Below are 72,089 nucleotides of genomic sequence, written 5' to 3'. Positions count from 1 at the left end.
TGGAGCCCTTCATAGAGTAGCCTATACATCATGTTGATGAAACTGTCATACATATTTGAGTCTTCAGTGGATTTATGTGGTGTATCATGTCCCCCCAATTTTACATATTCTGATATTGTAGGGTATTATCTCTGGAATGTTTCATGAGATACATTCACAGCTGCACCATCGAGAGCATCCTGACTGGTTGCATCACCGCCTGGTATGGCAACTGCTTGGCCTCCGACCGCAAGGCACTACAGAGGGTAGTGCGTACGGCCCAGTACATCACTGGGGCCAAGCTTCCTGCCATCCAGGACCTCTATACCAGGCGGTGTCAGAGGAAGGCCCTCAAAATTGTCAAAGACTCCAGCCACCCTAGTCATAGACTGTTCTCTCTGCTACCGCACGGCAAGCGGTACCGGAGTGCCAAGTCTAGGTCCAAAAGACTTCTCAACAGCTTCTACCCCCAAGCCATAAGACTCCTGAACAGCTAATCATGGCTACCCGGACTATTTGCACTGCCCCCCCACCCCATCCTTTTTACGCTGCTGCTACTCTGTTAATTATTTATGCATAGTCACTTTAACTCTACCCACATGTACATATTACCTCAACTAGCCGGTGCCCCCGCACATTGACTCTGCAACGGTACCCCCCTGTATATATAGCCTCCCTACTGTTATTTTATTTTACTTCTGCTCTTTTTTTTCTCAACACTTTTTTTGTTGTTGTTTTATTTTAAAAAATAAATGCACTGTTGGTTAAGGGCTGTAAGTAAGCATTTCACTGTAATGTCTGCACCTGTTGTATTCGGCGCATGTGACCAATACAATTTGATTCGATTTGATTTGATTTGATCTAAACCCTTTACTGTATGTTTACACATTTTGCTGACCACAAATATCTATTTGTCTAGTACATGTAGTACAAACTAATTTTTTTTCTATAGTATACAGTGGTAAATTCTTTGCTTATTTATTTGCTGAAAAGAGAAGCAGGCCAGTCAACACTAAATAGGACAAAGGGATATGATGTTGTCAAAAGATGAATGAACCAAAACCTAGTTGGCTATCTCCAATGCACCATGACAATGAGAGTAACTACAGCTATCAAATAAACAGGGTATCTACATTACAGTCATCATTGTAGTGCATCCTCCACACTTATCATACACATGAATCATAGAAGGATTAATTTTTGGCAGGTTTGCAATGGTTAAATTGACATATGGACTCCATTTGGTTGTCTTGAAAAGAATGCACAAAGTACACAGCTTGAGGTCAAATGAACTTGGAAATATTTCCCAAATTGGGTTGTGTGTACATTCTGTACTTTTCCATTCTTTAACGTTTCCTGCAAGCTGGGACTCTCATTTGGAAGAGCTGTGAGAACTAACTGAACTCAAGAGGCAGCATCTGTGTAAGTTGAGATATCTATTGGTCTTCTCTGTAACCTTGCATGACAGAGGTTCGAACCCTAAGGTATAGCACTTCTCAACTGGCAAACAACTGATCCACTTTAGAAAAAGCAAGAGCATACTCGTGTCTATGTATGTATGCTCGCACATGCATGATAGCATGAACAGTAAGTACAGTGGGGATAAAAATTATTTAGTCAGCCACCAATTGTGCAAGTTCTCCCACTTAAAAAGATGAGAGGCCTGTAATTTTCATCATACGTACACGTCAACTATGACAGACAAATTGAGATTGTTCTTCTCCAGAAAATCACATTGTAGGATTTTTAATGAATTTATTTGCAAATTATGGTGGAAAATAAGTATTTGGTCACCTACAAACAAGCAAGATTTCTGGCTCTCACAGACCTGTAACTTCTTCTTTAAGAGGCTCCTCTGTCCTCCACTCGTTACCTGCATTAATGGCACCTGTTTGAACTTGTTATCAGTATAAAAGACACCTGTCCACAACCTCAAACAGTCACACTCCAAACTCCACTATGTCAAAGGACACCAGAAACAAAATTGTAGACCTGCACCAGGCTGGGAAGACTGAATCTGCAATAGGTAAGCAGCTTGGTTTGAAGAAATCAACTGTGGGAGCAATTATTAGGAAATGGAAGACATACAAGACCACTGATAATCTCCCTCGATCTGGGGCTCCACGCAAGATCTCACCCCGTGGGGTCAAAATGATCACAAGAACGGTGAGCAAAAATCCCAGAACCACACGGGGGGACCTAGTGAATGACCTGCAGAGAGCTGGGACCAAAGTAACAAAGCCTACCATCAGTAACACACTACGCCGCCAGGGACTCAAATCCTGCAGTGCCAGACGTGTCCCCCTGCTTAAGCCAGTACATGTCCAGGCCCGTCTGAAGTTTGCTAGAGTGCATTTGGATGATCCAGAAGAGGATTGGGAGAATGTCATATGGTCAGATGAAACCAAAATAGAACTTTTTGGTAAAAACTCAACTCGTCGTGTTTGGAGGACAAAGAATGCTGAGTTTCATCCAAAGAACACCATACCTACTGTGAAGCATGGGGGTGGAAACATCATGCTTTGGGGCTGTTTTTCTGCAAAGGGACCAGGACGACTAATCCGTGTAAAGGAAAGAATGAATGGGGCCATGTATCGTGAGATTTTGAGTGAAAACCTCCTTCCATCAGCAAGGGCATTGAAGATGAAACGTGGCTGGGTCTTTCAGCATGACAATGATCCCAAACACACCGCCCGGGCAACGAAGGAGTGGCTTCGTAAGAAGCATTTCAAGGTCCTGGAGTGGCCTAGCCAGTCTCCAGATCTCAACCCCATAGAAAATCTTTGGAGGGAGTTGAAAGTCCGTGTTGCCCAGCGACAGCCCCAAAACATCACTGCTCTAGAGGAGATCTGCATGGAGGAATGGGCCAAAATACCAGCAACAGTGTGTGAAAACCTTGTGAAGACTTACAGAAAACGTTTGACCTGTGTCATTGCCAACAAAGGGTATATAACAAAGTATTGAGAAACTTTCGTTATTGACCAAATACTTATTTTCCACCATAATTTGCAAATAAATTCATTAAAAATCCTACAATGTGATTTTCTGGAATTTTTTTTCTAATTTTGTCTGTCATAGTTGACGTGTACCTATGATGAAAATTACAGGCCTCTCTCATCTTTTTAAGTGGGAGAACATGCACAATTGGTGGCTGACTAAATACTTTTTTCCCCCACTGTATGTCTGTAAGTTGTACCGTATGTGTACATCTGAGAGAGAGAGAGAGATCAGATATATAGAGAGAAACAGATACAAACACTAGTAGCAGAATATTTTGAATATCCTAATGGCAGGCCTGGCAGCCAGCAGTAGCCTGGCTGACTTGACTCACGTGACTCACAGCGCAGGGAGAGCTGTGACCACACTGGTCTGGAAAGGAGGCTGTTTGTTAATGCAATATTCGCTTAGAAATAGTGTGATGGGTTTGATTGGTTCTATCAAATGTTTAATTTTTTTCCATCGAGGGTTGCGACCTCTCCTTGTTTAGATTTGAAAATCCAACCGTTGTAGTGGAAGGGGGCGGCGCTCGTGGGCTGTGTGGCTGTACGTGTGGGTGTTTGAATGAGAAAGACAGAGGAGAGCATACCAGTAAAAGCACAGCACCCTTCATTATCGACGCATTGTGCCGACAACATCAAAAGAGCCATTCCAGGCTGATGTCAGGAGGACTACAAGAGTTAGGTGTTAGCCAGACTACAGTATCAGGCCCTTTCCTCCTCTCCTCTTTCCAAGAAGCTGACAAACATGAAAAGATGACTACTGTGTGATACAGTACTTCTGTTGAAACCCCCACACACTGTCCACCCTCACTTTATCCAGTGGGCATGTTTTCCAGTAAGCATGCCAGTAAGCGGCCATCCTGACACTTGACACAACCGAGCTGAAGAACAGCTGTCACCCATGCTTACTGGGGGTATCTCGGAGCATGCAGAGTACATGATGCGTTGGCCCCTGTGCCAAGTTCAGGCGTGCCCAGTCTGTCCTCCCTTCATGAATCAGCAAGTGACATTAGAGGTGACCCTGGGACAGTGTGTCGCTGCTGTGCATACAGCAATGCCAACCATTTGGCAGCCAAACATGACCTGAGAGGGTCACAGGGTGGACATCCATCCACGTGGGCACATTTGAGGTGAGGTGAGGTGACTTGAGGTCGAAAAGGGGCGCCAGCTTATTTTCAGAAATGCTTTATTTTATAGTCCGCTATTTAGCTGGTATATACACTTTGAAATTACGTGGTTAAATGCTTTTTACATAATAATTACTTTGAGGTATCATTAAATTATTCACTTCAACGAAACAGGCTCCACTATCAGAAAGTTAATTCATTGAAGTACAGTACCAGAAAATGCATTCTGTAAATTCTTTGACCTTTGAGAATCAAAAGCTAAAGTTGGGGTTAGCTGTCTTTGGTGCTACTACTGTTGATAGTTTGTGAGTCAACATTCACAAGTCAGAGGTGATTCATGCACGTTTTGGAATGATTCCAACTTTTATATAATTTTTATACAAAGAGTTGTAATCATTGTTATGAATAATCATTATTCTTAGCTAAGGTGTGTGAACGGAAGGGATGTGGACAGAGGAGGGCAGGCTGACAGGAACCTTTTCTGATGAGGCACAAAACGTTGCACCGTTTTGGTATTTGCAATGTTATAAGAATCGTTGTGTTTCTTTCTACATACAGTGCCTTCAGAAAGTATTCACACCCCTTGACTTTTTCCAAATGTTGTTGTGTTACAGCCTGAATTTAAAATGGATTAAATTTAGATTTTTTTTAATCACTAGCCTACACAATACCCCATAATGTCAAAGTGGAATTATGTTTTTAGAAATTTTTTTATTTTTTTATTAAACGAATGCTGAAATGTCGAGTCAATGTATTCAATCCCTTTGATATGGCAAGCCTAAATAAGTTCAGGAGTAAAAATGTGCTTAAGTCACATAAGTTGCATTGACTCACTGGGTGTAATAATAGTTTTTAACATGATTTTTGAATGACTACCTCATCTCTGTACCTCACACATACAATTATCTGTGAGGTCCCTCAGTCAAGCAGTGAATTTCATACACAGATTCAACCACAAAGACCAGGGAGGTTTTCCAATGCCTCGCAAAGAAGGGCACCTATTGGTAGATGAGTTTTTTTTTAATGCAGACACTGAATATCCCTTTGAGCATGGTGAAGTTATTAATTACACTTTGGATGGTGTATCAATACACCCAGTCACGACAAAGAAACAGGCATCCTTCCTAACTCAGTTGCCGGAAAGGAAGGAAACCGCTCAGGGATTTCACCATGAGGCCAATGGTGACTTTAAAACAGTTACAGAGTTGAATGGCTGTGATAGGAGAAAACTGAGGATGGATCAACAACATTGTAGTTACTCCATAATACTAACCTAATTGACAGAGTGAAAAGAAAGAAGCCTGTAAAAAATAAAAATATTCCAAAACATGCATCCTGTTTGCAACAAGACACTAAAGTAATACTGCAAAACATTTCCTGAATACAAAGTGTTATGTTTGGGACAAATCCAATATAAAACATTACTGAGTACCACTCATGCACAGTGTGTGGCAGCATCATGTTATGGTTATGCTTGTAATCGTTAAGGACTTGGGAGTTTTTCAGGATAAAAATTAAACGGAATGGAGCTAAGCACAGGCAAAATCCTAGAAGAAAACCTGGATCAGTCTGCTTTCTACCAGATACTGGGAGATGAATTCACCTTTCAGCAGGAAAATAACCTGAAAACACAAGGCCAACTCTACACTGGAGTTGCTTACCAAGAAGACAGTGAATGTTCCTGAGTGGCGTAATTACAGTTTTGACTTAAATCTGCTTGTAAATATATGGCAATACCTGAAAATGGTTGTCTAGCAATGATCAACAACCAATTTGACAGAGCTTGAAGAATTTTGAAAAGTATATTGGTCAAATGTTGCACAATCCAGGTGTGGAAAGCTCTTAGAGACTTACCCAGAATGACTCACAGCTGTAATTGCTCACAAAGGTGATTCTAACATGTATTGACTCAGGGGGTTGAGTACTTATCTAATCAAGATATATTATTGTTTTATTCTTCTTCAAATGTTAGAGTATTTAGTGTAGATCGTTGACAAAAAAATGACAATTAAATCCATTTAAATCCCACTTTGTAAGGGGTATCAATACTTTCTGAAGGCACTGTAATTCAATCATCCATAGAGTTTTGTGAAGTATTGCAACCATAAATTCACTATACTCCTCAAATTTCCAATGCTAAAAACCGAATATCCTATACGGTCTGGATCGTCTGTCCTATTCTATATTCTTATGTTGTAATTATTCTGTTACATCGCCCACTCCTAAGCTTTATCTTTAAAGAATGTTACATGCCTCACATATGGATTTTAAGAGTAGGAAGTGCACAAGTGGATACAAAAGCAAATGTGAGAGGAAGTTTGGCACAATGGACTCAAAGAAGCAGCGGTCAAACGTTGAAGAGCGTGCCTCTGAGGTGGGTTCCTATACACTGGGGACCGTTCCCGTTCAAGATAGACAGCATCTGCTATGCCCTCACAGGAAAGCCCTCACAGGAATCCTCTCTCTCACCACTTCTGCTTGGGAGGTGCTGAGAATGCAGCAGTGAAATTAAATAGTCTCGTCTCTTGGGAAGAGAGGGAAAAAAGTCCTGGCTTCGATGTGGTGTGGTATTTAGACAGAGGACAGAAAAGTAGGGCAATCATGGATGGGGCCCCTCTGCCTTTTCCGAATTTGAGCATACGTTGTCATGCATTTTCACCACAAGAGGGCAGGAGTGTGTTTTTCCATGTATGACTCTCCAACTTGGCTTACACTAAGCATAACACAAATCATCAATTTACCGGTAGTCACATATCCACGTGAATCTCTGCACGTTTTCATACACTTTCACATCTGCACGTTTGAGAGAGTGTGTGGGAGATAAAAAAAAAATTCAGTGATGACTAAGTAATGTTTTTTGTATTCCCAACATCACAAAGAGAGGCAAGGTCATCATGAAATCACATTTTTATTTGTCACGTGTTTCGTTAACAACAAGGCTTACTTACAGGCCCTTATCCAACAATGCAGAGTTAGAGATAATAAAAATGAAAAAAAAAATTGAAATAGTGACTCTATTTTTTTTGCCTTCACCTGACACCGCCTGGTATAGAGGTCCTGTATGGCAAGAAGCTCGACCCCAGTGATGTACTGGGCCGTACTCACCACCCTCTGTAGCATCTGTAGAGTCATAATGGTTTGAGCTACAAACTATTAAGCTATCTATGAAAAGATGAGATTCTCACAAACACTACACAATAGTCGGTAGAAGGTAAGGGATTCTTCTACATAGAAAATCAAAGGGAAATCCCAGGACATAGTGTCTATAATTCTATAATAATATCATATAGTTGCTGTCACAAACTCCAAACAGTTGTCACTGACTAGTTGGATATTCATTTCCCACTGAGCAAACCATTTCTGTACTTACAACGTTCATATGACATTTGTCAATAAAACTCATGAATGCAACTGTTTATGTCAAATTGTTTTGTATTAGGGCCTCCCGAGTGGCGCAGCGGTCCAAGGCACTGCATCGCTGTGCTTGAGGCGTCACTACAGACGTGGGTTCAATCCCGGGCTGTGTCGCAGCCGGCCGCGACCGGGAGACCCATGAGGCGGTGCACAATTGGCCCAGCGTTGTTCGGGTTAGGGGAGGGTTTGGCCGGCCGGGATGTCATTGTCCCATCACGCTCTAGCAACTCCTGTGGCGGCCGGGCTCAAGAAGCAGTGCGGCTTAGCAGGGTCGTGTTTCGGAGGACGCATGGCTCTCGACCTTCGCCTCTCCCGAGTCCGTATGGGAGTTGCAGCGATGGGACAATTGGATATCATGTAAAAGGGTGGCTACTTTGAAGAATCTCAAATATAAAATATATTTTTATTTGTTTAACACTTTTTTGGTTACTACATTCCATATGTGCTATTTCATAGTTTTGATGTGTTTTGACGACCTACCAAAAGGCAAAAGGCCTCCTGCGGTGACGGGGGCTGGAATTAAAAATAACTAAATAGAATATAGGACAAAACACACATCATGACAAGAGAGACAACACAACACTACATAAAGAGAGAAATAAGACAACAACATAGCATGGCGGCAACACATGACAACACAGCATGGTAGCAACACAACATGACAACAACATGGTTGCAACACAACATGGTAGCAGCACAAAACATGGTTCAAACATTATTGGGCTCAGACAACAGCACAAAGGGCAAGAAGGAAGAGACAACAATACATCACGTAAAGCAGCCACAACTGTCAGTAAGAGTGTCCATGATTGAGTCTTTGAATGAAGAGATGTGGAGGATGTATGTGGAGGATGAGGGCTGCAGTAGGTATCTCAGATAGAGGGGAGTGAGGCCTAAGAGGGTTTTATAAATAAGCTTCAACCAGTGGGTCTTGCGAAGGGTATACAGAGATGACCAGTTTACAGAGGAGTATAGAGTGCAGTGATGTGCCCTATAAGGAGCATTGGTGACAAATCTGATGGCCGAATGGTAAAGAACATCTAGCCGCTCGAGAGCACCCTTACCTGCCGATCTATAAATTACGTCTCCGTAATCTAGCATGGGTAGGATGGTCATCTGAATAAGGGTTAGTTTGGCAGCTGGGTTGAAAGAGGAGCGATTACTATAGAGGAAACCAGGTCTAGATTTAACCTTAGCCTGCAGCTTTGATATGTGCTGAGAGAAGGACAGTGTACCGTCTAGCCATACTCCCAAGTACTTGTATGAGGTGACTACCTCAAGCTCTAAACCCTCAGAGGTAGTAATCACACCGGTGGGGATGGCATTCTTCTTGCCAAACCACATGACCTTTGTTTTGGGGATGTTGAGAACAAGGTTAAGGGCAGAGAAAGCTTGTTGGACGCTAAGAAAGCTTTGTTGTATAGCGTTTAACACAACATCCGGGGAGGGGCCAGCTGAGTATAAGACTGTGTCATCTGCATATAAATGGATGAGAGAGCTTCCTACTGCCTGAGCTATGTTATTGATGTAAATTGAGAAGAGTGTGGGGCCTAGGATCGAGCCCTGGGGTACTCCCTTGGGGACAGATAGTGGCTGAGACAGCAGATGTTTTGACTTTATACACTGCACTCTTTGAGAGAAGTAGTTAGCAAACCAGGCCAAAGACCCCTCAGAGACATCACTGTAACATACTCTGTTTCCCAGAATCATGTCTCTCTCGCGATATACTGTCCCCCGTCCATACAGCCAGCTGGGTTCTCAGTTCATCACGCAGACAGGAATAAGAACTCTCCGGGAAGAAGAAAGGAGGGGGTGTATGTTTCATGATTAACTACTCATGGTGTGATTGTGATAACATACAGAAACTCAAGTCCTTTTGTTCACCCGACCTAGAATACCTCACAATCAAATGCTATGGTTATAGTCACAGCCGTGTATATTCCCCCTCAAGCCGATACCACGACGGCCCTCAAGGAACTACACTGGACTTTATGCAAACTGGAAACCACATATCCTGAGGCTGCATTTATTGTAGCTGGGGATTTTAACAAAGCACATTTGAGGAAAACGCTACCGCTTCAAGATTGTTTTGATCACGCGGACTGGGATATGTTCCGCGTAGCCTCTGCGAATAACATTGACGTTTACACGGACACGGTGACTGAGTTCATCAGGAAGTGTATGGGGGATGTTGTTCCCACGGTGACTATTAAAACCTACCCAAACCTGAAACCGTGGATAGATGGCAGCATTCGCACAAAACTGAAAGCGCGAACCATCGCATTTAATCATGGCAAGGTGACTGGGAATATGGTTGAATACAAGCAGTGTAGTTATTCCCTCCGTAAGGCAATCAAACAGGCAAAACGTCAGTACAGAGACAAAGTGGAGTCGCAATTCAACGGCTCAGACACGAGACGTATGTGGCAGGGTCTACAGACAATCACGGATTATAAAGGGAAAACCAGCCACGTCACAGACACCGACATCTTGCTGCCAGACAAGCTAAACACCTTCTTCGCCCGCTTTGAGGATAACACAGTGCCACCGACACGGCCCGCTCCCAAGGACTGTGGGCTCGCGTTTTCTGTGGCCGACGTGAGTAAGACATTTAAGCATGTTAACCCTCGCAAGGCTGCCGGCCCAGACGGCATCCCTAGCCGCGTCCTCAGAGCATGCGCAGACCAGTTGGCTGGAGTGTTTACGGACATATTCAATCTCTCCCTATCCCAGTCTGCTGTCCCCACTTGCTTCAAGATGTCCACCATGGTTCCTGTACCCAAGAAAGCAAAGGTAACTGATCATCCTCCTATGTGGCTGGCCATCCTTCCCCCATTGGTACATATGATTGCCTAACAAGTTGGAAGAGAAGAAATACTCAAGTCTAAGTACATTTGCACTTCTGTCTTTCTCTCTTTGTTTCTCTCTCTCCCTCTCTCACTTTCATATTTTCTTTCTCACTTTCTTCCTCTCTCCCCCCCTCTCTCTGTGTCTGTCTAGCGAAGACACCTTGTTAAGGGCATTTGGATTTACCATAATTGCTTACACCTATCCATTTGATTGATCAGGTTTAACTTATAGGTAGATACCTCAATATGACAGACATATAACTATATCAGTGGAGGCTGCTGAGGGGAGGGCGGCTCATAATAATGTCTGGAATGGAGTCAATTGAATAGTATCAACCACATGGAAACCACGTGTTTGATACCATTCCATTTACTCCATTCCAAACATTATTATGAGCCATCCTCCCCTCAGCAGTCTACACTGAACTATATGTATAGCTAGCAACATGTACATGACCAACTAGCCAGATGGAAAAGGGTTGTTGAAAAATGGTTGTACATAGCTAAATCCGTCCAGTTATCTAATAGAAGTTAACTGCTTAACGTTACCCTAAATTGAGAAATTCTCTGAACGTTGCGCCTCTTGTTGAGATCAGTGGTGCCTTCATAGTACTTCGCCTGGTTGGAAAGATAAAATAAAATCTCCTCGGGGGATGCCATTGAAGTGCAAGCTACATAGAAACAGAAAGCTACAATAACAGTTACAGTAGCTGGCTAGCTAACGTTAGCTAAATAAAACTGAGGTATATAAGTAACGTTACAGTAGCTAGCAACGTCAGTCTAAAAACAGCTTAAATTATTTATTCCTATTTAACAACATTTTCTTATATAAAGACACATATGGTAAAGAAAGAGTGTTCTCTTTCCAGTCTTTTTGGTCCTCTGAAGCAGCAGGTTGTCACTGTCAACAACACGGTCCTTGGAGAGCAATTCTGAAGTACCGTATTGGTCCGAATATAAGACGGCCTTTTTTCCCCTCGAAATAGGTCCAAAAAAGTCGGGTCGTCTTATATTCGGGGTCTAGTATTCAGAGCGCAGTTTCTCTTCTTCGGCGCTCCCTTTAAATGTCAATACACATTCGCGGGCACAGATGGCGCCAAAAATTCGTTCCGGACGGAGGGAAGAGGCGTCCTTAACAACCAGCCCGTTACCGGTGTTTAAAGATGGAAAGACAGGCTGACCATTTAGAGACAAGTGGCTCAAAAGTGGGCCAGGTCAATAAACAACAGCGGAGGAGCTATGATGCCAATTTCAAAATAATGGTTGTCAATAAGGCAGAGTCATCTAACAACTGCCAAGCTGCCAAGACATTCGGGGTCACTGAGTGTAATGTAAGAAGATGGCGAGCAGAAAAACAACGTCTAAAAGATGCTAACAGTCAGCGAAAATCCTTCCGTGGTCCTCAAAGTGGTCGTTTCATTGAGGTTGACCGGAGGGTTTTTGAATATGTCAGGGAAAAAAGAAGTGAGGGAATGCCCATTACCAGAGCTGTCATCCAGGTTAAGGCCCTGGAAATCGCCAGAGAGCTCAACATCACTGGATTTAAAGCCAGCCTCGGCTGGTGTCGTAGGATGATGCGGCGTAATGGACTGTCACTTAGACGGAGAACGAGTTTGGCCCAACGCCTGCCGTCAGACTTCGGAGAGAAGCTGCTTTCGTTTCAGCGCTTTGTTATCAACCTGAGGAAGAAGCACTCCTACCCGCTGGATCAGATCGGCAATGCTGATCAGACACCCGTTTATTTCGACATGCCAACATCGGTGACTGTCAATAGAAAGGGAGATGTTGCTTTATTATTGCTTGATATTAATTTTGAATCATACTGTACATAGTTTGCCTTTGTGTTTAATTCACTGTGTTTTTAATATTGTTATTTTAAAATAAAATGAAGTTCTTTGTTCGGCAAATCTAGTCTGCAAATCTGTTTTTCTAAATGTTTGTGTTGAAAAACGGGGGGTCGTCTTATAATCAGGGTCGTCTTATATTCGGACCAATACGGTAATCATTTTGCACAGACTGAGCGAGCACTTACGAGGTGAAATAGAACTAGAACTGCCCGCGTCCTCCTTCCTTCGCTACAAGGTAAAATAGAGCCAAGCAACCAGCATAGCAACGGACGCTTTGGTTCATTACGTAATCCGGTCAGAATGTTGCAAGTTCTAGTACAGCCCTAGCAACAGAAGCTAGAACTCATCGAATCCCATTGTGACGCGGGGGGGGGGGGGGGGGGGACACTATTTGGCCGGGGGACACTATTTGGCATGACAGGCCCTGGGTCTGAACCCCGCCCTGTGCAACTGGGTCCTGGACTTCCTGACGTGCCACCCCCAGGTGGTGAAGGTAGGAAACAACACCTCCACTTCGCTGCTCTTCAACACAGGGGCCCCACAAGGGTGCGTGCTCAGCCCCTTCCTGTACTCCCTGTTCACCCATGGCTGCGTGGCCAAACACGCCTCCAACTCAATCATCAAGTTTGCAGAAGACACAACAGTAATAGGCCTGATTACCAACAATGAAGAGGAGGTGAGGGGAGGAGGTGAGGGCGGAGGAGGTGAGTGCCTCTCCTTCAACGTCAACAAAACAAAGGAGCTGATCGTGGACTTCAGGAAACAGCAGAGGGAGCACGCCCCTATCCACATCGACGGGACCGCAGTTGAGAAGGTGGAAAGCTTCAAGTTCCTCGGCGTACACATCACTGATAATCTGAAATGGTCCACCCACACAGACAGTGTGGTGAAGAAGGCTCTTCAACCTCAGGAAGCTGAAGAAATTTGTCTTGGCCCCTAAGACCCTCAGAAACTTTTACAGATGCACAATTGAGAGCATCCTGTCGGGCTGTATCACCGCCTGGTACGGCAACTGCACCGTCCGCAATTACAGGGCTCTCCAGAGGGTGGTACGGTCTGCCCAACGCATCACCGGGAGCACATTGCCTGCCCTCCAGGACACCTACAGCACCCGATGTCACAGTCAGTCCAAAAAGATAATCAAGGACATCAATCACCCGAGCCACGGCCTGTTCACCCTGCTATTATCCAGAAGGCGAGGTCAGTTCAGGTGCATCAAAGCTGGGACCGAGAGACTGAAAAACAGCTTCTATCTCAAGGCCATCAGACTGTTAAATAGCCATCACTAGCCGGCTACCATCCACCTACTCAACCAAGCACCTTAGAGGCTGCTGCCCTATATACATAGACATGGAATCACTGGCCACTTTAATAATGGAACACTAGTCACTTTAATAATGTTTACATACTGCTTTACTCATCTCATCTGTATATACTGTATTCTATTCTACTGTATTTTAGTCAATGCCACTCCGACATTCCTCGTCCTAATATTTATATATTTCTTAATTCCATTCTTTTACTTTTAGATTTGTGTATTGTTGTGAATTGTTAGATACTACTGCACTGTTGGAGCTAGGAACACAAGCATTTCACTATACCCGCAATAACATCTGCTAAATATGTGGATGTGACCAATAAAATTTGATTTGAATTATTTTTGATGAACATGAGAAGATAACCTACTTTTTGAAGTGATTTGTTTGACAATCAGATGAAAATATCATGACTGGTTGTGTTCATGGCACATTAAAAGGTAATACATTTTTACAGTTAAATTGCATGGCTTTACTATAAAACCCATTAAACAACTGGCCTCTGCCTGGGGCCGCCAAACCACTAAGTCAGCCCCTGCATGAGGGTGAAGCAAGCATGGCTATCTGAATTTACACTTTAAAAGGATCTCTGCTGTGAGATGCAAAAATACCATCGGAGAAGCACGCGCATGCGTTTTCCGATTAGCAGACAAGGCAGCATCAGCACGCATTAAGGGATGTAGCTCAGTTGGGGATGTAGCTCAGTTGGTAGAGCATGGCGTTTGCAACACCAGGGTTGTGGGTTCGATTCCCACGGGGGGCCAGTATGAAATAAAAAATATATATACAAAAAATAATGTATGCACTCACTAACTGTAAGGCTCTCTGGATAAGAGCGTCTACTAAATGACTAAAATGTAAATGTAATAATCTGCAGCTGGATGCTTCTCCTTCAGTTGGCCATACAAATGTTCTGCATTTGGAATCTAGGGAAAAGGTTGTCAAGCTGGGGGAATGGCCATTTTGGAATTGAATAAGCAGCTGTAGGTGTGGTTCTGGTGATGATCAGTCACAGACGGCTGGAAGGCGTCAAATTCCCGTAGCCTCCAGCATCCTTGACTTTGCTTAGTTAAAACCCCTGTTTAGTCTGTCCTAGGAATGTCCTCTTATAACTATTGATGGAGACCATTGATTCCTTCCTTCACTGGGTTGTATTTTGTATGCTGGTTCTCTTCCATAACATAATTAAGACTCAAATCAAGAGAATCTTGTTTTGTTATGGAGGACAATGTTAAAGAGTATGGTGATTCTTCCTGGAAACAATTTTAAACAAGGCATTCTGACAGTCACTTGCGATAAAGATAGGGCTTGAGGTATGAATCTACTGTACATTTTATTTGTGGAATGGTAATTTCACTGTAGTAACAAACTGCAGTTTCCAATACAGGAAAGGTTTACATATTCCAGCTTCGTCTACATCCCCCGAGGTATCATTCCTCTCTCAATCACTGCCAAAAATATATTGGACCCATGGGTGATAAACATCCCCAAATAAGAAACAAACTAAATATAGACAATCACCAGCAACAGGGGAAAACATCTATAAAACATATTTAAAGCCAACATCTAACACTGACTGAATGACGCTTCTGTGGTTAGAACATTCTGTGGTTCGTGACACAGTCCATCAGTCACATTACCGGTGAAACAACTACTTAATTTTGAAATAACCTTTTGAATTGCAGAACCACATGTTCGTACAGTAAGTAGTGGGCCACTTCCTCTCCCCTCTGGCTTCCAAAATGTCTGTCTCAGATGTCAGCAGGCCCAGGCACGGCGTGGGGTCCGTGCTCCAGCAAGAAGGGAGTAGAAGGCTAGGGAAACCTTCCAGTCCCCAAATGCAGAACTCTGTCCTAGCCCTTACACCCTTCAATTCCCTTCCCTCCATCTGTAAGGTCCAAGAAGCACATGCACATTGTTTACATATAAGATCAGTAACCAGTGAGTATTTTAGTTCAATTTGTGTTAACATTATTCGGTACTACTAGTCTTGAGAAACGACCACACGTTTGTGGTTAGGCACCAATGTTCTTGCATGTTCCTGCCAGCTTTTCAGTTTTTTTTTAGCTTTTCGAAAGCCTTCAGCAACACAACATCTGTTTCCATTCAAATAGTCTCTGTCAGTTACTCTGACCTTATAAATCATATTAGATAACTCTTTTAGCGCATGGGCGTAGGCACGGTTGGGCCTGGCCCACCCACTGGGGAGCCAGGCCCACCCAATAAAATGTACAATTTTTTATGTTCCAAACAGGACATTTGTGTTCTTACCTAATCATGCAAACACCATCAGACAGAATTCATAGCAAGCAGTGCACAGAGTTAGTCAGATTTGATTAAATATAACATGAGAGATTAACTGGAATGGAATTCACTCTCACGGGATAGGTTGCTAAGAAAAACGAACTGAAAGCCACACCCCCAATAAACCACGAATATGACTGCATTTAGGCATATGTCACTGTGCTTCTATAGCTATATGCACCAAAACGAGAGCTTGGGACTATAAGGTTCTATCAGCATTCTTTTAAACTTAACATGAATAGGGATATTTAGAGTACTATATATATATATATATATATATATATATATATATATATATATATATATATATATATATATATATATATATATATATATATATATATATATATATATATATATATATATATATATATATATATTAGAGAACATTGAACAGAACAAGGCTATGTCAATAACTCAATTTTGACTAAAATGCAGATAGAACCTTATAGTCCCAAACTCTCGGCATGTCACTGCCTACTTCATTTGTTCATTTAGCAAACAAGACAGCTCATAAACCAGTGCCTTTATCACAGTAAACACACCTATAATTGAGCTTTAATTAGCTATAAAACATAATCCACATTTCTGCAGGCCCACCCACCAACACATTTCTAGCTACGCCAATGATTTTGCGTAAGCAAATGATACCAAAGCAAACTGTTTTACATTTTACCTAAATGTTCTTATTTAGAGTAAATCTATATCCTTCCTAAAATTGGGCAACAAAAGCCTATTTTTTACTGAAACAGAAAGTTATTTGACCGTCTTCATAAAGTCCCTGAGCCTTTATCAAACTAAGGGATGTTTGTTCCAGGATTTATGGTTCACTGCCAAGCACTGTAAGAAGTCTCCCAGTTACCTTTCACCTACTTAGCCTCCACCACGGACATGAGAGGGTTAACTCATTTTCTTTGTGGTCTGGCCACAGCTCATGAATTGCCTACTTGCTCCCCAGCAGTGGGTGTTAAATCTGGACCTTGGGAATTACCATATAATGTAGGCATTCTCTGTGGTGAACTTTCCCCTAATTCTCACACTGCTCCTGCCTCACAGCAGGCCTAACAGAGGAGCACTCCAGGCCCCAGTCCAAATTATACAGCACGTTCCCCCTGACGTCCAACACAGTGCCAATGACTTCACACAACTGCAATCGGCTTCATTTTATAATAATCCCAGCCATATGATTAAGCTGCCTCAGATTACACTATCGGAGAAAAAGCTTTCTCTGTACTTTGATGGATGTGTTTTCTAATAAGCACTAATATCTACAATCTACATGGCGTTTGTTAAGAAGTGCTTCATTAAATGAAGTACAATCAGTTATTTTTCTTTATGGAGGAAGCAAGACCATGTTTATTCACAAACTGTACATATTCTGTCAAATTCTTAACTATGCAAATGAATATGCAATGTAACATTGAGTTGTTTAAACCTTGTGTAAAATGAATGCAGTTCACTGATTTATCTAAATCCCTTATTTATGGGAAGTGATGGTAACTTGTGTCATTATATTACGGTCAAGTCACACCATAACACATTATCAAAAACAAAGAAATCGATGTCAGTATCAATCACAAGTGACAGGTTTAATCCTCATCACTGCATAGAAGGTCAGCTGGACCTCTCTTAGTTCCTTCCCATAGATCCCGTAACTTCTCCCTTTTTGTTTACAAAGCTCTTCTACACAAGCTTCAAACAGATCTCACTTCTCTGTTAAAGTATAAGAGTACGCGGCACCAAACCCGCTCACAGGGTTGGTTAACTCGAGGTCCCTCGTGTCTCTATCAACCTAGGTAAATCAGTCTTTAGTTTTAAGGCAACCATGTTTGGAATAATTTACAAACATCATTAAATCTTGAATCCTTGGTGCCAATAGGGCTGTTTAGAACACTGATGAGGGATGAATTCACTGAGGTTTGCAAGTGTTTTGGTTGATTGTGGGGTTTTATTTGTGTTGTTGAGATGTGGTGTGTCTGTATCTGCTGTATCCTGTAGTTTATTTGTTGTTATTTTATTGATTTATTGAATTATCATGTTGTAAGTTGTCTCAATTGGTTCCCCTGAATATATACTGAACAAAAATATAAAACGCAACATGTAAAGTGTTGGTCCCATGTTCCATGAGCTGAAATAAAAAAAATCCCAGAAATGCCCTTTTGTGGGGAAAAACTCATTCTGAATGGCTGGACCTGGTTCCCCAGTGGGTGGGTCTATGTCCTCCCCGGCACACCCATGGCTGCACCCCTGCCCAGTCATGTGAAATCCATAGATTAGGGCCTAATGAAGTTATTTCAATTGACTGATTTCCTTATATGAACTGTAACTCAGTAAAATCTTAGAAATTGTTGCATGTTGCATTTATATTTTTGTTTAGTAAACATATATATATTTTAATCAGCCTATATGGCTTTCCTATCTTGATGTGATAGCAACCACTTTCTTTGTTACATCATATGTTCATCATGATGTGTTCACACAAAGTGAGTCAACCTATCCTTTATCATACAGCTGTGTGGTTGTCAATGTAAGTGCACTGACATGTCTGAACCCTTTTTCTGGGTACTGAATGATAGAAACGTTATAGTGACAGCAGCTTGCTGTTTAACATCCTTATGATCATGAATACATCCTAATGTGTTTGCACAAAAAGCTGTCTTTATCATACAGCTGTGCATGTCAATGTGCAATGGTTTGCCTGACATTTATTTATTTACTGTATTCTAAGGGTACTGATGGAAACCAGCTTCATTGTTACATCATGTGCTCCCCTCCCAGTCCTCCTGTAGACATAAAGAGTGGGGGAGAAACCAGAGAGCAGCTCTCCCCCCTCTGCTCGGCCAGCCAATCAGATCAGCCAGCTGGCTGGAGTTGAAGGGCTCTGAAAGTATAAAACCGAAGTGCTCTGCACAGAGAGGTAGGAGCTTGAGATCTAGTAACCAACTGGAAAGAGAAGGGTGCACACTTTGCATGCCTCTGCAACCCACCTGACAATAAAACCAACCAAAGAAACCGAGTCAACAAACAAAGGAAAGCAATCGACAATGAAGACAACACTAGTAAGTGTGACTCTGTGCCTGGTCATTTTGATGGCCACCGGCAACCCCTTCGAGAGACGAGGAGGCTCGGCCGCTGGTGGGAAGGAGAAGAGGGTGCAGTATGCGGCGTGGGATGATGTGAATGTGATCGCCCACGGCCTGCTCCAGCTGGGTCAGGGGCTCAAGGAGCATGTGGACAAGACCAAGGGCCAGATGAGGGACATCACTGCCAAGCTGAAGGTCTTCAATGGCACCGTGGCCGACCTGGGCAAGGAGAGCCAGAGGCTGCAGGCGGAGGGCGATGCACTGAAGGCCCGGGCCCGGGGGCTGGAGAACAGGGAAGTCAAGGTGCTCAACGTGACGGCCGAGCTGAGGGAGAGGACAGAGGAGATGCAGCAGGAGAGGAAGAGGGTGGATGAGAGGATGAACAAGCTGGAGGAGAAGGTGGACGGCATGCTGCAGGGAGAGGGGCTGCCCGACATGAATGCTGGCAACTACAGCGATGCACGCATCATTCAGGTAAGGAGAGAATCCATGACTCTATTTGGTATGATACTTTGTTGTCTTTCTGTTTGAAAAAGCTATAGTACAACTGTGCATTTGACGTGAAAGAAGGAGAGCAAATGACTTGAGAGAAAGTTACTGACAAGACAAACTGTAAGCTGATTGCTGCATGTCTCCCCCTTTATAAGCTTACTTCTCTGCAGTTGCCATTCTATCCAATCATTTCTGATCTTCAATTGTATGAAGGCATTACCATGTTTTTTACAGTAAGCAGCCTGGCCTATTCATTCACTGTGCTACCATGACAAAACACCACAGCAAATAGATGAATTGATTAACATTAAAGTCTTGCTTAATACAGTAGGCTACTAGTATTATACTTTCTTCTACATCAGTCATGCATAATAGTTTGACAAATTGACTATTTGCTACCACTACCAATCTTCAGAAAAACAACTGGAGGGGGCCATGAGATGCACTTTGATGGACAAGAACAGTTGGTCTGGGGTTATTGCCATTGACCCAAAGGGACAGAAAGATATTCAGACTGAATCACTTGGACTGTACAGAAGGCACGCCAGTGGGCATGTTACTATTGTGCTGAAGAGCTTGGCCTACGTGCAGAGAAAACGCTAAATCTTGCCAGACAAAGGAACTGCACGCCTTATTTTCAGAATGTGTGAATAATTTTTAAACCTTGATATTTGGAACATGGTCCAGTTGAGGAAAATGTCACGCTTGATTTATAGACGGTTTACAGCTGCTATAGCACCTGAAAACTCGAAAGAGAATTTCTTGTTCTGACATTACCTTTTTTGTGGGATGGAAAACCCTGCGTTATTATGTAACCAAAGATGTTGGAGAAAACAAATACCAGGGTTGAATTTGGACATGTGCTCGGGTGGGATATGAGTTCTGTATTGCAGTTTATTTGATATAGTCTAGTTCACAATGTCGGCTTTGTGGTGGGCTATTCATGTTATAAGTAACCTAGGCTACTTAAAATTAAGTCACAGGAGAAAGACTAACAGGTTACCTTTCTGTTTTCTTTCAGTGGATGTTGGAAGCTCAGAATAAACGTATTGATGACCTGGTCAACAGAATCCGAATCCAGCAAGATAAACTTGACAAGCAGAACATGCACATCAGAACCCTGCAAAACCAGGTATGGAACACTCTGTGAATAATAATTGTAACATTATCATGACTTATGCTATTGTTTTATATTACTTATTTAAAGTTTCGTTTTCTTGCTCACTCAGATTCAGCTGACAAAAGAGAGACCAGCATTCAGTCGTAAACCAGTGGAGGCCGTTCAAAATGGTAGCATTGAACAGCGCGACTCACCCATCGGTAAGTAAAGCCAAGCTTCGTGTCAAATCCGTTGATTCAATTAACTTTTAAGACACCCAGACAAAGACTGGCCTCGCGTCCCATGCCATCTGCTTAGGGACAGTAAGAGGCTTAAAACATCAACTTTAACTGGAGTTGTCCCTACATGACGTGAAGTATACGCCTATTAACTTTAATTATCCGATAATTTTATGCGCTCATCTATCTGCCCAAAGCGCACGAGAAATTACGCACAGGTGATTGGCCATTACTTGTCTGATGGAATCCCAGTTGGAGCTTGTTTTGTCACAAGTTCCCAGTCGTCTTGAACACGTTCCCAGTTGTCTTGAACGCACTCAAGTCGGAGTCTGAGATTTCTGATTCCCCAGTTGTTTTGAATACGACATTTCCACCCAAAAAGTATATGTGATGACGTTTAATCAATGTGGGAATCTGATTGGATTTGCAAAAAGACATCAACATAAGGACATTTTGTATTTTTTCACGCAACTTTTAACCTAAATCCAATGACATGGTGAAATGTTTTGGTTGATTTCACGTTGAATTCATGTTAGTTGACAACTCAACCAAATGTAAATCAGAACTAGACGTTGAACTGACATCTGTGCCCATTGGGTGTTTTCATTGGGTTCACAGAAAATAGCATATATTCACAGTATAAAGAAAAAGATCACATCAGGAAGTGTACATTAAGTAATGTTACACCCTGTCTTACTCAATACTGCAGTACAGTAATTGTAAATGTGATCACGATGTCCTCAACCTACACCCACGTCAGGCAGCTGTTCCCATCTGAAATGTACTACAGTGACCTACTCATAATATGGGCTTTCATCAGAGCAGAATAGAGTTGGATCATGGCCAAGTAGGGAAAAGTTCTGACACTAGTTCCATGGTTTCTGGCAATGGAACAATGATTAGGCCTAACTCACGGCAAGTTCCTGTTTAGTCCTCAGTGGGGGGGATATGAATGAAACAAAATGACTATACAGGAAATTCAATTAATCATATATCCCTCTGAATGTGACCTATGCAAACCACGTCACTTTATGTATGTTGGTCAGATATGTGGTTGACCTACTAGAGTTGATTGAAAAAGAAAGTAACATGGTTATACCATTTCAGTATATTGCCTGTTAAAACAAGTAAAGTATTGCTCTCTCAATCACAAGCAACATCACTCGTGGTTATATAAAAATATTTCACACTGTCTGATAGCCACTGAGGGAGGTAGTTGAAAGATGAACCCAGAGCTGTGAGATGCAGTCACCCAGCAGAACACAGAGTCCTCTCACGACAAGTTCTGACAGCAGGATTTCAGGAATGTTATAAAAGAAACAAGTCCTCTGGCTGGACTTCATTTGGGGGAGAGTTCAGCAGTCTTGGACAGTGTTATCTCAGGGTCACAATAGACCCCCAGTACAGAGGGATTACAAATCTGACAGAGCTAGGGGAGGGGGAGTGGGGAATTTCCAAAACTAGTATGCTATGTTCTTCAGATTAGGTCCTCTGGGCCAGAGCCAGAAAAAGTCATAAAAGAAAGCAAGAAAATGGAGGTGGTCTAATTTTGTCTGGTGAATTTTGCACACACATCCTTTGTTGTTTTGAAGACACTGACGGCCTCCCTTGTTCCTCCATCCTTCCAGCTCTCCACTTTCTACTAAATCCCTCAAGAATGTCCAACTCTTCCCCCAGATCTGTCAGAGAAGTCAGATGTCCACCTTCTCCCCTCCTCCATCCCTCCTCCAGCTCTCTATCCCCGTAGACTCCCGCCTCTTCGGGCATAGATGAATGTGCCAAAGTTGAGGAGAACCCCTGACCGCAAGGCAAATCGCGACTACAACTACCCATCGCTAATCAATAGAGCTCATGCATCGCCTAGAAGGGTTATTCCAGAAAAGTGATGTGTTGCGGTCCTGTGGTCTGCACTCATGTTCGTACTTGAAAACTAAAAATAGCAACCAAGTCAAACCAAAACCAATATTGATTGATTGGCCCCAATTCAATTAATCTTTAATCATAGTTTAGGCGATTGGTGCAGACAAAGAGCATCATAGCTGATGAACATATGCAATATCTCTCAAGTCAGCATCATATAAACGTGAACTATTTTCTGGAAAACATTAAGGTTGTGCTGTGCACCAACTCATGCCTTATCAGGCACATTACAGCCAATGGGCCCCCCAGGCCTTTTGTTGATGCTGCCTGGCTGTCTCTATCCCATATAGTGACAGCACTCTCTGAGCATTCCCTGTGCATGCAGTGGCCATGCATTCCTATGTCACTGACTGGCTGCTGTGCATGTGAGGGAGGTGAGACAAACAGGAGGGGAAGGGGAGGTGGAGGGAGAGGGAGGACAGAAGGGGGGTAGTGGAATGCGAGTTGAGTTGTTTGCAATCAATAAGCCAGGCAGCTGAGGTGGGAGTCTGCTTGGGAACTGGGAGAAAGGTCATGTTTACTACTAAGCAATGAGCTCTCTTTTTTTCCAGGCAGTTCGGACTAGGGCACAACACATTAACACTTTATCTGTGTTAGGGTTCCAACTACTGATAAACCCACTTCACGATAAGGCCGCTTTATTTGCAAACATTCAGCATTCACAGACCTGGAGAGCTACAATGGAGAAGTCAATGATAGGGATCCCAGCAGTGGAGGCTGGTGGGAGGACCTATAGGAGAACGGGCTCATTGTAATGGTTGGAATGGAATAAATGGAACAGTATAAAAAATATGGAAACCACGTTTGACTCCGTTCCTTCAATTACATTCCAGCCATTAAAATGAGGCCGTCCTCTCCACCAGCCTCTACTGGATCCCAGATAGGGATACCAGATGTATCCTGATTCCTGAACATATGACCTAGTTATTAAGTGAAAGGTAGACATGTTCTCCAACAATGTCCCTAGAAGTGTGAAATCCCTCAGGAGAAAACAGTGGAGTTGGCAGAGTGGACTTTTGCCCATTTGCTCACAAACAAGCTCCATGATGGCTGCTGGCCGGCATTACAGTTTGAAGTTTAAGGAGCTCGAGATGAGAAACCAGAGTTTTGTTTTGTAGTTGAAGGAGTCATTTCTCATTTATTTTATTTATTTATATTTGTGCCAGTGTAGGGGAAAGGCCAAAGCACTGTTAGGACACAGACCTTGACGACGTGCACTGATACTGACTATTTGAGATATGAAGTGTGGACGAACTGTTTGTGAACCATGTTGTATTTTTGTGTTTGTTCTTTCAGAGATGGCCTCAGATTGCCATGAACTGTTCCTGAAAGGTGAGACGGCCAGCGGCGTGTACACCATTCAGCCATTAAACTACCAATCCTTTGAAGTCTTCTGCGAAATGACAGCCGGTAAGTGGAATTAGCCAGCGTTATACCCTTGTGTTCTATTTACAGGGCTTAACTAACAATTGTTAACTAGTCCAACAACCAATCATTATCTTCAGGCAAAAGGATAGCTCAAAAGCCCCTATAGGGGCAGGTCACCGTATAAGGTTTCCCTATAGCTTAGTATCTAAACACATTGTATCAATACATTTATGACAGTTGGCTGTAGTAAATTGCTCATGGTCTAGACTAATCCAACTGCTCTTCCTCTTTCCTCTCTACAGAAGGTGGCTGGACTGTGATCCAGAGGCGCCAGAATGGCTCAGTTGACTTTGACCAGCTATGGCAGGCGTACCAGAGCGGCTTTGGCAGTCTGAGTGGTAAATAAATCCTCTGTTATCTTTTCTCATCTCCCTCACTAAATTCCACTAGCGCTAGCTAGCGAGGTCATACCGAGATTCGGACAGTACCACCCATAGCCACAGCATAGAACAGTACAGCGCAGAGCGCTTGACCCGAAGCCTCCCAGTTCAGTTTGATTAACAAGCAGTGATACTAACACTAATACAGGATTGTAGATGTCAAGATCGAGGGATCAGGTGGATCTTGATATGGCAGGTTTGGCATAAACAACCATCTAATCTGCAGCTTTAATGACACTGGTGGCTTTAGGTGCCCGAAGTGACCAAATCACATGTTCTATTCCTTTTAAATTCCATTAAGTGATTACTGGCCCTGTTACGATCAGATCTTTTAAATTAACGAAGACACTGAGATAGCTGGACACATGTATGCAGACTTTGCACATGCTACCACAGCCACCGATTAGGTTTTAACCCTTGTTTGATCTCTCTCACTAGGTGAGTTCTGGCTTGGTCTTGAGAAGATGCATGCTGTGGCCAAAGACACTGACTACACCCTCAAGGTCAAGTTTTCCGACTGGAGGGACGATTCTGAGACCATCCAGTACCCCATCCGCCTGGGCGGGGAGGAGAGTCACTACGCCCTCCACATCCAGGAGACCTCCATCGGCAACCTGGAGAGCTCCCTGGCCACCGACGCCTCCGGCCTGCCCTTCTCCACCCGCGACCAAGACAATGACCAGAAGAGTGACACCAACTGCGCCAAACACCTCTCTGGTACGCTCATCTTTTTCAAAGTGACTTTTTGTCCTAATTTTATCTTGAGGTCTAAGATTTCTCTCTCAATAACTCAAATTCGGAATGGAGCACCAATGTCAATGTTGTTTGCTCTCTTTCTCCAGGTGGCTGGTGGTTCAGCAACTGCGGACGCTCCAACCTGAACGGGCGCTACTTCATGAGCCCTCCTCCCAAGCAGAGGCATCAGAGGAAGCAGGGGGTCTTCTGGAAGACCTGGCGTGGACGTTACTATCCCCTGAAGACCAGCGTCATGATGATCGCCCCCGCCGCCATCGAGGACAAGTCATAGAGGAGAGACATGGCAGTCTTCAGACTTTTCTCTTCTTAAATTGAAACACAGTTAGAGGTGGTTGACCGATGAGTTGGGTTAGCTACCCGCTCAGCCCAGGCCTCAGCCACTGAGACTTCCAACAGAGCCAAGGCCATCATAAAAGCCAAATGAACTCATAGTTGAATGAGCTCCATGTTTCCTAAGCTCTGTTTTTCGAAAGTCTTCAAGTCTCTCAGCTACAGACAACCGAACAATGCAGAAATGTCTGTTTAAGAAGTGAAGAAGTACATGTGCATCAGCCTTAGTAGAAATTAATGGAACAGAATGAGGCGAGTTCCATCATGTGAGAAACCAAGCATTTTACACATGTTGAGACCCATCAGATGTTTTTAAATGCGAGCTCTCCCAGATGTTGAACTGTGATTTCTAGCTAGAATCCAGTACTATCAGCACGAACACTGCCCTCCACTGTAGTTGTACAAGTGGGGCAACTCTAGAGTTTCTTAATCCGATTGTATGGACCAAATGGTGACTGAAACAATTAGTTGTTTTCCACATGAAAGTAATGGCATTAGCTATTCAAAGGCATATATAAAGAAATAATCAATGTAAACTAGAATTACAGAATTACAGAATTACAGTACGTAATGAGACAGCAATTGTGGTTTCATTGTCTACATTTCACGTTTCTCTATAGAGCAAACACCATTCCAGCCTTTGTAAAAGTAACTTTTCCTGCTGTTTTATTTTGAATCAAAGTAAGCTCCCGCTCCACTGTTGCGTTCTTGTGGAGATGTTTTATTCCTCAGTCATATTGACTGCCTTTAAAATGACCAGAGTCATTTCTTTCTGTATAGTGTATGATGAATGAATATCGACTGTCTCTTCAGAACCTTTACTGTAACCTGTTGTAACATTCTCTAGTGTTCTTGTCGATGACTTGAGTTTTTCCCTTCTTTATTTAAAAGTTGTAAAGAATCTTTATATATTTCTGGTATTGCCTGTTTGTAATTTATATAGTCTATTTTATGTTTTCCAGTTGTAAAATTGCTGTTGTTTTTTAAAGAGATCTTTGGCATGAACCAGCCAATAAAAATGATTTAAAGAAAAATACTTTCTGATCTCTGATCAAACACACTGATGCAGCTGTAAATACAAACCAGAAGTGAGCCAATGGCCAGAATGGAGTAACATGTCAGACAACTCAAAAACATTCAAATGAATATGGTAGCCAACCTGAAAACTAGTCAAATGAACATCATAGCCAACCTGAAAACAGTCAAATGAACATGGTAGCCCAGGGATTTTCAAACTTTTCTTGCCCAGGGACCCCCGCCCAGGCAAACCAGGGACCCCATCATATGTTAGCAACAACAACAAAAAAGTAATGTCTTATCAGGTGAATGATAATGGCATATAGAAGTAATATATATTTTAAAATGAATAGATTTGGTAGACATTTTCATTAATTTTTTTAACTACATTTACATTTTAGTCATTTAGCAGACGCTCTTATCCAGAGCGACTTACAGTTAGTGAATACATATTTTTTTTAAATACTGGCCCCCCGTGGGAATCGAACCCACAACCCTGGCATTGCAAACGCCATGCTCTATCAACTGAGCTACATCCCTGCCGGCCATTCCCTCCCCTACCCTGGACGACGCTGGGCCAATTGTGCGCCGCCCATGAGTCTCCCGGTCGCGGCCGGCTGCGACAGAGCCTGGATTCGAACCAGGATCTCTAGTGACACAGTTAGCACTGCGATGCAGTGCCTTAGACCACTAGAAAGGTATCTTGGCAGGGGAGAGATGTTGCTGTTGTAAAGCACATTTTCTGCAATTCTACAAATTTTTCCATTGAGTTGAGAGAAAATGTTGCCGTTTTAAAGCTAATTTCCTGCAATTTATGTTGTGCTCCTCTGCTCAAACATATCAAAATCAATGGGCATGTGCCCTGAATGCCCGGTTTTGGAATTTTCAATTCTCCCTGACTGTCTTTTAATTGATTGTTAGTTCTCAAAGATGGTATTATTAAAAAATATGTATAGATCAATATCTTTTCTGCATGCTTTCTATCTGGTTTTGATCGTTTAAGTTGACACTGAAATTGCTTTTCCATCCTGAAAATTGCCACTTAGACTGCCTGCCTAAGAATTTTCTATAAAGAAAAACCCCAGTAATTAGCTCCAATGACTGCAATTTCCTCCATATTAAGGGATTTCGAGATTTTGGCAATGACGCTATTTAAATCTACTTCACCAGAGTCGGATGAACAGGAACAGCTAGCATGCTAAACTGTTCTTTTAGACTTCCAATTGTGCCAATGCTAGTTAAACGACCTCTAACTTCCTTCATAAATGGTATCCACAATGGTATTCTGTTGTAGCTAGCGATATTCATAAAAATTAGGGTAGCCAACTCAAAAACATTCAAATGAACATTGTAGCCGACTCAAAAACAGTCAAATTAACATAGTCTTAAACTTCCATCCAACACAGATGGTAGGTCAGCGTGAGATACTTGATTGGAAGATGGATAAGCAGACTAGCTAACTAATTCATCCCGTTCGCACACAGAGGGTTAATCAGATCTTGGCATACTGCCTGGCTGCCACGTGATAGAGGAATGTCCTGGCTGTACTTAAGCTTGCCTTGCACTGCACCCCACAGCCAAGAGACAGGCCCCAACTCTACTAGCTGCGTCCCCCATCTCTTCTAGCAAATGGTTCCCAATGTGAAGATTCCCCACAAACAAACTACAGAGATAAACATGTCACAGTGCTGAACAGGAACAGGCTGCTGTGCCAAGGTATGTTTGCTGTTACAAAGTAAGTAAGGGTTCTTCCAATTAGTGGTATTGATTGAAAATGAGCTGACACAGTTGAGTTCAAACATGCTTATCAAATCAATATGGTATTTTTTGCATTGATTTCAATGATTTATTAGCATATTACCAAGCTTGATAATATTGCATTTTATGAAGACTGCAGTACTGAAGCCATTCCATCATCGTAAAAGTAGTGAGAGCACACGCCTGGCTCTTGGCTTGCCATAGTGAGGAAACATAATATTTCACCAATTCGCCTTACATTCCAGCCACTGGATGGAATACCTGAGGGAAGCAAACAACTTACCCTAGGCAGGCTAGGGTTGAGACAGAGACAAGTTTTAACAGTATCAGTACATAGTGTCTTGGAAGCACCGTGCACGTGGACCTCTCGTATTCCCCCAGAATTAACAGCTAAGTCATCTCACAACAAGCTAAGTCATCTCACAACAAGCTAGGTCCAGTGGCTTCCTTCTGTCAACTTCAATGTCTCACACCTCTGATAAATCTGGTCAGGTGTCAGGCTTACTGCTAATGTGCTTTCTAACACCTTCAGAGAGAGTGAGTGACAGGAAGGGACATGCAATGCCCAATGTCTCGCTGTTCGCGATTGACCTCTTATCAAATGCTAGCTCAGTGGAGTTTTCCTTACTCAATCTTGTTCTGAGGGCAGCTCTGCCTTAAGGGCAGAACAAATGGCATTCTGCCTGGGTGCCTGCGGGATTCTAGCCAATTGGTAATGTTCTTGCTGTGACACTCAGGCTATTATTCTGACTTTCAAGGGTCATAATTCACACATGGAAAAGATACTCTGAGATGCATTTTTCGTAGAGGATGTCAAATCAAATATGTTGTCGTTTTTATCAATTAAAAGGTAGCCAAAGGGTAAACAGTTACTTTGATTATCCATTTGCAATAAAAAAAAATACAATTGCACTTCACTCATAAAGGGTGAGGTCCCATTTGTACCTGCAGTTGAATGTCTCACCATCTGAAACAGGTGCTCAAAATGGCTACTAAAGCTTAATGCAGTGGTGTACATGGACAGCAGAGTCTACTCAGTAACATCAAGGCATCTGTAGCATCAATCACTTCCAAGCACTCTTGCTCCCAGCAAGCTCATCTATAAAACACAAGCATCAATCACTGGTAGCCATGGCAACTGTTCCCCCCCAAAGGGAAGGTGGATACCCTGCATAAGGACTCAATGATTAAAGGCGCTTACTGTTCCAAAGGGACATGAGATGTCTTTCCCGCTCTGCACCGAACTAGGAGGGTCAAAGAGGAATATCAATTCACATGGAAAGATGTATAGCCCTGAGATTGAGCATAGTTTCACTGTGTTAAAGATATCTATCACATTGTAGTTGACCATGACACTCAGCTTGTTATCATGTACAATATGAGATATTGAAGCAGTCTCTCAACATCTTGGTTTGTCATTCATGTCTATGTATCTATCCTTCCATCTATCTATCTTTTATTTATGTTATTCTGTGATAAATTAAATAACATCAAAGAGCGGAGATTTCATCATACATTTATTCATCATCATGTATAAATTTTATTCAGGTGGTAAAAAGCTGTTTAAGACACGGCTGCTCACACTTGCATCGTTATTGCAGTAAAAAAGAAAACACCAGCATGATCAAGTCAGAAGTACTTTGGCAAATATTGTATCTTCAGAAGGCAAGCCGACACCTTCAGCAATGTAATGTGAGGAGAGATTAGAGAAACGGGGCGCAAAAATTACTTTATTATATCAATGAGTGACTTCATTTGACACTCATTATAAAACAATAAGAATCCATACAAATATTTTATTTTAACAATACACAATTAAAATAGTTAATGAATGCAAGTAGAGGCAGGGTTTCTTCCTCTAGCCATTACACACCACCTCCAAGGTTTAAACTCACAGTAAGTATTATAGCTATTCTGTCTGTGTCTGTCTGTGTGTTATTCGGTCTGTCTGTATAGATTCCATTTCATGTTTGAGGAACCCCACTCCTACTACTGACTTGAGTGAATAAAATGGAGGAAAAATAAAAACATTTGGCAAAACAATCATGGTTCCAGAGAAGAGGAAAAACAGGAGAGTAATTGTGGCCCAGCCTCCAGATAATGTTGTCCTCCTTTCATTCCACAGTGAAACTTGATAACATTGCCTTGGATCACCTTAGGTAACCTAAACATACCCCCACCCTAACGTAGGGGCGAGAGAAAGGAAGAATGGAAGAGAGAGAGAGCAAGCAACAGAGAAAGAGAGAGGTGGAGGTATAATTGAGTGAGATCTCCAGTTCAGGTAAATGTGGGGTGGGTGGGTGTGGCTGCAGAGTGGGAGGTCTCTATGCCAAGGTTGAGGGGTTATTGGGGGTGGAGAGTTGGTTTCAGTATGGGGGTGGAGGTGGGGATTGAGGGGGGACGATTACCCCGGTTTCAGAGGTATTGTTGTAGAAAGTGCAGCAGCATGATCTCGTAGTGTTCTCCTGACTCTGGGCAGCGAATACTGTGTCGCTCGTTGGGGTAGACCTGCAAAACAACAGAGGAAAATCAACCACTAATTCCTGCTTCAGTACATACAAATAAAATAAAATCCAATTGTATTTGTCACATGCGCCAAATACAACAGGTGTAGACCTTACAGTGAAATGCTTACTTACAAGCCCTTAACCAACAATGCAGTTTTAAGAAAAATAAGTGTTAAGTTAACAATAGATAAGTAAAAAATAAATGCAGTAAAATTACAGTAAAAATAACAGTACATGTGACTCCAGCTAGATACAATCTGCAATGTTCTGAAAACGCAAAATTCCCTGAAACCCATTCATACCAAGGAGCTGTAGAGTTATAAGGAGGCCCAACTTTCTGGTCTGCTGGCTTTCATTTTTAATTGACAGTTTAGTCGTTAATTAAAGTCATTGGCTTCATGCTATATACAGTGGGCTCCAAAATTACTGGCACCCCTGACTGGCAATGCACAAACAATACTTAAAAAAATATAAACAATATAATTATACATTTTAGATTTTAGTCATTTAGCAGACGCTCTTATCCAGTGCCACTTACAGGAGCAATTAGGGTTAAGTGCCTTGCTCAAGGGCACGTCAACAGATTTTTCACCTAGTCGGCTCGGGGATTAGAACCAGCGACCTTTCGGTTACTGGCACAACGCTCTTAACCACTAAACTACCTGCCGCCCCAGGTAAACTCAAAATACCAACATGTGAGAAATACTGTACTTTATTAATGTTTCAATGGAACCAACCAAAATCATACAATTATTTAATACAAAATAAATGTAACCAAAATCAAGGTTTCATAATTATTGGCACTCCTCATTTAGTACTTAGTGCAACCACCTCTGGCAAGGATAACCGCATGGAGTCTTTTCCTGTAATGTTTGACAAGGTTAAGGAACACATTTGGAAGGATTTTGGACCATTCCTCTATGCAGATCCTTTCAAGATCCTTCACATTTTTGGGTTTGCGCTTATCAACTGCCCTTTTCAACTCAGCCCATAGATTTTCGATTGGATTGAGGTCCGGCGACTGAGATGGCCATGGCAGAACATTGATTTTGTTGTCACAGAACCATTTCTGTGTGGATCTTGAGGTATGTTTTGGGTCATTGTCTTGTTGGAAAGTCCACCTACGGCCAAGTCCCAGCCTTCTGGCAGAGGCAACCAGATTGTCAGCCAAAAATGCCTGATACTTGGTGGAATTCATTATGCCATCAATCTTAACCAGTGCCCCTGGACCTTTAGAATTAAAACAGCTCCAAAACATCACTGACCCACCACCATATTTCACCGTGGATATGAGGTGCCTCTCCTTGTATGCATCTCTGTTGACGCCAAACATGCCGATGCTGAATCTGACCAAAACGTTCAATTTTGGTCTCATCTGACAAGAGCACTTTCTTCCAGTCATAATTTTAATTACGTTTGGCAAACTCCAAGAGCTTGCGTCTGTGTCTTGTGGTCAGAAAGGGCTTTCTTCTGGCAACCCTTCCAAAGCGCCTGTGGCCTGCAATTCTTTCACAGTGATTCTTGGGGATTTTGTTGCTTCTCTCACCATCCTCCTCCCTATCCTGGTGGGCAAAATGCATTTGCGTCCTCTACCCGTGAGGTTTTCAACTGTTCCATATCTTTTTAATTTGTTAATAATTGCCCTGACAGTGCTCAGTGGTATATTCAATCGTTTGTGGATTTTCTTGTAGCCATTACCAGATTTATGAAGGTCTACAACCATCTGTCTCTTTTGAACTGCCAGTTCTTTTGTTTTCTTCATGGTGTTGGATGACAAAGGGATATTGCATGCGTTACCTCATTTTTATACCCTAGTGAAACAGGAAGTGATGTAATGGCTCTATATAGTTCCTTAAGACTTAGATAAACTTAAATAAGTGGAATTTAATTCCTGGTTTAATTTTGGTAGATGTTTTTTTACAATAATCTTTAAGGGTGCCATTAATTGTGAAACTTTGATTTGGAGGAGATTGATTTTTAATTAAATCAATAAATGATTTTGGTGGGTTCCATTGGAACATTAATATAGTACAGTATTTCTCACATGTTGGTATTTTAAGTTTCTCTATAATTATATTGTTTATATTTTTTAAAGTATTGTTTGTGCATTGCCAGTCAGGGGTGCCAGTAATTTTGGAGCCCACTGTAAGTGCATACCAATGTATTCTTATTGGCCACACTTTCACAGCACATGGAAGAGACTGTAGCAGTATTTTCTCTAATTGTGCAACAATAATAATAATAATAATATGCCATTTAGCAGACGCTTTTATCCAAAGCGACTTATAGTCATGCGTGCATACATTTTTTTTGTGTATGGGTGGTCCCGGGGATCGAACCCACTACCTTGGCGTTACAAGCGCCGTGCTCTACCAGCTGAGCTACAGAGGACCACACACAATGTTAGGGAGAAAATATATCAGTACCGTAGAGATAGTTGATGCACAGTGTACAGTAGTTGCCCAACTGTTGCATTCCAACAGTGTTTAAGCAAAGCTGTCTAATTTGACAGCTGCACTGTGTTATTGCACTGTCAAAACGTCAACCAAAGTGATTAAGATGATAATCAGCAGAAGCTGCTATGCCTATGGCCCACAGCGACTATAAGTTATCCATAACCTGCCTTTAAGACTGATTTAGAAATGTGAAAAGCACATCAATAATTTTAGAAAAAGTAAAATACTCGCCTGTAGCTGATATGGCTTCCCAGCGCGGATTATTTGTGACACCAGGAAGTTGGTGTGGAAAAAGTGTACATTCTCGTCGAGGAATCCATGTAAAATCAGCAAGCGGTTTGGCCTGGGAGGACAAGGAGAGGGTTTCAAAGGATGGAAATGGACATAAAAACCACATGAAAACTAAAACAGGTTATATTATCATGTTGCCCCCTTTTTTTGAATTTATACTATACAATATGAAGTATATCCTGGGTTTTTGAAATGTATACAGATAGAAATAAAGGGGCGCAACTTTCACTGGGGACGGGGGGGGACATGTCCCCCCCACATTCTGAAATTGCATTTTTGTCCCCCCCAGTTTTGTCATTGGAATGTGATCAAAAACGAGGCAACGGCGTGCTTTAGGACCATGCGGACACCTCAGAGTGGTCGGGGAGGCTGTTTGGAGTGTTTATCCCACCGGATAAAAAAAAAGAAAAAAGGTTATGTCCCTCCCACTTCTAAAACCAAAGTTGCGCCCCTGTAGAAATGTCTATGGAGAAACTCAATAACATCCCATCTGTCCTTGAAATTTGAGCTGGGACATTCTTTGCTCAAATCCCATGCCTGTTATAAACCAACAATGATTAACAAAATGGAAAGTAAAATAGAATTGTGCGGTCACATTACAATACCTACATCTGACCTCTTGAGGGCCTACCATCATACCCAGAATACAAAAGTGTTATCTACAGTATATATAGTTAGATAAGTAGGCTGTTCTTATTTCTTTGATTCGTTCAATTGTATAGAGTGCAGTAAACAGGGACTGACTCGCTGGGCAGCTTGTCCACATGCAGAGCCACGGAGCCCTCCTCGTAGCCCTGCTGGTTGTTCTCAGGCGTATCCATGTAGCGCTCCGTGTAGCCCGTGTCGTACGCCATCCACACGGTCACTGGGGCGCCCGCTATGGCCACCTGAAAGGAACAACAACATTGCCATTTTTTTCTCCATTGATTTTACTTGTTTATTTCAGTAGGGACAGCACTTAAATTAGCATGTCCTGCTATTTCTCCCTCCACAACCTCTATTGGGACAGACACGATTAAGACATGACCACATTGAAACAACAAAATGTCAGATGCATTGTACCGTCACACTTCAGTTTGCGCAAATTTCCATCATTAGCGGTTAGCACAACATGACAGGTCGAACAGCGTTTGAGAAGATGGATGCCTGTGGGATTTGGTTCAGGATAACGGGGTTGTGGCATGCAGTGAGTTGTGGCATGTCTAAACTTCAGTTCATTGCTGTTTCAGTTTCATGGTTCAATGAAGCGCGGTTTCTGTCAAGCAGTAATGTACATATTGACAAGAGCCTGAATAGGCCTCCTGTTACCTCTGGAGTGCTGGTGAGAGATATACTCTTGTTGGTCTTTGCCAGTGTGCTGTGTAGAGCAGTACCACCATGGACAGGCACTGTGAGCTAAGACTACTGTAGGAACTGCAGTATGGAATGACGTGTAATCCACAGTGACACCATGAGGACAAATGGGAAAACTACATCTACAGAATACCATACTTAATCAAACCTATCCCATCTATGGTCCAGTACATAATCAATACAGTCCACTCTGATTTTAAGGAGAAGGAAATAGTAGAAGGAAGGGAATGAAACTTTGTGGAATTAACCTCAGCCCAGTCCAATCGAGATCTAGAGATTCTATTGTCTCAGAATGGTGCCTTTTACTGTGGTGCATCTCACCTTGAAGACGTTGGGTCTCTGAATGAGGCCCATGAGGGAGAGGAAGCCGCCGTAGGACCAGCCGTGGATGGCCACGCGACTCAGGTCCACAAAGTTGAACCTCTCCGACACATACTGCAGCCCTTCCACCTGGTCCTCGATCTCCACCTGGCCCTGGTAACACACACACACACACACACAGACACAGAGAGAAAGAGAGAGGAGGGCATTAGTCACACTGATACATCCACATGTCCAGATGACTTGGGCAGAATTAACATGGTTCTAAAATTCACAAAATGTTTCATAGTCTGGATGAAAGATCAAAGATGTGAGAGATATTAAGTGAACATCCCAAAGTCACACCGGTGCTGTCCAATTAATAAATAGTATGAAGTATTATTAATAAATAAAAGGGAAGCCAGCACATGGTATATGCTGCTCACATGTGCTTTAATTAACCTGGACAACTGGAACAGCCTTCGTTGGCAAGGTACAGTGCTATGAAAAAGTATTTGCCCCCTTTCTAATTTTCTCTACTTTTGCATATTTGTGATACTGAATGTTATCAGATCTTCAACCAAAACCTAATATTAGATAAAGGGAACATAAGTGAACAAATAACATAACAATTACATATTTATTTCATAAACAAAGTTATGCAACACCCAATTCCCCTGTGTGAAAAAGTAATTGCCCCCTTACACTCAATAACTGGTTGTGCCACCTTTAGCTGCAATGACTCCAACCAAATGCTTCCTGTAGTGGTTGATCAGTCTCTCACGTCGCTGTGGAGGAATTTTGGCCCACTCTTCCAAGCAGAACTGCTTTAACTCAGTGACGTGTGGGTTTTCAAGCATGAACTGCTCATTTCAAGTCCTGCCACAACATCTCAATTGGGATTAGGTCTGGACTTTGACTAGGCCATTCCAAAACTTCGAATTTGTTGCTTTTTAGCAATTTTCATGTAGACTTCATTGTGTGTTTTGGATCATTGTCTTGCTGCATGACCCAGCTGCGCTTCAGCTTCAGCTCACAGACGGATGGTCTGACATTCTCCTGTAGAATTCTCTGATACAGAGAAGAATTCATGGTTCCTTCTATTAAGGCAAGTCGTCCAGGTCCTGAGGCAGCAAAGCATCCCCAAACCATCACACCACCACCACCATGCTTGACCTTTGGTATGATGTTCTTACTGTGGAATGCAGAGTTTGGTTTTCGCCAGGCATAATGGGACCCATCTCGTCCAAAAAGTTGACTCAAGTTTGCCAAAAAGCACCTGGATGGTCATCAAGACTCTTGGAAGAACCTTCTATGGACAGATGATTCAAAAGTATAACTTTTTGGACTACATGGTTCCAGTAATGCCTGGCGAAAACCAAACTCTGCATTCCACAGTAAGAACATCATACCAAAGGTCAAGCATGGTGGTGTGATGGTTTGGGGATGCTTTGCTGCCTCAGGACCTGGACGACTTGCCTTAATAGAAGGAACCATGAATTCTGCTCTGTATCGGAGAATTCTACAGGAGAATGTCAGACCATCCGTCTGTGAGCTGAAGCTGAAGCGCAGCTGGGTCATGCAGCAAGACAATGATCCAAAACACACAATCAAGTCTAAATGAAAATTGCTAAAAAGCAACAAATTCGAAGTTTTGGAATGGCCTAGTCAAAGTCCAGACCTAATCCCAATTGAGATGTTGTGGCAGGACTTGAAACGAGCAGTTCATGCTTGAAAACCCACACGTCACTGAGTTAAAGCAGTTCTGCATGGAAGAGTGGGCCAAAATTCCTCCACAGCGACGTGAGAGACTGATCAACCACTACAGGAAGCATTTGGTTGGAGTCATTGCAGCTAAAAGGTGGCACAACCAGTTATTGAGTGTAAGGGGGCAATTACTTTTTCACACAGGGGAATTGGGTGTTGCATAACTTTGTTTATGAAATAAATATGTAATTGTTGTGTTATTTGTTTACTTATGTTCCCTTTATCTAATATTAGGTTTTGGTTGAAGATCTGATAACATTCAGTATCACAAATATGCAAAAGTAGAGAAAATTAGAAAGGTGGCAAATACTTTTTCATAGCACTGTACAATTTGCCATTGCTTTGTCTAAAGTAGAACATGGGTACCTTAATGCTTATACACAAAAATACTTGTATTGAAAGCACTTATAAACAAAAAGCAAAGATATGGGTTGGAAGTTGCTTTCGACCAATCCTACCATTTTGTTTTTCAGAGCCCCTTCGAACTCCAGGCCCCTCTGACAGGAGCCCCTCCCATCGATGACCACCACAGCGTATCCCAGAGAGGCCAGGGTGTTGAGACGCAGGTACTTCATCCCCTTAAAGGAGTTATTCACCAACTGGACCTGTGGACACACACACATACCCTTTTCACATCACTGAGACAAACCTAGCAGAGCCGAGCTGCCCTGGGCTGGCCTGATTACGCATACACCATAGATGCTGGAACCATGCTGGAAAGGATCACGTGAAAATAAAATATTTTAGCAAGCACAGTGAGGTTTGGGTCAGCCCTATAGAGGACTTCAGCCTTGTACACGTACTGTTACTGTATGTGAAAAACAAGGTGACAGAGCTTGGTATGGCTATTTCCTGGGTTAAATAGGAAAGCATTCACTATTATTGCTAGTTACAAATAGGTCATAAAGGACCAGTTCCATTTCAGCCCCTGGCTCCTTCCCTAGTTCCTACCCCTTTGGTGCTCACAGATCTGACTGGATTTCTATAAGGAATTTCTCATGAAAGAAGAAAATGTTTATGTTTGAGAGAAGCCACAAACCTGCGGGCCGCCGTAGACAAAGAGGACTGTGGGATGCTTCTTGCCAGGCTGGAGGTTGTGAGGCTTGTACACCATTCCATAGAGCTGGAAGCCCGACTTTCCTGGGAAGTCAAAGATCTCCGGAGATCTGTAGTCTCCTGGGCAACCTGAAATACACACAGCAAAGTACTGATGACATCAATAATTGACTGACATAAAATTGCCCACCCAGTTTAAAACTACAATCTGGGATACGTTTTTCAGCAAAACGGCAGCCCTGCTACTTGTTCTAGTATATAGTTGAGGGATGGGGCTGGGGAAATGTCTCCACTCTCAAATTCATAAATATATATAAATAATTGAATTGAACATTGAACAGATCCCAGATTGTAGCTTTAATAAATCTATGGCCTTATGGTCTTGCCACTCCCCCCACACAACGACCAACCTACTACCCCTTAGCTACCCTAGTGAAAGATTCCTGGTGACGCCACTGCCTTGAAATAAATCAACACTCAGCTTCAACTCTACTCTAAATATTTATATATTGATTGTTTTGTTCCTAAAATACAAAGATAGCTGACCTTCACTTACAAATCTCCTCTTAATTATGCAACATGTACTATGCACAAAGTATTACTCCAAAATAGACCAATGTGATTATTTAATAAGATCTGGATTTAGCTTGGTTTACCTATGGTGCAAAGGTCACTATGAAACACCCATGACCTCATTGTAATGATGTTGTAAGATATTTTGCTTTAAAGTATTAGCGAGTCATATGGGTTGGGCCACTCAGAAGTGACTAAGTAAAGGGCAGTCTAAAATCAACGCATACTTTTTTTCATACTGTGTGTTTATTCGGCAGCATTGGTTTACGCCATTCCCTCTGCACTTCCTTGAAGTAATCACAGATCTTACACAACTGGATAGGAGTAACTCAGAATCCCATTGTAGAGTTTACACCTATCCAGTTAGATCAGTGATCGCCTAAAGGAAGGAAGGAACGATAAGTCTTTAAAGGGGTAATCTGCGATTGCTACATAAATTTTTTGACTTTAATATACCTATTGATTCTTGAAGAATATACAGTGCACTCGGAAAGTATTCAGACCCCTTGACTTTTTCCATGTTGTTACGTTACAGCCTTGTTCTGAAATGGATTAAATATTTTTTCCCCTCATCAATCTACACACAATACCCCATAATGACAAAGTGAAAACAGGTTTTCAGACATTTTTGCAAATTTGTTACAAATAAAAAACGTAAATACTTTATTTACATAAGTATTCAGACCCTTTCCTATGAGACTCGAAATTGAGCTCAGGTGCATCCTGTTTTCATTGATCATCCTTGAGATGTTTCTACAACTTGATTGGAGTCCACCTGTGGTAAATTCAATTGATTGGACATGATTTGGAAAGGCACACATCTGTCTATATAAGGTCCCACAGTTGACAGTGAATGTCAGAGCAAAAACCAAGCCATGAGGTGGAAGGAATTGTCCGTAGAGCTCCAAGACAGGATTGTGTCAAGGCACAGATCTGGGGAAGGGTACCAAAAAATGTCTGCAGCATTGAAGGTCCCCAAAAACACAGTGGCCTCCATCATTCTTAAATGGAAGAAGTTTGGAACCACCAAGACTCTTCCTAGGGCTGGCCGCCCGGCCAAACTGAGCAATCGGGGGAGAAGGGCCTTGGTCAAGGAGGTGACCAAAAACCCGATGGTCACTCTGACAGAACTCCAGAGTTCCTCTGTGGAGATGGGAGAACCTTCCAGAAGGACAACCATCTCTGCAGCACTCCACCAATCAGGCCTTTATGGTAGAGTGGCCAGATGGAAGCCACTCCTCAGTAAAAGGCACATGACAGCATGCTTGGAGTTTGTCAAAAGGCACCTAAAGGACTCTCAGACCATGAGAAACAAGATTCTCTGGTCTGATGAAACCAAGATTGAACTCTTTGGCCTGAATGCCAAGCGTCACGTCTGGAGGAAACCTGGCACCATCCCTACGGTGAAGCATGGTGGTGGCAGCATTATGCTGTGGGGATGTTTTTTAGTGGCAGGGAGACTAGTCAGGAGTGAGGGAAAGATGAACAGAGCAAAGTACAGAGAGATCCTTGATGAAAACCTGCTCCAGAGTGCTCAGGACCTCAGAGTGGGGCAAAGGTTCACCTCCAACAGTACAACAACCCTAAGCACACAGCCAAGACAATGCAGGAGTGGCTTCGGGACAAGTCTCAAAGTCCTTGAGTGGCCCAGCCAGAGCCTGGACTTGAACCCTGGAGAGACCTGAAAATAGCTGTGCAGCGACGCTCCCCATCCAACCTGACAGAGCTTGAGAGGATATGCAGAGAAGAATGGGAGAAACTCCCCAAATACAGGTGTGCCAAGCTTGTAGCGTCATACCCAAGAAGACTCGAGGCTGTAATCGCTGCCAAAGGTGCTTCAACAAAGTACTGAGTAAAGGGTCTGAATACTTATGTAAATGTGATTTTTCAATTTTTTTTATTTTATTACATTTGCAAACAAATGTAAAAACCTTTTTTTTCTTTGTCATTATGGGGTATTGTGTGTAGATTGATGAGGGGGAAAACATTATTTAATCCATTTTTGAATAAGGCTGTAACGTAACAAAATGTGGAAAAAGTCAAGGGGTCTGAATACTTTCCAAATGCACTGTAACATAAATGTCTGATGAGCTATTGGAATGGGGCCTAACCCCTCTGTTCCTAACCTGGGGCTTCCATCATGCTGGCCCAGAACTCAGGAAGGAAGGATGTTTATTAAAGTATTGGAATGAGGCCTAAACCCTCTCATCCTGTCACCCTTACCTGGGGCTTCCATCATGCTGGCCCAGAACTCAGGCACCATGTGGAGAGGGTCTCCCTCTGAGCCGGTCAGCTTGTAGACATGGACGCAGGGGGGAGTGCTTACATTACTGTAGTGGCTGACAAACATGTCAAAGTTCTGCAGAGAGAAGAGAGAGCGAAAGAGAAAGAGGGAGGGGAGAGAGAAAGAGAGAGTAAAGAACAGCGACAGAGCACGCAGTAGAGAGGGGGAATACAGTGAAAGATAGAGGAAGAGGGGAGATACAGAAGGAGTGAGAGAAGGAGACAAAGATGAATGGCGGTGAATGAATCTTCTTATCTTCACATCGGAGACAGAATGTCACTGGGCCCTAATTTCAAGCCAGCTTTGTCGCTCATCTTATAAAGTTAGAGGTATACTAAAAAAAGAATCACACAACTGATCTGAGACCATCAGCTTCAGAACCAACTCCCTGTGTATTTCCACATGGGTCCAGAGGCCTACACAACAGGCCACACCCCACTACACAGCATTATCCATTATATTGTAGCAACATACATCAATATCCTCTCTATGTGTCACACACACACACAGAATGACCAGATGGTTACACAGTATGACATGGGCAGTTCCACAACGCTCCCTGATGTAACCAGGCTTCTCATAGACAAGAGATCAGCTGTACATCCCTAAGGTACTTGTGTGGCATGATCTGATGAAGCGTGGGGAGAGGTTGATTGAGTGCAGCGTGTCAGAGGTCAGGGTGGTTACAGTGTTTGTTGGTACTACCTACTGCAGCGTGTTGTTTGGCAAGATGGCTAGTAAATGACAGAGGGATCTATTCCATCAAAACCTGTAGCCCGGTTTCAAGAATGCATTTTGGGGTAAGAGTTGTAATTACAGGGGTGCCAGAGGGGGGCTTGGCACCCAAAAGTTTCCCAATAGCACTGCATGCCAGGCAGCCAGGCACCCCATAAGTTGTTACAAAATCAAATGCTGATCTAGCCTACTACTGTTAGGTCAGTCCAAAGAGTAAATGTATACTTCCTACTCTGCATTATTAGGGTCAGGGTTAAGGGTAATGCTAACGTTAGTTAAATAATATTTGTCGAGTCCATACCTTGCTTATGGAGCAGCTGTGGGAGAAGCCAGGCTTGGTGAGTCTGACCACGTCGCCAGGGGACTCATAGCTGACCACATAGAGGTGGTGCTCCAGAGGGGTGTCTCTAGTGCCCTGGAAGTACACCTGCTTAGAGGCCTCATTCACCCAGATCTAGAGGGAGAGAGGGGGAGAGAGAGAGAGAGAGAGAGAGAGAGAGAGAGAGAGAGAGAGAGAGAGAGAGAGAGAGAGAGAGAGAGAGAGAGAGAGAGAGAGAGAGAGAGAGAGAGAGAGAGAGAGAGAGAGAGAGAGAGAGAGAGAGAGAGAGAGAGAGAGAGAGAGAGAGAGAGACAGACAGACAGACAGAGAGACAGACAGACAGAGAGAGAGAGAGAGAGAGAGAGAGAGAGAGAGAGAGAGAGAGAGAGAGTGAGATCACACAATATTCATATTGTTGGCAGAAGGTACATTATAATCTTGCAATAGCGTGGGCACACACAAATCCATTATAAACATATCTACTACATCAGATTATAAAAACACTGACAAGAAGGGCTTTAATCGGATTAACTGAAGTTCCTACCTTGGAGCCATGCCTGGCCAACACCTCCCACTCTCCACTGGTCAGAGTCACCTCCTCCTTGATTGCACATTTAAAGTCTCCTGCAGAGGAAGAAGAGACCATCGAGATTTGAGATGCTGTTTTGACGTCTTTTATTACACTGACCAGACTGACAGTGTAGCAATCTGACGCCCGGATGGCGACCACAGATCTTTTGAGGTTACATCCTATTGCCTTCAAGATCTTGCCTTCACTTAACTGTGACACATACAGATCAGTGATTAGCTCAAGGAAGGAAGGACAAAGCCTGAGTCCTAGATCTGTTTGTGCCGTCACACCAAGCATGACAATGACAGCAATAAAATTGGCAAGACAGCACAAACAGATCTGGGACTCAGGCAATTTGATTTTGTTTAAGGTTCTTTATTCTAATGTCTCACCCTCTGTATGTGTATAGTTTCCTGACCATTGGTAGCAGCCTGGTCGCAATGTTGATGTGATTTTGTACAGATGGCTGAAGCCCGTTTTGGATTCATTCACCCATATGAAAGAGAAGTCATCCTCTGACGTTTGAACGAATGGATAGAAAATATCATGAACCTGTGGGCAACAGAAAAACATGGTTGTTATTAGTTTGTTGTGGCCCAATTCTTCCATGCAAATATACAGAGTGTACAAAACATTAGGAACACGTGCTCTTTCCATGACATAGACTGACCAGGTGAATCTAGGTGAAAGCTATGATCCCTTATTGATGTCACTTGTTACATCCACTTCAATCAGTGTAGATGACGGGGAGGACACAGGTTAAAACCTCTACAGGATTGGCATCCCTATACCGGGACGGTTGCTGCTCAATATGCGATATGTGACTAGAATGGCGTTGTAAACAACAGCCAACTTTCCGGGACATAGACATGTCTTATATGGGCAGAAAGCTTTAATTATTGTAATCTAACTGCAGTGTCCAATTTACAGTAGTTATTACAGCTAAAAAAAGACCATGCTGTTGTTTTGAGGATAGTGCACAACAACAAAACACTTTTGTCATGGCAACTGGTTGGATACATTAACCTCTGAAGGTAAATAATGTACTTACATTCAGTAATCTTGCTCTGATTTGTCATCCTGAGGGTCCCAGAGATAAAATGTAGCATAGTTTTGTTTGATAAAATCAATTTGTATATTCAACGCTGCTGGGTTTTTCATGCTCAACAGTTTCCCGTGGATATCAAGAATGGTCCACCACCCAAAGGACATCCAGCCAACTTGACAAAACTGTGGGAAGCATTGGAGTCAACATGGGCCAGCATCCCTGTGGAACACTTTCGACACCTTGTAGAGTCCATGCCCCTGACGAATTGAGGATGTTCTGAGTGTATATGTCAACATAATGTAAATATATAGCGACTGTTTTACGTTTTAGTCATTTAGCAGACGCTCTTATCCAGAGCGACTTACAGGAGCAATTAGGGTTAAGTGCCTTGCTCAAGGGCACACTGACAGATTTTTCACCAAATCAGCTCGGAGATTCGAACCATCGACCTTTACTGGCCCAATGCTCTTAACCACTAGGCTACCTGCCGCCTACCTGCCGACTGTCAATTGAGTGTAAATTCAATAACCAAACTCAACATGCAATTAAAATGTTCCAAGCGTAGTTCCCAACAAGCATCAAACCTTTATTTTTTAAAGGGCATGATAACCAAATCTAGTCTTATGATTCACTGTACACATAATACTAACCACATATCTGGTAGCTACAATTATCTCATATAGTACAAATTGATTAAATTGAGGGGCCCCTCTGTGAGAAATGAGAGTGCCCCTCCATTACCAAACCATATTCATGTTCCATCTTAACAACATGTTTATTTTCCCTGTTCATGCTCAGAACATGACCCAGATGTGCACAGCCTCTTGAGAAGTGCCATCCCCAGAACCCCCCCCCCATCCCTGGCTCTCTCACATTGATCCAGATGTCGGTGGTCTCCTCGTAGATGATGTAGGGGTGGACGTCCTCGGGCACGGCCTCCAGGCTCTCCTGCCTCTGGGCCAGGTCGTCTGTGATGGGGATGAAGAGGGCCGGGGGAAGCAGGACCAGCTGGAGTCTCCTCTGACTGCGGTCCAGCAGCACAGCCCAACCACTGGAGTGGGAGACAGAGAGACACTTTACCTCACTGACTGAATCCTCTACAGTACACAAGGCTAATGCAAATTTGCTCGGCTCGAAGCCAGTTCCACAGCGGATTTATACCTGGGAGACCAGGTGGGTGCAATTAATCATCAGGTAGAACAGAAACCCAGCTGTACCACGGACCTCCAGGAATCCAATTTGAATACCCCTGCAGTAAAATAATGCTTTGTCCAACATCAACACCTTGTACTTTCTTCTATTCCAAACTACAGATGGCAGCTAACCTGGTCCTGGAGCGATAGGGTACAGCAAGGTTCCCCAACTGGTGGCTCGCGGGTTGAATTTGGCCCGTGGGTGATTTTATTTCTGAGCAAAAAATAAATATACACTACATGACCAAAAGTATGTGGACACGTGCTTGTCGAACATCTCATTCCAAAACCATGGGCATTAATATGGAGTTGGTCCCCCCTTTGCTGTTATAACAGCCTCCACTCTTCTAGAAAGGCTTTCCACTAGATGTTGGAACATTTCTGTGGGGACTTCAGCCACAAGAGCATTAGTGAGGTCAGGCACTAATGTTGGCCGATTAGGCCTGGCTCGCAGTCGGCGTTCCAATTCATCCCAAAGGTGTTCGATGTGGTTGAGGTCAGGGCTCTGTGCAGGCCAGTCAAGTTCTTCCACACCGATCTCAACAAACCATTTCTGTATGGACCTTGTTTTGTGCACAGGGGCATTGTCATGCTGAAACAGGAAAGGGCCTTCCCTAAACTGTTGCCACAAAGTTGAAAGCACAGAATCGTCTAGAATGTCATGGCATGCTATAGCCCGAACCATGAAAACCAGCCCCAGATCCTTATTCCTCCTCCACCAAACCTGACAGTTGGCACTATGCATTGGGGCAGGTAGGGTTCTCCTGGCATTCACCAAACCCAGATTATTCAGTTGGACTGCCAGATGGTGAAGCGTGATTCATCACTCCAGAGAACGCGTTTCCACTGCTCCAGAGTCCAATGGCGGCGAGCTTTACACCACTCCAGCCGACGCTTGGCATTGCGCATGGTGATCTTAGGCTTGTGTGCTGCTGCTCGACCATGGAAACCCATTTCATGAAGCTCCTGACGAACAGTTCTTGTGCTGACGTTGCTTCCAGAGGCAGTTTGGAACTTGGTAGGGAGTGTTGATGCCGAGGACAGACGATTTGTACGCGCTACATGCTTCATCACTTGGCAGTCCCGTTCTGTGAGCTTGTGTGGCCTACCACTTTGCGGCTCAACCGCTGTTGCTCCTAGACGTTTCAACTTCACAATAACAGCACTTACAGTTGACCGGGGCAGCTCTAGCAGGGCATAAATTTGACAAACTGACTAGTTGGAAAGGTGGCATCCTATGGCGGCGCCATGTTGAAAGTCACTGAGCTCTTCAGTAAGGCCATTCTACTGCCAATGTATGGAGATTGAATGGCTGTGTGCTCAATTTTATACACCTGTCAGCAACGGGTGTGGCTGAAATTGCTAAATCCATTCATTTTAAGTGCATTCGGAAACTGTTCAGACCGCTTGACTTTTTCCACATTGTTACTTTACAACCTTATTCTAAAATGGATTAAATAGTTTTTCCCCCCATCAATCTACGCACAACACCCCATTATGACAAAGCAAAAACAGATTCGTAGATTTTTTTGCAAAAGTATCTAAATAAATATCACAGTTACATAAGTATTCAGACCCTTTACTCAGAACTTTGTTGAAGCACCTTTGGCTGCGATTACAGCCTCGAGTCTTCTTGGGTATGACGCTACAAGCTTGGCACACCTGTATTTGGGGAGTTTCTCCCATTCTTCTCTGCAGATCCTCTCAAGCTCTGTCAGGCTGGATGGGGAGCGTCGCAGCACAGCTATTTTCAGGTCTCTCCAGAGATGTTCGATTGGGTTCAAGTCCGGGCTCTGGCTGGGCCACTCAAGAACATTCAGAGACTAGTTCCGAAGCAACTCCTGCGTTGTCTTGGCTGTGTGCTTAGGGTTGCGTTGTCCTGTTGGAAGGTGAAACTTTATCCCTGTCTGAGGTCCTGAGTGCTCTGGAGCAGGTTTTCATCAAAGATCTCTCTGTACTTTGCTCTGTTCATCTTTGCCTCGATCCTGACTAGTCTCCCAGTCCCTGCCGCTGAAAAACATCCCCAGAGCATGATGCTGCCACCACCATGCTTCACCGTAGGGATGGTGCCAGGTATCCTCCAGACGTGACGCTTGGCATTCAGGCCATAGAGTTCAATCTTGGTTTCATTAGACTGAGATTCTTTAGGTACCTTTTGGCAAACTCCAAGTGGGCTGTCATGTGCCATTTACTGAGGAGTGGCTTCCGTCTGGCCACTCTACCATAAAGGCCTGATTGGTGGAGTGCTGCAGAGATGGTTGTCCTTCTGGAAGCTTCTCCCATCTCTACAGAGGAACTCTGGAGCTCTGTCAGAGTGATCATCAGGTTCTTGGTCACCTCCCTGACCAAGGCGCTTCTCCCCCGATTGCTCAATTTGGCCGGGCGGCCAGCTAGGAAGAGTCTTGGTAGTTCCAAACTTCTTCCATTTAAGAATGATGGAGGCCACTGTGTTCTTGGGGACCTTCAATGCTGCATAACGTTTTTGGTACCCTTCCCCAAATATGTGCCTCAACACAATCCTGTCTCGGAGCTCTACAGATAATTCCTTTGACCTCATGGCTTGGTTTTTGCTCTGACATTCACTGTCAACTGTGGGACCTTTTATAGACAGGTGTGTGCCTTTCCAAATCATGTCCAATCAATTGAATTTACCACAGGTGGACTCCAATCAAGTTGTAGAAACATCTCAAGGATGATCAATGGAAACAGAATGCACCTGAGCTCAATTTCGAGTCTCATTGCAAAGGGGCTGAATACTTACAGTGCTATGAAAAAGTATTTGCCCCCTTTCTAATTTTCTCTACTTTTGCATATTTGTGATACTGAATGTTATCAGATCTTCAACCAAAACCTAATATTAGATAAAGGGAACATAAGTGAACAAATAACACAACAATTACATATTTATTTCATAAACAAAGTTATGCAACACCCAATTCCCCTGTGTGAAAAAGTAATTGCCCCCTTACACTCAATAACTGGTTGTGCCACCTTTAGCTGCAATGACTCCAACCAAATGCTTCCTGTAGTTGTTGATCAGTCTCTCACGTCACTGTGGAGGAATTTTGGCCCACTCTTCCATGCAGAACTGCTTTAACTCAGTGACGTGTGGGTTTTCAAGCATGAACTGCTCGTTTCAAGTCCTGCCACAACATCTCAATTGGGATTAGGTCTGGACTTTGACTAGGCCATTCCAAAACTTCCAATTTGTTGCTTTTTAGCTATTTTCATGTAGACTTGATTGTGTGTTTTGGATCATTGTCTTGCTGCATGACCCAGCTGCACTTCAGCTTCAGCTCACAGACAGATGGTCTGACATTCTCCTGTAGAATTCTCTGATACAGAGCAGAATTCATGGTTCCTTCTATTAAGGCAAGTCGTCCAGGTCCTGAGGCAGCAAAGCATCCCCAAACCATCACACCACCACCATGCTTGACCTTTGATATGATGTTCTTACTGTGGAATGCAGAGTTTGGTTTTCGCCAGGCATTACTGGAACCATGTCGTCCAAAAAGTTATACTTTTGAACCATCTATCCATAGAACGTTCTTCCAAGAGTCTTGATGATCATCCAGGTGCTTTTTGGCAAACTTGAGTCAACTTTTTGGACAACACGGGTCCCATTATACCTGGTGAAAACCAAACACTGCATTCCACAGTAAGAATATCATATCAAAGGTCAAGCATGGTGGTGGTGGTGTGATGGTTTGGGGATGCTTTGCTGCCTCAGGACCTGGACGACTTGCCTTAATAGAAGGAACCATGAATTATTCTCTGTATCAGATAATTCTACAGGAGAATGTCAGACCATCTGTCTGTGAGCTGAAGCTGAAGTGCAGCTGGGTCATGCAGCAAGACAATGATCCAAAACCCACAATCAAGTCTACATGAAAATTGCTAAAAAGCAACAAATTGGAAGTTTTGGAATGGCCTAGTCAAAGTCCAGACCTAATCTCAATTGAGATGTTGTGGCATGACTTGAAACGAGCAGTTCATGCTTGAAAACCCACACGTCACCGAGTTAAAGCAGTTCTGCATGGAAGAGTGGGCCAAAATTCCTCCACAGCGACGTGAGAGACTGATCAACAACTACAGGAAGCATTTGGTTGGAGTCATTGCAGCTAAAGGTGGCACAACCAGTTATTGAGTGTAAGGGGGCAATTACTTTTTCACACAGGGGAATTGGGTGTTGCATAACTTTGTTTATGAAATAAATGAAATAAATATGTAATTGTTGTATTATTTGTTCACTTATGTTCCCTTTATCTAATATTAGGTTTTGGTTGAAGATCTGATAACATTCAGTATCACAAATATGCAAAAGTAGAGAAAATTAGAAAGGGTGCAAATACTTTTTCATAGCACTATATATATATATATATATATACAGTGGGGAAAAAAAGTATTTAGTCAGCCACCAATTGTGCATGTTCTCCCACTTAAAAAGATGAGAGAGGCCTGTAATTTTCATCATAGGTACACGTCAACTATGACATACAAATTTAGAAAAAAAAATCCAGAAAATCACATTGTAGGATTTTTTATGAATTTATTTGCAAATTATGGTGGAAAATAAGTATTTGGTCACCTACAAACAAGCAAGATTTCTGGCTCTCACAGACCTGTAACTTGTTCTTTAAGAGGCACCTCTGTCCTCCACTCATTACCTGTATTAATGGCACCTATTTGAACTTGTTATCAGTATAAAAGACACCTGTCCACAACCTCAAACAGTCACACTCCAAACTACACTATGGCAAAGACATACAAGACCACTGATAATCTCCCTCGATCTGGGGCTCCACGCAAGATCTCACCCCGTGGGGTCAAAATGATCACAAGAACGGTGAGCAAAAATCCCAGAACCACACGGGGGGACCTAGTGAATGACCTGCAGAGAGCTGGGACCAAAGTAACAAAGCCTACCATCAGTAACACACTACGCCGCCAGGGACTCAAATCCTGCAGTGCCAGACGTGTCCCCCTGCTTAAGCCAGTACATGTCCAGGCCCGTCTGAAGTTTGCTAGAGTGCATTTTGATGATCCAGAAGAGGATTGGGAGAATGTCATATGGTCAGATGAAACCAAAATAGAACTTTTTGGTAAAAACTCAACTCGTCGTGTTTGGAGGACAAAGAATGCTGAGTTGCATCCAAAGAACACCATACCTACTGTGAAGCATGGGGGTGGAAACATCATGCTTTGGGGCTGTTTTTCTGCAAAGGGACCAGGACGACTAATCCGTGTAAAGGAAAGAATGAATGGGGCCATGTATCGTGAGATTTTGAGTGAAAACCTCCTTCCATCAGCAAGGGCATTGAAGATGAAACGTGGCTGGGTCTTTCAGCATGACAATGATCCCAAACACACCGCCCGGGCAACGAAGGAGTGGCTTCGTAAGAAGCATTTCAAGGTCCTGGAGTGGCCTAGCCAGTCTCCAGATCTCAACCCCATAGAAAATCTTTGGAGGGAGTTGAAAGTCCGTGTTGCCCAGCGACAGCCCCAAAACATCACTGCTCTAGAGGAGATCTGCATAGAGGAATGGGCCAAAATACCAGCAACAGTGTGTGAAAACCTTGTGAAGACTTACAGAAAACGTTTGACCTGTGTCATTGCCAACAAAGGGTATATAACAAAGTATTGAGAAACTTTTGTTATTGACCAAATACTTATTTTCCACCATAATTTGCAAATAAATTCATTAAAAATCCTACAATGTGATTTTCTGGATTTTTGTTTATCATTTTGTCTGTCATAGTTGATGTGTACCTATGATGGAAATTACAGGCCTCTCTCATCTTTTTAAGTGGGAGAACTTGCACAATTGGTGGCTGACTAAATACTTTTTGTCCCCACTGTATATACACACTGAGTGTACAAAACATTAGGAACACCTTCCTAATATTGAGTTGGGGCATGGACTCTACACACTCAAACTGGTGCACCTGGTACCTACTACCAAATATTATAACTGTTTGGGCTTCTTGCGGTCAATTTGCAGTCTACAAATGATTTTTAATTATGTTCCGGCCCCCTGACCATCCGCTCAAGAAGAAATCGTCCCGCGGCTGAATCTAGTTGATGATTCCTGGTGTACAGGCTTGTGTTTGAGGTCAACACTGACACAACTGATTAAACTAATCAACTAACACCTACACAACACTAGTAGCTTTCTTCCAAGTTGGGAATCAGTTGTACATCCCCCAGCTTTAACCAATATAAGCCAAAAAAGAAACAGAGGTCAAGACTAGTGCGTTCCCTGGGGAAACATTATGCTATAACACTCACTATTTGCCGTCACTCGTCCATCCTGCCCGGGCGATGTACTCTGCCCCGGGGAACAGGGAGGTGAAGGGGAGAACCAGCTCCTTGTTTTGGATGCTCATGATCTATAGACACACACACAGACAGACAGACACACAGACAGACACACAGACATACACACAGACATACACACAGACATACACACAGACATACACTGAATTAGTCTCCTCATAAACACAATGCAGGGAGCAGAGAGAGAAATAAGAGAACGAAAGAGAGAGAAGTTGAAAGCAGATGCAACTTACTTTGCCTTGGTTGTTAGTCTTTATCTCTGCCAGTTTGAGGGTGGTTTGGGGGTTTTTACTGCCTAGAAAAATATAAACATTCAGATTATAGATAGAGGGAAAAGAAAATTCTTGGTCTACTCTTGAAATGAACTTATGTGTGTTACTACATACACATACTGTACAATCCTACATGAGCAGGCCTTAACCTGCGCCAGGGGGACTCAACCTGCGCCAGGGGGACTCAACCTGCGCCAGGGGGACTCAACCTGCGCCAGGGGGACTCAACCTGCACCAGGGGGACTCAACCTGCGCCAGGGGGACTCACCTGTGCGGGGGTATCTGTAGGCATCGGTCTTCCGCTCCTCCAGGGCTGGAGAGGGAACATGAATGATCTCTACCTCCGTCTCATCCACCTCTTCATACAGCAGACGCAGGGTTTTCCCCCCTTCTGAGTCTAACAGAAGAGATAAGCAGGTTAGACAGGTGGACCTCATGTTCTTGAAAATGCATACAGATACAGCTAGCGTTTATGACAAACATCTTCATGATGAGTGTCTGGGGCAGGTTGAAGCCTGTATAATGTTCATCAAAGCATGACTGATTGACTGACTGACAGACTATTTGATTATAGAGGAGCTCAATTTCTCACATGAAAGTGGGTACTGCTCTACTCATATGGAAGGAGTGATAGATGGTGACCCTACTCACCCTCTACGGCAGATGGACTCCACCAGTAGCCAGTGAAGCGATCAAACTCCTCCTGGATCACAAACGTGGCCACGCCCGCAGACTTGGGGTCCTCCTTCACATTATCCAGACCTGACCCAGGGAGAGGGGATTAATTCATTTTATTAAATCTATGCAGTGCCAGCAACATGGCATAGAGAATGTTTACAATTCCATACAACTACAGTACACAAACGTCCAACAGTTGCTGACCCCTCTGACCTTTGTGACAGAAGGTGAGTCTCCTCTCCTCCCCAGACTTGATGTTAGCCAGCCACAGGTCGTTGTTGTTGATAAATGCAATGAAGTTGGGCTCTCCTGGGGAGATCTTGGGGTCCATGCGGGTCCCTGAGCACTGTGTCTTAATCTCCACTGGCTTCATGGGGGCAGACTGCTTTTAAATCAGGAAACACACTCTCAGTGTACAGGGTCGTATTCATTAGGCACCAAACGTTACAAAACAGACTGAAACAGGGACGACCTCGACTTGTCCAATAGAACTGCTTATTTTCTAATGAATACAACCCTGAAGACACTTATCCATATATTACAGCAACAGTCATTCATTGCGGTGGCTTTGGGTGCTGTGCAGTTCATGCACTAATGCTTATCTCATGCACGAATGCTTATCGCAACTACAGGATTTTAAAATGACATTTAATGATGTAGATAACAATCCAACAATTGTCATAATTGAACCACAACAGGAGATAATCAAAGACTGCTTGCAATGATAGATTCAGTCTTAGACTGATATTTTAGTTTGAACAGCGAGGCAGGCAATGTTTACAAAATAACATAACGGTAGGTATGTCTGCTAAATTATGTAAATGTATGTGTCAAATCGAACCCATATAGCCAACCTATTTTCTAGAATCTATAAACTAACCACATCTTCAGAGAACTAAGGGAAGAAGAGAGCGTAAAGCTCTAGAAAGCACTATAAAAGTTACTCTAACGCACTTACAGTGTCTTACAAAAGTAATCAGACCACTTGGATTTCTACACATTTTGTGTTACAAAGTGGGATAAAAATGTATTTCATTGTCATTTTTTGATCAACAATCTACACAAAATACTCTGTAATGTCAAAAATTTTTATTTTTTTATTATGTATAACTAAAATATAGTTGTTGCATAAGTATTCAGTCCCTTTGCTTAGGCAAGCCTAAATTAGTTCAGGAGTAAAATTTGGCATAACAAATCACATAATAAAGTTACATGGACTCACTCTGTGTGAAATAATAGGGGTTGGCATGATTTTTGAATGACTAAGCCTTCCTCTGTCCCCCATACATACAACATCTACAGTGCTATGAAAAAGTATTTGCCCCCTTTCTAATTTTCTCTACTTTTGCATATTTGTGATACTGAACGTTATCAGATCTTCAACCAAAACCTAATATTAGATAAAGGGAACATAAGTGAACAAATAACACAACAATTACATATTTATTTAATAAACAAAGTTATGCAACACGCAATTCCCCTGTGTGAAAAAGTAATTGCTCCCTTACACTTAATAACTGGTTGTGCCACCTTTAGCTGCATTGACTCCAACCAAATGCTTCCTGTAGTTGTTGATCAGTCTCTCACGTCGCTGTGGAGGAATTTTGGCCCACTCTTCCATACAGAACTGCTTTAACTCAGTGACGTGTGGGTTTTCAAGCATGAACTGCTCGTTTCAAGTCCTGCCACAACATCTGAATTGGGATTAGGTCTGGACTTTGACTAGGTCATTCCAAAACTTCCAATTTGTTGCTTTTTAGCAATTTTCATGTAGACTTGATTGTGTGTTTTGGATCATTGTCTTGCTGCATGACCCAGCTGCGCTTCAGCTTCAGCTCACAGACGGATGGTCTGACATTCTCCTGTAGAATTCTCTGATACAGAGCAGAATTCATGGTTCCTTCTATTAAGGCAAGTCGTCCAGGTCCTGAGGCAGCAAAGCATCCCCAAACCATCACACCACCACCACCATGCTTGACCTTTGGTATGATGTTCTTACTGTGGAATGCAGTGTTTGGTTTTCGCCAGGCATAATGGGACCCATCTCGTCCAAAAAGTTGACTCAAGTTTGCCAAAAAGCACCTGGATGATCATCAAGACTCTTGGAAGAACGTTCTTTTTGGACGACACGGTTCCAGTAATGCCTGGCGAAAACCAAACTCTGCATTCCACAGTAAGAACATCATACCAAAGGTTGATGTCTAGCCATGATCCACAACATCTTGACAGCTTGAAGAATTTTATAATAATAATAATGGGCGAATATTGCATAATCCAGGTGTGCAAAGCTCTTAGACTTTCCCAAGAACACTCACAGCTGTAATTGATCCCAAAGGTGTTTCTAACATGTATTGACTCTGAATACTTATGCAATGACTATTTTTATTAATCTAAAAAATAAAAGTTAGAATTTGTCTTCCACTTTGACATTAGAGTATTTTGTGATAGATTGTTGACAAAAAAATGACAATTAAATCCATTTTTATCTCACTTTGTAACATGTGAAGAAACCCAAGAGGTTTGAATACTTTTTCATACCAAGACGTTTTTCTGCCAACTTTACCACGCCTTTTCTATTCATCTGAAAGGTATTGCCGGCAACAAAGCCTGTACTTTTATTTCCGGCAACCGACCTAGTCACAGTTGCTGTAATGTATTTAAAAGTCCCACCAACCCCCTCATCTTACCATCTTTGGTATGCATGAAATCATGAACATTATATTGTTGTCCAACATTAAACTTGTCAATCACACAGATTCACAGAAATGCTTTTAATGCATTTATTCTCTCCATTTAAATGTATGTAGTGCTGTCCTTGAGCGGTGATTGTCTATTGTCACAGTAATGGTTTGGCATTTACCATGGGGGAATGCACACTGCCATTTAATCTTTTTTTCTTGACTTTAACAGGTAAATATTTAAAGGCCCTTATATTTAGTTAATAAATTATAGTTTAATATGCATACGTTTCTAACTTAAACAACAAATCGCTAGTAGGCTATCTCTGTCTTCAGACATAATAAATGTTGGGGGGTTTGAAGGAAGAGAAAGCGCGCGATGGTGTGATCACATCCAAAGTGGATCAAAAAAGCAACTTCCTGAAATCACCCTATAGAGGTCAATTATTATTTATTTTTTATACAACTTTTGTTACATGACAGCGGTTCCACACGTTCGTGACACTCAAGTTGTGTGGGAAAAATATTATTTATATTTTATTCTGTTATATCCATTATATAAATTCTTACTATAAAATATAGGCCCTATGTGTGTTGACTGATCAGGGCAGGGGAATGTAGGCTAAGTGTGTCTCTTGTCTGTTTAATGAACAAAATTAAATAATCATTTGCACAGACCAGTAATATAATTAAACTCAAAATATACCATTCTATTGAAAATAAATTGTATTAGTTGTATGTTTCTTAGGAACTGCATAAACAAATTAATAATGGATTTCTTTGTCTAGCCAGCTCATACAATTACCAGAACATATCTGACAACGTTTTGAGTTGCCAACTTTTTATTCACCATACAGGAAAATACAAGGTAATTATTTACAAGGTGGCTCTAGCAAGCTGCTAACTCACTGTTGTGAATGTGAAGAAATTAAAGCAGTGGATGGTCTAAATTTAAATGGAGGAATTTAGAACTGCTGATGTAGAAAGCTTTATAAATACACTTGTTTGATGATAAAGGGGGGTAAAACTCACAATGAAGCCGTTGCTGCCCCCGTCCTGACAATAGAAGAGGCTGTTGCTGGCCTGGAAGAGGAACAGGCCGGTCTGGGTGTGGTAGTCGTAGGAGGTGATCCCAAACGCTCCCAGACGCTTACGCTCCCTAAGCAGCTCCTCTTCCCGGGAATAGGCCCCCTGGTGCGGGGTGGCCTGGAAGTGTTGGAAAGATGGAAAAGCAATTTTGCAATCATTATAATCATTTTATGATTATTCAATGGTTATTTAATCGTCATTGTCTGGAGTTTTTGTGGGTGTCTGTTTACGTCTGTGATGTAGTCATAAAAAATAGGTGGGTCGCCGGTCTGATCGCCGGTCGCGGTGAAAAAGGTATACTTTCAATGCTTTTTTTCTGCAAAAGGTAGGTAAACTGTCAAAGTGGGTAAACTGCGTTTACTTGCATTTACCCTCCACTGCAGCTCTGTTCGTTCCACTTTCCTATGTGTCTCCTGGCTTCGGGTCTTGTTATATTGTTCTGTACATTGCTAGCAAATTAGCAACGTAACCAGACAACTTTTTTACAGAACGCTTGAGATGCTTCTCTTATGAGCATAATAACTGTAGTATATTTTATTAGTATTCCCTTGGGTATATGATTCTGTACAATCTCTTGTTACCAGGTTTGGATTAGGGATGAATTCCGGTGACATGGATACCAAGATTTCCCAACCAAGTTCCTTCCTGTTTCCCGTGAAAAAATAACAACGGGAACAGCCTACCATATTTACTCAACATAAAGTCACTTACAATACTTTTATAAATTGCATTGACGACCATCATTTGAAGGCTACACGCAACCTCTCAACACAGGCAATCTCCATCTCACATTAACAAATCTCCTAAAGATTTGGCATGGGTCCTCAGATCCTCAAAAAGTTATACAGCTGCACCATCGAGAGCATCCTGCCTGGTTGCATCACCGCCTGGTATGGCAACTGCTCGGCCTCCGACTGCAAGGCGCCACAGAGGGTAGTGTGTACGGCCCAGTACATCACTGGCGCCAAGATTCCTGCCATCCAGGACCTCTATACCAGGCAGTGTCAGAGGAAGGCCCTAAAAATTGCCAAAGACTCCAGCCACTCTAGTCATAGACTGTTCTCTCTGCTACCGCACGGCAAGCGGTACTGGAGCGCCAAGTCTAGGTCCAAAAGGCTTCTTAACAGCTTCTACCCCCAAGCCATAAGACTGCTGAACAGCTAATCAAATGGCTACCTGGATTATTTGCACGGACCCCTTTTTTTTTTTTTACACTGCTGCTACTGGCTGTTTACTATCTATGCATAGTCACTTTACCCCTACCTACATGTACATATCACCTCAATTACCACGACTAACCTGTACCCCCGCACATTGACTCGGTACCGGTACCCCCTGTATATAGCCTCGTTATTGTTATTTTATTGTTGCTCGTTTATTTTTTACTTTATTTAGTAAATATTTTTCCGAACTCTTATTTTTCTTAAAAACTGTATTGTTGGTTAAGGGCTTGTAAGTAAGCATTTCACGGTAAGGTCTACACCTGTTGTATTTGGCGCATGTGACAAATAAAAATTGATTTGATTTGATAAATGTAGCTGTGTGGCACTAGCAGAGGCTCTAAAATATCAACTGCGGCACTCACTGCACCTAAACTATACCGAAACTAATTTCACACATAATAATAGATGTACCCTAAAACCAATATTAAATTGACAATAGTCTGATAGGTGACAACATGAATTGTGAAATTGTGAATGAAGAGACTTATGAACAGTGCAGCGTTTGTAGGCTAATTGACACAGATGCAGGGAACAGAGCAAATGCTTATTCTTACCAAAAAGAGATTTTTTCAAATGCTCCTGAAGAGACGCATGCAAGAGAGCATGGGCCATAGACCGTATGGCACGGGATTGACTAGTTAGATATGTGGTGAATTGATCAACCGCGGCGCTATCCATGGTGCTGAATCTCCGCTTTTGCTGCTATTGCGTTCCTGTTTATTTTGCGCAGCATCGGATATGCCACAATAAGCAGGTTATCATAAAGTAAAAACAGCCACAACCCTTCCAAATTCCCCTGATAGCCAGGTGCAAGGGGATAGTTAAGGACCTAACAAGCTGGCTGACATCTTTCAGTCAAAGGTAGGCTAAAACAGATCTAATTTTCACTAGGCTGTAATAACCTCATCATTACCAGTCGGCAAACAGTGCTTCATAGGCCTACATTAAAACTAGGCTACATTAACGAAATAGCCTAGTGTGGTTACAGAGAACTTTGAGTTGATTCAATTACAGCAAATACAACAAGAAACACTTTGATTCCTGTGAATATGTACCAATTTACAGTGGTATTATCATGTCACATTTTTGGGGGTGGTATTATATAGCATTTCCGGTTTGAACGGGAATACCGGGATGCCCGGGAGGGGCTTGCAATTTTCTCTGGAAGGAAAATGTGTAAATTTCGGGAAAATATTCAACCCTAGTTTGGATGTCATTAGGTTTCAGTGGAACAAATTAGATAAGTGATATTCACCTGGAAGTGATCCAGCATCTGTTTCCACGACAACACCAAGAGGGCCTCTTTCCGGATCTTCTTGGGGATTTCTGAGTAGAGCAGTGAGTTCTCTCTACTTCCGTAAGGCATTCCTGATAGATAGAGAGACATTGGAAGTGAAAACTAGTTAAGTGATCAAGGTACAACTTGCAACATAGTGTAGTTAATTGAAAAACGTGCACATAACTCAATGAAGCACTGATTGAGCAATAGTGTGACGATCTTCAGTGGCAGATGGCCTTGGCTCACCGAGGTAGTACAGTCGATGGGAGTGGGGGCCTGACTCATAGTTTTTCTGCACAAACTGGAAGTCATGGGGCGCTTTGTTGGCGATCATTCCTGAGTATTTCCTGCTGCTGTGGATGATGTCACGCAGGCCATCCCACGAGTGCTTCTCCACATAGAACTGAGACGGCACATCCTCCATCTCCACCACCTCTGTGCTGTCTGTTAGCCCATCCACCGCCGTCATATTCACTTCGAAAGAACTGAGAGGGGGGAAGACACAACCCAAAGACAACACACTGGTAATTTACATGCTCACGAACAATGGCACTTGCATCTAGTATGGAAACGCACAGACAGAGACACAGACACACACAAATGTATTGGCCTACACAGTGGGTTTTCTAGCACAGTTTCCCAACCCTGGTCCTCGAGTACCCCAAACTGTTTCGATGTAGCCCTTGACAAACACACCTCATTCAACTCATTGAGGGCTTGATGATTAGTTGACAAGTTGAATCAGGTGTGCTTGTCCAGGGTTACAATTAAATGTGTACTGTTGGAGTACTGGAGGAGCGGGGTTGGGAAACACTGATCTAGCACTCCTATCTTCACAGGTCATTTGAACACACAAGGACACCATACCTTTTCCAGTAACCTTCTGTTTTGTCTTCACTCTATGCATTCACCGGCCAACAAGCCTCAACCAGATTCTGCAACCTAAAGTTAAACATTCAAATAAAAGGGTAAATCAATCTTATATAAATTGAACAACACCAACCTATAGATTCATTCTGAATCCATGTGTCTTAATCAATGTGACAATCCTGCATGCAGTAAAGGTTTGGTATACTTTTAGTCAATGAGAATTTTGCAACGTAAAGCTTCACTTTCTGAACATTCGAGATGTGTAGTCCACTTGTGTAGCTAGCATGACTGACTTTGTGCTAGCTAGCCAACGTTTAATTATTTCTGCGTTATGAAAGGAACTAGACACGGACACGAATGATCTGTTTAGTGTGTTAACACACTATTGGTAGTTTGTTGTAACCAAGTATTGGTGCTAAACTGTGTGTTATTGGATGCTAGCATGCTAGTTAGCTATGGTGTCATAGGATACGGTGCCCTGGGCGGTTTTCACAGAAGAATACTGTACCAAGTTAGCTAGCTGAATAAACTAAGTTAGAGTCTATTCCTAGAAAACATTGAACCGCTGTAGTTTACAACAATTATAATTTCTAAAGTGGAAGTTGGGAGAGTTATATTTGAGTGTTTCAGTAAAAGGTAAGTGAGGGAGGCCCTGCTCTCTCGCTTCCCCAGATGTTTAGGTAATTTTATTCCGATCTCTTTTGCATTATTGTAGGCTTTTCTGTAGCCTATCAACTATGCCTCTGTCTATCCCCGTTCTCTCCTCTCTGCACAGGCTATACAAACGCTTCACACCGCGTGTCTGCTGCCACTCTAATCTGGTGGTCCCTGCGCGCACGACCCACGTGGAGTTCCAGGTCTCCGGCAGCCTCTGGAACTGCCGGCCAACAAGGCAGTTCATCTTAGCCTATGCTACCCTCCAGTCCCTCGACTTCTTGGCGCTGACGGAAACATGGATTACCACAGAAAACACTGCTACTCATACTGCTCTTTCCTCGTCTGATCATGTGTTCTCGCATTCCCCGAGAGCATCTGGTCAGCGCGGCGGTGGCACAGGAATCCTCATCTCTCCCAAGTGGACATTCTCTCTTTTCCCCCTGATGGATCTGTCTATCTCCTCATTTGAATTCCATGCTGTCACAGTCACTAGCCCATTCAAGCTTAACATCCTTATCATTTATCGCTCTCCAGATTCCCTTGGAGAGTTCATCAATGAGCTTGACGCCTTGATAAGTTCCTTTCCTGAGGATGGCTCACCCCTCACAGTTCTGGGTGACTTTAACCTCCCTACGTCTGCCTTTGACTCATTTCTCTCTGCCTCCTTCTTTCCACTCCTTTCCTATTTTGACCTCACCGTCCACCCCTACTCACAAGGCAGGCAATACGCTTGACCTCATCTTTACTAGATGCTGTTCTTCTACTAATCTCACTGCAACTCCTCTCCAAGTCTCTGACCACTACTTTGTATCCTTTTCTCTCTCGCTCTCCTCCAACACTACTCACTCTGCCCCTACTCAGATGGTGATGTACCGTCGCAACCTTCGCTCTCTCTCTCCCGCTACTCTCTCCTCTTCCATCCTATCATCTCTTCCCTTTGCTAAATCCTTCTCCCTCCGATCTCCTGATTCTGCCTCCTCAACCCTCCTCTCCTCCCTTTCTGCATCTTTTGACTCTCTATGTCCCCTATCCTCCTGGCCGGCTCGGTCCTCCCCTCCTGCTCCGTGGCTTGACGACTCATTGCGAGCTCACAGAACAGGGCTCCGGGCAGCCGAGCGGAAATGGAGGAAAACTAGACTCCCTGCAGACCTGTCATCTTTTCACTCCCTCCTCTCTACATTTTCTTCCTCTGTTTCTGCTGCTAAAGCCACTTTCTACCACTCTAAATGTCAAGCCTCTGCCTCTAACCCTAGTAAGCTCTTTGCCACCTTCTCCACCCTGCTGAATCCTCCTCCTCCTCCTCCCTCTCTGTGGATGACTTCGTCAACCATTTTGAAAAGAAGGTTGACGACATCCGATCCTCATTTATTAAGTCAAATGACACCGCTGGTCCTGCTCACACTGCGCTACCCTATGCTTTGAGTTCTTTCTCCCCTCTCTCTCCAGATGAAATCTTGCGACTTGTTACGGCCGGCCGCCCAACAAGCTGCCTGCTTGACCCTATCCCCTCCTCTCTTCTCCAGACCATTTCCGGAAACCTTCTCCCTTACCTCACCTCGCTCATCAACTCATCCTTGACTGCTGGCTATGTCCCTTCCGTCTTCAAGAGAGCGAGAGTTGCACCCCTCCTCAAAAAACCTACACTCGATCCCTCTGATGTCAACAACTACAGACCAGTATCCCTTCTTTCTTTTCTCTCCAAAACTCTTGAGCGTGCCGTCTCTAACCAACTCTCCTGCTATCTCTCTCAGAATGACCTTCTTGAGCCAAACAAGTCAGGTTTCAAGACTGGTCATTCAACTGAGACTGCTCTTCTCTGTGTCACGGAGGCTCTCCGCACTGCTAAAGCTAACTCTCTCTCCTCTGCTCTTATCCTTCTAGACCTATCTGCTGCCTTTGATACTGTGAACCATCAGATCCTCCTCTCCACCCTCTCCGAGTTGGGCATCTCCGGCGCTGCTCACTCTTGGATTGCGTCCTACCTGACAGGTCGCTCCTACCAGGTGGCGTGGCGAGAATCTGTCTCCGCACCACGTGCTCTCACCACTGGTGTCCCCCAGGGCTCAGTTCTAGGCCCTCTCCTATTCTCTCTATACACCAAGTCACTTGGCTCTGTCATATCCTCACATGGTCTCTCCTATCATTGCTACGCAGATGACACACAATTAATTTTCTCCTTTCCCCCTTCTGATAACCAGGTGGCGAATGGCATCTCTGCATGTCTGGCAGACATATCAGTGTGGATGTCGGATCACCACCTCAAGCTGAACCTCAGCAAGACGGAGCTTCTATTCCTCCCGGGGTAGGACTGCCCGCTCCATGATCTCGCCATCACGGTTGACAACTCCATTGTGTCCTCCTCCCAGAGTGCAAAGAACCTTGGTGGACAACACCCTGTCGTTCTCCGCTAACATCAAAGCGATGACTCCATCCTGCAGGTTCATGCTCTACAACATTCGCAGAGTACGACCCTACCTTACACAGAAAGCAGCACAGGTCCTAATCCAGGCACTTGTCATCTTCCGTCTGGATTACTGCAACTCGGCGTTGGCTGAGCTCCCTGCCTGTGCCATTAAACCCCTACAACTTATCCAGAACGCTGCAGCCTGTCTGGTGTTCAACCTTCCCATGTTCTCACATGTTACCCCGCTCCTCCGCACACTCCACTGGCTTCCAGTTGAAGCTCGCATCTACTACAAAACCATGGTGCTTGCCTACGGAGCTGTGAGGGGAACGGCACCTATTTACCTTCAGGCTCTGATCCTACACCCAAATGAGGGCACTACGTTCATCCACCTCTGGCCTGCTAGCCCCCCTACCTCTACGGAAGCACAGTTCCCGCTCAGCCCAGTCAAAACTATTCGCTGCTCTGGCACCCCAATGGTGTAACAAGCTCCCCCACGATGCCAGGACAGCGGAGTCACTGACCACCTTCCGGAGGCACTTGAAACCCTACCTCTTTAAGGAATACCTGGAATAGTATAACAGTAATCCTTCTACACCCACCCTTCCCCAGTGGTGGTTGTCCCACTGGCTATCCTAAGTTGAATGCACCAATTTGTAAGCGACTGCTAAATGATTTAAATGTTAAATGGTAGAAGATAGCAGACGCATAAGGAATGTCCCACATTCCATTGGTGGTATTGTTGGATTTTACAGGAATGCATGACACCTTAGCTAACATACTGTATAGTGAAAGTAAAAACAAAGAAAATAAAAAAGTAAATAAATAAATGTGGTCTGTATGGAGAGGGTTGGGTTATCAGTTCTAAACATTTATTTTTCTTCTCCATACTGCCTGCAGCATGATCTATTTTGCCTGCGCGCATAGGCCTAAGTATATGACAGGAAGTTGTTGGTCGGAGCACGTATCCCGAGTCACCCGAGGAGCGCGTATTAATCGTGATGTAGAATTCATTGCGGCCAGCAGGTCAAACGAACCACTAAAATGAATGAGCTCACTCAGAAAAACAAATCATGACTCTCGAGTCAGTAAAAAGAGTTCGCAAACTGCACATCAACAATTTTGATACTAATGTTAGCAAGTGTGGCCCCAAGGTGTGCATATGGGCTATCAGAGTTGACATGGGCCAAGGTCCCCTTTGACTCTCTTTCCCACTGGGCACAAACTGGTTGAATCAACGTTGTTTCCACGTCATTTCAATGAAATGACCCTGAACCAACGTGGAATAGATGTTGAATTGACGTCTGTGCCCAGTGGGTTGTGTTGATGGGATTTCAGAGTACTTGCTATTCATCTATCATTCCCTTTCAGATTATGTGAAAGAGAAAACATTCAAGTATTGGATGTAAAGGGAATCTGAATACCAATTGCCATAGAATGCTCGGTGTCCATTGCACAAACCGACCTGCCATAACCCCTCAGCCCAGACTGTACAATTTCACATTGAAGGTCCAGAAGGAGCTGATGGGTGTGTAAACAATATGACAATTGCTCAAAATAGCCTTCTGGTAGGTTAGGGTATAGATGCAAATTGGTCCTAGATCTGCAAGGGACAATCAAGGGGAAAGGAAAATATGGGCAGGCTCGGGGGGTTGGATTAGGAATGGGTAGACATAAACTGCACCATACAGAAGAGGTACAAAGAAGTATCATTTCTGCATTTGGAAAGCAGGAAGTGATAGCTGACAAGCTGTTGTCATCCACACGTCGCCTGTCTTGGAACCTCATATTTGGAGCATAGACCATGTACACTGAGTATACCAAACATTAGGAACACCTTCCTAATACATTTCACCCCCTCTTTTCCCCTCAGAACAGCCTCAATTCGGCAGGGCATGGACTCTACAAGGTGTCGAAAGCGTTCCACAGGGATGCAGGCCCATGTTGACTCCAATGCTTCCCACAGTTGTCAAGTTGTCTGGATGTCCTTTGGGCGGTGGACCATTCTTGATACACACGGTAAACTGTTGAGCGTGAAAAACCCAGCAGCGTTGCAGTTCTTGACACAAACCGGTGCGCCTGGCACCTACTACCATATACCCGTTCAAAGGCACTTAAACCTTTTGTCTTGCCCATTCACCCTCTGAATGGCACACATACATAATCCATGTCTCAGTTGTCTCAAGGCTTAAAAATCCTTCTTTAACCTGTCTCCTCCCCTTCATCTACACTGTCTATGTGATGGAAAGAGCAGGTGTTATTTTGTATACTCAGTGTATATAAATGGAGTGATGACTACATAATCTGAGTCACTGTAATTTCCTCTCCCGTTCATAAAGATTTTAACTCAAATGTCTACCATTCTAAATATCAGATAGGTTGGTAGCTAAAATTGGGAAAGGAAAACAGGGAGGGGGGAATAATGTAATGACCAGTACGACATAGCCTAGTTAGTAGTTATCTTTGTTCTCATCAAGGGCCGGGGTCACAAAAACTAACTGTTTACTGTAGCTAGCTACAAGTTGGCAACAATGTCGTGATTAGCTACATTGTATCTCTAATAGAACGTACGTGTTACATCAAAAGCGCAATCTAGCTAGCTACATAATACCGCAACGTTTCCTAGCTAGGGTAGGATACATTGTAATATGACAGCTCTCTTAAAATGACAGTTCTCGGGTTTACCAGCTATGAGTTAGCTGGTTCCATAGTAAGCCTGTCACTCTAGCTACATCGTCCTGTCGGAAACGAGTTTAGAAGCGAATACTTACCAATCCGGCTACTACTTATTTCCTCAACTATCCTTGGCTTTACTAGCTATGTATTAAAATAAACAAATATTACTACTGCTAAAGGTTGTGTCCATGGCCCAGAATGTGTAATAATATAATCAGCGTCTCATCAGCGACACTAAGAAGTACTTCCGGGTCACGGAATTTCGAAAATGTTCAAAATAAAGGTCCCCCATGTAAAAGTAAAAAACCTGAATAGATGTCAAAAGGTTGTATTTATTCATGATATATGAAAAAGAATTGTCTAAACATGAACAATGATTCATATTTGTTCATATTTAAGTGACATTTGCATTAAATGTGGGTTTTAAATGCCCCCAATGAGAATTACTGTATATGGAATAAATATTGGCTTATAGAGCAAAAACTATTCTGGGTGCAGCAGTAAAATGATTGTAGGGAATACTCAGTAGGGTCTGTAGAATGTATATATGGTGTCATTTCATGGGGGTCTGAATAATACGGAGTGTTGCTGGCCTTTTACTGTGGTCAAACAGATTAAAATGGGGTGCCTGGACACTATACGGTACAAATATAGCACTGTACAGGAAACTAATTATTTGTGCAGATGTAAAAGTGGGGTGGGGAGTTCTTAGTAGAGTATGTAGAATGTATATATGGTGTCATTTCATGGGAGACTGAGGTCTATATGCCCAGCAACACTTTCTACTCCACCCATTCTATTGGTCCCAATACAATACACTATAGGCCTATAAATTACATATTGGCTTATAGAGAAATAAACTGTTCTATGCGCAGAGGTATAAGTGTGGTTGGGAGTATTCAGTACAGTCTGTAGAAACCACCTTCCAATGACCCGGTGCTATTCATGGTCCTGAAGTCAACCCCTATATACACACTAAACTATCAACACTCAAGAAACAAACACAAGGCAAACTTTTAAGTCAAAACAAAAATCAAATGTATTTACAATTTAAATGTAATGTACATCAACCAGGCTATAGGTACACAGTCACTACAGTCACCAATTTAATGAAATATGTCTGTTAAAATTCATGGACATTCATTTCAGTGAAGGCCATACAACTGCATGCGGATTGCCCGTTGGGCCAGCTGTGTTCTGGTGGTATAAACCTACCTAACCAGTTTAATACAATTGATGGCCCATCAGCAGGCAATTAAGTATACTAAGCAGCCTGTTTTTGTTTTAGTGTTCGTTTTTTTTAAACAATGCTAAGCAGCCTGTGAGAAGGTCTGTGAGAGGGCTTTGTGCATGCAGGAACAGTCGTGTATGCTTTTTACAGAAAAGTGTAGGTTAACAGGAAGAATAAACCAATATCACGATATGCCTTACTCATATCAATATCAAACGGTATCGATATCATATCAAATTATCGATATTGGTGCCCACCACTACATTAAATAAATAACACATTTATATTTAAATATCATTTAATTATTATGTGTATACAGTGCCTTCAGAAAGTTTTCATACCCCTTGACTTCTTCCACATTTTGTTGTTATAGCCTAAATTCAAAATGGATTAAATGGATTTTGTTTCTCACCCATCTAAACACAATAACCCAGTGAAAACATGTTTTAAATAAATGTTAGCTAATTTATTGAAAATGAAATACAGAAATATCTAATTTACATAAGTATTCACACCGCTGAGTCAATACATGTTAGAATCACCATTGGCATCGATTACAGCTGTGAGTCTGTCTGGGAAAGTCTCTAAGAGCTTTGCACACCTGTATTGCACATTATTTATTTTTTAATTCTTCAAGCTCTGTCAAGTCGGTTGTTGATAATTGCTAGACTGCCATTTTCAAGTCTTGCCATACATTTTTAAGCCGATTTAAGTCAAAACTTAGGTCACTCAGAAACATTCTATGTTGTCTTGGTAAGCAACTCCAGAGTATATTAGGCCTTATGTTTTAGGTTATTGTCCTGCTGAAAGGTCTCCCAGTGTCTGTTGAAAAGCAGACTGAACCAGGTTTTCCTCTAGGATTTTGCCTGTGCTTAGCTCTATTCCGTTTCTTTTTATCCTAAAAAAAACTCCCTAGTCTTGCCGATGACAAGTATACCCAAAACATGATGCAGCCACCACCAAATATGAAGAGTGGTACTCAGTGATGTGTTGTGTTGGATTTGCCCCAAACATAACGCTTTGTATTCAGGACATAAAGTTTATTTCTTTGCCAAATTTGTTGCAGTTTTACTTTAGTGCCTTATTGCAAACAGGATGCATGTTTTGGAATATTTGTATTCTCTACAGGCTTCCTTCTTTTCACTCTGTCATTTAGGTTAGTATTGTGGAGTAACTACAATATTGTTGATCCATCCTCAGTTTTCTCCTATCACAGCCATTAAACCCATCTACCAATAGGTGCACTTCTTTGTGAGGCATTGGAAAACCTCCCTGGTCTTTGTGGTTGAATCTGTGTTTGAAATTCACTGCTCAATTGACGGACCTTACAGATAATTGTATGTGTGGGGTACAGAGATGAGGTAGTCATTCAAAAATCATGTTAAACACTATTATTGCACACAGAGTGAATCTATGAATCTTATTATGTTACTTGTTAAGCAAACGTTTACTCCTGAACTTAGGCTTGGCATAACAAAGGGGTTCAATACTTATTGACTCAAGAAGCTATTTCAGCTTTTCATGTTTTATTAATTTGTAAAAATGTCTAAAAAACATAATTCCACTTTGACATTATGGGGTATTGTGTGTAGGCCAGTGACACAAAATCTCAATTTAATCAATTTAAAATTCAGGCTGTAACAACAAAATGTGGAAAAAGTTTTAGGGGTGTGAATACTTTCTGAAGGCACTACTGTAGCTTCATTACTTTATTTACATTTTAGTCATTTAGCAGACGCTCTTATCCAGAGCCACTTACAGTTAGTGAGTGCATACATTTTCATACTGGCCCCCCTTCATTTCATCAGTCTGCTCCATCATTCAAGCTTAAAATCTTAACTTCTTTCAACTAAGTAATTTCCTCTCCGATTAACTCATGTAAAACAGTCTTGCATGCCACTGTGAAAAAGCGTATTCACACTGCCCTCGCATAAGACTGCTTTAGAGAACAAGCACACATAAACACCACAACTGCTACTGTTTATTAAAAGTCAGAGGCTGCGGATCCAACTTTTCTGGACCCTTCTTCTCGGCGGTGCAAATAGGCCTACCCATGAGAACTTTTAAAAATACCTACCACTATTTTCTGAACCCTCCAAAATGTACCTCATCTGACAAAACACACTTCCTCGCTTATTTCAATTTCAACCTATCCAGTTACACGCTGCTCATCTGATTCAGTTGTCATAGAGCTTACAATTTCCTCATCTGATAAACCTCCACCACACCTTTCTGTCTCTAAATGGTAGTATTCATTCCCAATATCTTGGGTGTCTGAGATTTGATTGGGCTACGCCACTGACACTCCATCATATGAACTATTGGATACATCAGGTTGAAGATCGGAAGCAGAATCTTTATCCTCAAGTGTGTACATTTTGCATATACATTTCGCAGTCTGAGCAGTTGACATTCCCTCATTTAAACTCTCCACAGGCAATAGGTTTTCTACCTGAGCCTCATTTACAGTGCCGTCAGAAAGTATTCAGACCCCTTGACGTTTTCCACATTCTGTTAAGTTACAGCCTTATTCGAAAATTGATTACATTGTTTTTCCCCTAATCAATCTACACACAATACAATATAAAAAATAGAAAACTGAAATATGACATTTACATAAGTATTCAGACCCTTTACTCAGTACTTTGTTGAAGCACCTTTGGCAGCGATTACATCATCGAGTCTTCTTGGGTATGACGCTACAACCTTGGCACACCTGTTTTTGGGGAGTTTCTCCCATACTTCTCTGCAGATCCTATAAAGCTCTGTCAGGTTGGATGGGGAGCGTTGCTACGTTTTCATCAAGGATCTCTCTGTACTTTGCTCCGTTCATCTTTGCCTTGATCCTTACCAGTTTCTCAGTCCCTGCTGCTGAAAACCATCCCCACATTATGATGCTGCCACCACCATGCTTCACAGTAGGGATGGTTTCCTCCAGAAGTGATGCTTTACACTTAAAATAAGGGCTGTGTTTCATGTAGGCTTACCCTGGTTTGACGTTTTGATAACCATGTAAATCTCTCTAGGACAAGGTGACTTATCAATACATTTGCCCGCATTTACCCTTAAAAAATGAAATGCTAATTAGCTGCTAATGTGGCTATCATAAAGAACTTCAAATACCACAGTGATCTGGACAGACTGCAGAATTGAGGCAAAGGTAAGAATCTCTGGATTAACTATTTAATGTTAGCTAATTTTAGTAATGAATAAATTGGCTAAATTTCTTTAAATTGACAATTCTGTGAACTGTCTTGTGCAAGTTTTAAATTGACACAATACCTGTTAGCATATGTGTCAGCTAGAGATGATGTGCAGGGATTTGTAGTCTTGCATGATGTCTACTTTGATGCTAATAAGCATTTTAGAATCTGAGAGTAAATAGAGCCGAATATATTGATAAAAGTCACCTTGTCCAAGAGAGATTTACATGGTTATCAAAACGTCATGCCAGGGTAAGCCTAGTGAATCTAAAATTCCCTATGGGAAAAATGAATGGTGGAAAAACGAATGGAACCATTTCCCTGTTTTGACTGCTTTGAAATGGTTAGATATTACTGCACTGTCGGAGCTAGAAGTACAAGCATTTCGCTACACCCGCTATAACATCTGCTAAACACGTGTATGTGACAAATAACATTTTATTTGATTTGATTGAGGTTTTATGGGTATTATGACACCTCCAGTGTGGGGCTCTATAGCCTAGTATAGGCTACGGACCATTTGATTGAGAGAGACCACACAAAATATAGGCACACTTGCGCGCCCAGCACATACATTAGCATACATACATTTTACTTCGGCATCTAGAATAGTTTTCTCTCTATAAGCCAATATGTAATTTATAGGCCTATAGTGTATTGCATTGGGACCAATAGAATGGGTGGAGTAGAAAGTGTTGCTGGGCATATAGACCTCAGTCTCCCATGAAATAACACCATTTATAGACTCTAGTGCTACATCAATAGGTTCTGTAGAATATTATGTTCTTTACATTAATTTACTTAAGCTCCAACCATTTCATATTATTTATCTTATATACATTTGTACTTCTCTTTAGTTTAGATTTTTTGTAACATTATTTTAACATTAGAAACCAGGGACTGTGACAAGAATTTGGCCCTGGCATTTTTTCCACACCATCCCACATCACTGCGTGCTCCGCCAACTTTTGGGTTGACAATTACTATATTGCAATATTTTACTAGTGTCAAAATAGGACTCCAGAATTGCACTATCTAATATCATAGCCTAATTAATTTGGGGTTCAACACCTGAGGAAGTCGACACATTAACTATACTAAACAAAAACATAAATGCAACATGTAAAGTGTTGGTCCCATGTTTCATGAGCTGAAATAAAAGATCCCAGAAATGTTCCATATGCACAAAAAGCTTATTTCTCTTAAATGTTGTGCACAACTTTGTTTACATCCCTGTTAGTAAGCATTTCTCATTTGCCAAGATAATCCATCCACCTGACAGGTGTTGCATATCAAGAAGCTGATTAAACAACACAATTATTACACAGGTGCACCTTGTGCTGGGGACAATACAAGGCCACTCGAATATGTGTAGTTTTTCCCAGATGTTTCAAGATTTGAGGGAGTGTGTAATTGGCATGCTGACTGCAGGAATGTCCACCAGAGAATTGAATGTTCATTTCTCTACAATAAGCTTCTTCACCTGCAGGATCGTTTGAGACCAGCAACCTGGACAGCTGATGAAACTGTGGCTTTGCACAACTTAAGAATTTCTGCACAAACTGTCCGAAGCTACCTCAGGGAAGCTCATCTGCATGCTCATCATCCTCACCAGGATCTTGACCTGACTGCAGTTCGGCATTATTTGCTGATGTCAATGTTGTGAACAGAGTGCCTCATGGTGGCAGTGGGGTTATGGTATGGGCAGGCATAAGCTACGGACAACAAACACAATTGCATTTTATCGATGGCAATTTGAATGCACCGAGATTCTGAGGCCCATTGTCTTGCCGTTCATTTTCCGCCATAGCCTAATGTCGCAAGGATCTGTACACAGATCTGGAAGCTGAAAATGTCTCAGTTCTTCCATGGCCAGCATAATCAGCAGACATGTCACCCATTAAGCATGTTTGGGATGCTCTGGATTGACGTGTACGACAGCATGTTCCAGTTCCCGCCTATATCAAGCAACTTCGCACAGCCATTGAAGAGGGGTGGGACAACATTCCACAGGCCTGATCAACTCTACGCGAAGGAGATGTGTCGTGCAGCATTAGGCAAATGCCCCTACCTTTTCTGCCCCTACCTTTTCTTTAAGGTGTATGTGACTCCCAGTCATGTGAAATCCATAGATTAGGGCCTAATTAATTGATTTCAATTGATTGATTTCCTTATATGAACTGTAACTCAGTAAAATCTTTGAAATTGTTGCATGTTGCGTTTATATTTTTGTTCAGTGTATCGCTAAATCTAAATATAATACCCACTGCTAGTAGCCATGAATTCATCCAACAGTAAATTTTATATACTAAAAAAACGTTGCAGTTGTAGGCTACTACCCATGAAACCTATAGGCCTATGCCCTCGCAATGGCTGGTGCACATTTTGCGGGCACGCTGCTCCATATCTCAAAGCCATATCAAATATCTTGGTTGTAAAATAGTTGCTATTCAGCTGAATATTGAGAGTAAAGAAATATAAATTATACCTACAGAAAGCTGAGACCCTCCTCTCTTCGACAGGGACAAGAGGATGAAGCTTCCAAAGCTGTGTTTTTCCTGTAATTGCATTTTGAAATGTTATACGATCAGAATGCCTTTTTCTCTCAAGTGCTTGGGGGGAGAGGAGAGTGGCTCGCTCATCACAGCAGAAGGCCCCAGCGATGACACAGGGGCTGGGCAGACATTTTAATTACAGAAATCA

The 72,089-nt window shown here is 42.7% G+C and overlaps 2 protein-coding genes across 3 annotated transcripts; one reads left to right on the top strand and one right to left on the bottom strand.

The window, feature by feature from the left end:
* The first annotated feature begins 18,754 nt into the window (after positions 1-18,754).
* angptl4 (angiopoietin-like 4) lies at positions 18,755-26,598 on the top strand. Its single transcript, XM_084188373.1, has 7 exons — positions 18,755-19,392; positions 20,432-20,542; positions 20,640-20,730; positions 23,965-24,078; positions 24,339-24,434; positions 24,915-25,193; positions 25,319-26,598. Exons 1-7 carry the CDS (start codon positions 18,880-18,882, stop codon positions 25,501-25,503), a joined length of 1,389 nt encoding a protein of 462 aa, XP_084044499.1. The 5' UTR covers positions 18,755-18,879; the 3' UTR covers positions 25,504-26,598.
* Positions 26,599-29,837: 3,239 nt separating this feature from the next.
* Positions 29,838-65,195, bottom strand: LOC311150727 (dipeptidyl peptidase 9-like). 2 transcript variants are annotated; one of them, XM_084188251.1, is made up of 21 exons: positions 65,048-65,195; positions 59,213-59,287; positions 58,592-58,830; positions 58,322-58,434; positions 55,787-55,960; positions 52,290-52,458; positions 52,050-52,160; positions 51,667-51,795; positions 51,360-51,421; positions 51,079-51,179; positions 44,471-44,648; positions 42,942-43,101; positions 42,523-42,602; positions 41,961-42,113; positions 40,864-40,999; positions 38,051-38,196; positions 37,470-37,616; positions 35,266-35,418; positions 34,336-34,478; positions 33,532-33,643; positions 29,838-30,845 (listed from the first exon to the last, which is right to left on the bottom strand). In XM_084188251.1, the coding sequence occupies exons 3-21, from the start codon at positions 58,812-58,814 to the stop codon at positions 30,753-30,755; spliced, it is 2,583 nt and encodes an 860-aa protein (XP_084044377.1). In that variant the 5' UTR covers positions 58,815-58,830; positions 59,213-59,287; positions 65,048-65,195; the 3' UTR covers positions 29,838-30,752. The 2 variants fall into 2 exon arrangements, with proteins under 2 accessions (XP_084044377.1, XP_084044376.1); XM_084188250.1 differs by having other exon boundaries at positions 52,290-52,461; positions 65,048-65,182.
* Between the last annotated feature and the right edge of the window lie 6,894 nt (positions 65,196-72,089).

This window comes from Coregonus lavaretus (assembly GCF_964263955.1).
Source record: "Coregonus lavaretus genome assembly, chromosome: 23".
NCBI classification, from domain to species: domain Eukaryota; kingdom Metazoa; phylum Chordata; class Actinopteri; order Salmoniformes; family Salmonidae; genus Coregonus; species Coregonus lavaretus.
Note: the sequence above shows the minus strand (reverse complement) of the source record. Positions and strands in the feature narration are given on the sequence as shown.

Coding starts and splice junctions, on each gene's coding strand:
- angptl4 (XM_084188373.1), top strand. CDS start 18,880: ATGAAGACAACACTAGTAAGTGTGACTCTGTGCCTGGTCATTTTGATG. Junction 24,079..24,338: donor CTTCTGCGAAATGACAGCCG/GTAAGTGGAATT, acceptor TCCTCTCTACAG/AAGGTGGCTGGACTGTGATC. Junction 24,435..24,914: donor CGGCTTTGGCAGTCTGAGTG/GTAAATAAATCC, acceptor CTCTCTCACTAG/GTGAGTTCTGGCTTGGTCTT.
- LOC311150727 (XM_084188250.1), bottom strand. CDS start 58,814: ATGACGGCGGTGGATGGGCTAACAGACAGCACAGAGGTGGTGGAGATG. Junction 51,422..51,666: donor CTACAGATACCCCCGCACAG/GTGAGTCCCCCT, acceptor ATATTTTTCTAG/GCAGTAAAAACCCCCAAACC. Junction 38,197..40,863: donor CAGCATGATGGAAGCCCCAG/GTAAGGGTGACA, acceptor TGTGTATTTCAG/GTTGCCCAGGAGACTACAGA.